The 72089-nt window shown below is 40.9% G+C and overlaps 3 protein-coding genes across 6 annotated transcripts; 1 reads left to right on the top strand and 2 right to left on the bottom strand.

Moving 5' to 3' along the window:
* Nucleotides 1-33408: 33408 nt before the first annotated feature.
* On the bottom strand, nucleotides 33409-38346 carry LOC142664015 (trypsin-like). 3 transcript variants are annotated; one of them, XM_075842898.1, is made up of 6 exons: nucleotides 38337-38346; nucleotides 35233-35277; nucleotides 34962-35115; nucleotides 34303-34556; nucleotides 33786-33922; nucleotides 33409-33558 (listed from the first exon to the last, which is right to left on the bottom strand). In XM_075842898.1, the coding sequence occupies exons 2-6, from the start codon at nucleotides 35270-35272 to the stop codon at nucleotides 33409-33411; spliced, it is 735 nt and encodes a 244-aa protein (XP_075699013.1). In that variant the 5' UTR covers nucleotides 35273-35277; nucleotides 38337-38346. The 3 variants fall into 3 exon arrangements, with proteins under 3 accessions (XP_075699013.1, XP_075699012.1, XP_075699011.1); XM_075842897.1 differs by lacking the exon at nucleotides 38337-38346 and having other exon boundaries at nucleotides 35233-35299; XM_075842896.1 differs by lacking the exon at nucleotides 38337-38346 and having other exon boundaries at nucleotides 34962-35104; nucleotides 35216-35272.
* Nucleotides 38347-42942: 4596 nt separating this feature from the next.
* Nucleotides 42943-45116, bottom strand: LOC142664017 (trypsin-like). 2 transcript variants are annotated; one of them, XM_075842900.1, is made up of 5 exons: nucleotides 45050-45116; nucleotides 44779-44932; nucleotides 44093-44346; nucleotides 43318-43454; nucleotides 42943-43092 (listed from the first exon to the last, which is right to left on the bottom strand). In XM_075842900.1, the coding sequence occupies exons 1-5, from the start codon at nucleotides 45087-45089 to the stop codon at nucleotides 42943-42945; spliced, it is 735 nt and encodes a 244-aa protein (XP_075699015.1). In that variant the 5' UTR covers nucleotides 45090-45116. The 2 variants fall into 2 exon arrangements, with proteins under 2 accessions (XP_075699015.1, XP_075699014.1); XM_075842899.1 differs by having other exon boundaries at nucleotides 44779-44921; nucleotides 45033-45089.
* A 5453-nt stretch (nucleotides 45117-50569) lies between these two features.
* LOC142664021 (trypsin-like) lies at nucleotides 50570-55651 on the top strand. Its single transcript, XM_075842904.1, has 5 exons — nucleotides 50570-50612; nucleotides 51906-52059; nucleotides 54143-54396; nucleotides 54674-54810; nucleotides 55502-55651. The coding sequence occupies exons 1-5, from the start codon at nucleotides 50573-50575 to the stop codon at nucleotides 55649-55651; spliced, it is 735 nt and encodes a 244-aa protein (XP_075699019.1). The 5' UTR covers nucleotides 50570-50572.
* The last annotated feature ends 16438 nt before the right edge of the window (nucleotides 55652-72089 follow it).

The raw sequence follows: 72089 nt of genomic DNA, 5'->3' as shown, positions 1-72089 counted from the left end.
CTCAACTGCTGCAGAACATTATAATAAACACCTCAACTGCTGCAGAACATTATAATAGACACCTCAACTGCTGCAGAACATTATAATACACACCCCAACTGCTGCAGAACATTATAATAGACACCTCAACTGCTGCAGAATATCATAATACACACCTCAACTGCTGCAGAACATTATAATAGACACCTCAACTGCTGCAGAACATTATAATACACACCCCAACTGCTGCAGAACATTATAATACACACCCCAACTGCTGCAGAACATTATAATACACACCCCAACTGCTGCAGAATACTATAATACACACCCCAACTGCTGCAGAAAATTATAATACACACCTAAACTGCTGCAGAACATCATAATACACACCTTAACTGCAGCAGAACAATATTATACACACCTCAACTGCTGCAGAACATCATAATACACACCTCAACTGCTGCAGAACATCATAATACACACCTCAACTGCTGCAGAACATTATAATAAACACCTCAACTGCTGCAGAACATTATAATAGACACCTCAACTGCTGCAGAACATCATAATACACACCTCAACTGTTGCAGAACATTATAATAAACACCTCAATTGCAGCAGAACATTATAATACACACCCCAACTGCTGCAGAATACTATAATACACACCTCAACTGCTGCAGAAAATTATAATACACACCTTAACTGCAGCAGAACATCATAATACACACCTCAACTGCTGCAGAAAATTATAATACACACCTCAACTGCTGCAGAACATCATAATACACACCTCAACTGCTGCAGAACATTATAATAAACACCTCAATTGCTGCAGAACATTATAATACACACCTCAACTGCTGCAGAACATCATAATACACACCCCAACTGCTGCAGAACATCATAATACACACCTTAACTGCAGCAGAACAATATAATACACACCTCAACTGCTGCAGAACATCATAATACACACCTCAACTGCTGCAGAACATTATAATAGACACCTCAACTGCTGCAGAAAATTATAATACACACCTCAACTGCTGCAGAACATTATAATAGACACCTCAACTGCTGCAGAACATCATAATACACACCTCAACTGCTGCAGAACATTATAATAAACACCTCAACTGCTGCAGAACATCATAATACACCTCAACTGCTGCAGAAAATTATAATACACACCTCAACTGCTGCAGAACATTATAATCGACACCTCAATTGCTGCAGAAAATTATAATACACCTCAACTGCTGCAGAACATTATAATACACACCCCAACTGCTGCAGAACATTATAATACACACCCCAACTGCTGCAGAACATCATAATACACACCTCAACTGCTGCAGAACATTATAATAAACACCTCAATTGCTGCAGAACATTATAATACACCTCAACTGCTGCAGAACATTATAATACACCTCAACTGCTGCAGAACATTATAATAAACACCTCAACTGCTGCAGAACATTATAATAAACACCTCAATTGCTGCAGAACATTATAATACACACCTCAACTGCTGCAGAACATTATAATAGACACCTCAACTGCTGCAGAACATTATAATAGACACCTCAACTGCTGCAGAACATTATAATAGACACCTCAACTGCTGCAGAACATCATAATAAACACCTCAATTGCTGCAGAAAATTATAATACACCCCAACTGCTGCAGAACATTATAATAAACACCTCAATTGCTGCAGAAAATTATAATACACCTCAACTGCTGCAGAACATTATAATAAACACCTCAATTGCTGCAGAAAATTATAATACACACCTAAACTGCTGCAGAACATCATAATACACACCTTAACTGCAGCAGAACAATATAATACACACCTCAACTGCTGCAGAACATTATAATACACACCCCAACTGCTGCAGAACATTATAATACACACCCCAACTGCTGCAGAACATTATAATACACACCCCAACTGCTGCAGAACATCATAATACACACCTCAACTGCTGCAGAAAATTATAATACACACCTCAACTGCTGCAGAACATCATAATACACACCTTAACTGCAGCAGAACAATATTATACACACCTCAACTGCTGCAGAACATCATAATACACACCTCAACTGCTGCAGAACATTATAATACACACCTCAACTGCTGCAGAACATTATAATAGACACCTCAACTGCTGCAGAACATTATAATAGACACCTCAACTGCTGCAGAACATCATAATACACACCCCAACTGCTGCAGAACATTATAATAAACACCTCAACTGCTGCAGAACATTATAATAAACACCTCAACTGCTGCAGAACATTATAATAGACACCTCAACTGCTGCAGAACATCATAATACACACCTCAACTGCTGCAGAACATTATAATAAACACCTCAATTGCTGCAGAACATTATAATAGACACCTCAACTGCTGCAGAACATTATAATACACACCCCAACTGCTGCAGAACATTATAATACACACCCCAACTGCTGCAGAACATTATAATAAACACAATAGCTGCAGAAAATTATAATACACCTCAACTGCTGCAGAACATTATAATACACACCCCAACTGCTGCAGAACATCATAATACACACCCCAACTGCTGCAGAACATTATAATAAACACCTCAACTGCTGCAGAACATTATAATAAACACCTCAACTGCTGCAGAACATTATAATAGACACCTCAACTGCTGCAGAACATCATAATACACACCCCAACTGCTGCAGAACATTATAATAAACACCTCAATTGCTGCAGAACATTATAATAGACACCTCAACTGCTGCAGAACATTATAATAGACACCTCAACTGCTGCAGAACATCATAATACACACCTCAACTGCTGCAGAACATTATAATAAACACCTCAATTGCTGCAGAACATTATAATAGACACCTCAACTGCTGCAGAACATTATAATAGACACCTCAACTGCTGCAGAACATTATAATAGACACCTCAACTGCTGCAGAACATCATAATACACACCTCAACTGCTGCAGAACATTATAATACATACCTCAACTGCTGCAGAACATTATAATAAACACCTCAACTGCTGCAGAACATTATAATAGACACCTCAACTGCTGCAGAACATTATAATAAACACCTCAACTGCTGCAGAACATTATAATAAACACCTCAACTGCTGCAGAACATTATAATAGACACCTCAACTGCTGCAGAACATTATAATAGACACCTCAACTGCTGCAGAACATTATAATAGACACCTCAACTGCTGCAGAACATCATAATACACACCTCAACTGCTGCAGAACATTATAATACATACCTCAACTGCTGCAGAACATTATAATAAACACCTCAACTGCTGCAGAACATTATAATAGACACCTCAACTGCTGCAGAACATTATAATAAACACCTCAACTGCTGCAGAACATTATAATAGACACCTCAACTGCTGCAGAACATTATAATACACACCCCAACTGCTGCAGAACATTATAATAGACACCTCAACTGCTGCAGAATATCATAATACACACCTCAACTGCTGCAGAACATTATAATAGACACCTCAACTGCTGCAGAACATTATAATACACACCCCAACTGCTGCAGAACATTATAATACACACCCCAACTGCTGCAGAACATTATAATACACACCCCAACTGCTGCAGAATACTATAATACACACCCCAACTGCTGCAGAAAATTATAATACACACCTAAACTGCTGCAGAACATCATAATACACACCTTAACTGCAGCAGAACAATATTATACACACCTCAACTGCTGCAGAACATCATAATACACACCTCAACTGCTGCAGAACATCATAATACACACCTCAACTGCTGCAGAACATTATAATAAACACCTCAACTGCTGCAGAACATTATAATAGACACCTCAACTGCTGCAGAACATTATAATAGACACCTCAACTGCTGCAGAACATTATAATAGACACCTCAACTGCTGCAGAACATCATAATACACACCTTAACTGCAGCAGAACAATATAATACACACCCCAACGGCTGCAGAACATTATAATACACACCCCAACTGCTGCAGAACATTATAATACACACCCCAACTGCTGCAGAACATTATAATACACACCCCAACTGCTGCAGAACATCATAATACACACCTCAACTGCTGCAGAACATTATAATAAACACCTCAACTGCTGCAGAACATCATAATACACACCTCAACTGCTGCAGAACATTATAATAGACACCTCAACTGCTGCAGAACATCATAATACACACCTCAACTGCTGCAGAACATTATAATAAACACCTCAACTGCTGCAGAACATTATAATAGACACCTCAACTGCTGCAGAACATTATAATAGACACCTCAATTGCTGCAGAACATTATAATAGACACCTCAACTGCTGCAGAACATCATAATACACACCTCAATTGCTGCAGAACATTATAATAGACACCTCAACTGCTGCAGAACATTATAATAGACACCTCAACTGCTGCAGAACATTATAATAGACACCTCAATTGCTGCAGAACATTATAATACACACCTCAATTGCTGCAGAACATTATAATAGACACCTCAACTGCTGCAGAACATTATAATAGACACCTCAATTGCTGCAGAACATTATAATACACACCTCAATTGCTGCAGAACATTATAATAGACACCTCAACTGCTGCAGAACATTATAATACACACCCCAACTGCTGCAGAACATTATAATAGACACCTCAACTGCTGCAGAATACTATAATACACACCTAAACTGCTGCAGAACATTATAATAGACACCTAAACTGCTGCAGAACATTATAATAGACACCTCAACTGCTGCAGAATATCATAATACACACCTCAACTGCTGCAGAATATCATAATACACACCTCAACTGCTGCAGAACATTATAATACACACCTCAACTGCTGCAGAACATTATAATACACACCCCAACTGCTGCAGAACATTATAATACACACCCCAACTGCTGCAGAATACTATAATACACACCTCAACTGCTGCAGAACAATATTATACACACCTCAACTGCTGCAGAACATCATAATACACACCTCAACTGCTGCAGAACATCATAATACACACCTCAACTGCTGCAGAACATTATAATAAACACCTCAACTGCTGCAGAACATTATAATAGACACCTCAACTGCTGCAGAACATTATAATACACACCTCAACTGCTGCAGAACATTATAATAAACACCTCAACTGCTGCAGAACATTATAATACACACCTCAACTGCTGCAGAACATCATAATACACACCTCAACTGCTGCAGAACATCATAATACACACCTCAACTGCTGCAGAACATTATAATAAACACCTCAACTGCTGCAGAACATTATAATAAACACCTCAATTGCTGCAGAAAATTATAATACACCTCAACTGCTGCAGAACATCATAATACACACCTCAACTGCTGCAGAACATTATAATAAACACCTCAATTGCTGCAGAAAATTATAATACACCTCAACTGCTGCAGAACATCATAATACACACCTTAACTGCAGCAGAACATTATAATACACACCTCAACTGCTGCAGAACATCATAATACACACCTCAACTGCTGCAGAACATTATAATACACACCCCAACTGCTGCAGAACATTATAATACATACCTCAACTGCTGCAGAACATTATAATACACACCTCAACTGCTGCAGAACATTATAATACACACCCCAACTGCTGCAGAACATCATAATACACACCTCAACTGCTGCAGAACATTATAATAAACACCTCAATTGCTGCAGAACATCATAATACACACCTCAACTGCTGCAGAAAATTATAATACACACCTCAACTGCTGCAGAACATCATAATACACACCTCAACTGCTGCAGAACATTATAATAAACACCTCAATTGCTGCAGAACATTATAATACACACCTCAACTGCTGCAGAACATCATAATACACACCCCAACTGCTGCAGAACATCATAATACACACCTTAACTGCAGCAGAACAATATAATACACACCTCAACTGCTGCAGAACATCATAATACACACCTCAACTGCTGCAGAACATTATAATAGACACCTCAACTGCTGCAGAAAATTATAATACACACCTCAACTGCTGCAGAACATTATAATAGACACCTCAACTGCTGCAGAACATCATAATACACCTCAACTGCTGCAGAACATTATAATAAACACCTCAACTGCTGCAGAACATCATAATACACCTCAACTGCTGCAGAAAATTATAATACACACCTCAACTGCTGCAGAACATTATAATCGACACCTCAATTGCTGCAGAAAATTATAATACACCTCAACTGCTGCAGAACATTATAATACACACCCCAACTGCTGCAGAACATTATAATACACACCCCAACTGCTGCAGAACATCATAATACACACCTCAACTGCTGCAGAACATTATAATAAACACCTCAATTGCTGCAGAACATTATAATACACCTCAACTGCTGCAGAACATTATAATACACACCTCAACTGCTGCAGAATACTATAATACACACCTCAACTGCTGCAGAACATTATAATAAACACCTCAACTGCTGCAGAACATTATAATAAACACCTCAATTGCTGCAGAACATTATAATAGACACCTCAACTGCTGCAGAACATTATAATAGACACCTCAACTGCTGCAGAACATTATAATAGACACCTCAACTGCTGCAGAACATTATAATAGACACCTCAACTGCTGCAGAACATTATAATAGACACCTCAACTGCTGCAGAACATTATAATACACACCTCAACGGCTGCAGAACATCATAATAAACACCTCAATTGCTGCAGAAAATTATAATACACCCCAACTGCTGCAGAACATTATAATAAACACCTCAATTGCTGCAGAAAATTATAATACACCTCAACTGCTGCAGAACATTATAATAAACACCTCAATTGCTGCAGAAAATTATAATACACACCTAAACTGCTGCAGAACATCATAATACACACCTTAACTGCAGCAGAACAATATAATACACACCTCAACTGCTGCAGAACATTATAATACACACCCCAACTGCTGCAGAACATTATAATACACACCCCAACTGCTGCAGAACATTATAATACACACCTCAACTGCTGCAGAACATTATAATACACACCCCAACTGCTGCAGAACATTATAATACACACCCCAACTGCTGCAGAACATTATAATACACACCCCAACTGCTGCAGAACATCATAATACACACCTCAACTGCTGCAGAAAATTATAATACACACCTCAACTGCTGCAGAACATCATAATACACACCTTAACTGCAGCAGAACAATATTATACACACCTCAACTGCTGCAGAACATCATAATACACACCTCAACTGCTGCAGAACATCATAATACACACCTCAACTGCTGCAGAACATTATAATACACACCTCAACTGCTGCAGAACATTATAATAGACACCTCAACTGCTGCAGAACATTATAATAGACACCTCAACTGCTGCAGAACATCATAATACACACCCCAACTGCTGCAGAACATTATAATAAACACCTCAACTGCTGCAGAACATTATAATAGACACCTCAACTGCTGCAGAACATCATAATACACACCTCAACTGCTGCAGAACATTATAATAAACACCTCAATTGCTGCAGAACATTATAATAGACACCTCAACTGCTGCAGAACATTATAATACACACCTCAACTGCTGCAGAACATTATAATAAACACCTCAATTGCTGCAGAACATTATAATACACACCCCAACTGCTGCAGAACATTATAATACACACCCCAACTGCTGCAGAACATTATAATAAACACAATAGCTGCAGAAAATTATAATACACACCTCAACTGCTGCAGAACATTATAATACACACCTCAACTGCTGCAGAACATTATAATACACACCTCAACTGCTGCAGAACATTATAATACACACCCCAACTGCTGCAGAACATCATAATACACACCCCAACTGCTGCAGAACATTATAATAAACACCTCAACTGCTGCAGTACATTATAATAAACACCTCAACTGCTGCAGAACATTATAATAGACACCTCAACTGCTGCAGAACATTATAATAGACACCTCAACTGCTGCAGAACATCATAATACACACCTCAACTGCTGCAGAACATTATAATAAACACCTCAATTGCTGCAGAACATTATAATACACACCCCAACTGCTGCAGAACATTATAATAGACACCTCAACTGCTGCAGAACATTATAATACACACCCCAACTGCTGCAGAACATTATAATAAACACCTCAACTGCTGCAGAACATCATAATAAACACCTCAACTGCTGCAGAACATTATAATAGACACCTCAACTGCTGCAGAACATTATAATAGACACCTCAACTGCTGCAGAACATTATAATAGACACCTCAACTGCTGCAGAACATCATAATACACACCTCAACTGCTGCAGAACATTATAATACATACCTCAACTGCTGCAGAACATTATAATAAACACCTCAACTGCTGCAGAACATTATAATAGACACCTCAACTGCTGCAGAACATCATAATACACACCCCAACTGCTGCAGAACATTATAATAGACACCTCAACTGCTGCAGAACATTATAATACACACCCCAACTGCTGCAGAACATTATAATAGACACCTCAACTGCTGCAGAACATTATAATACACACCCCAACTGCTGCAGAACATTATAATAAACACCTCAACTGCTGCAGAACATCATAATAAACACCTCAACTGCTGCAGAACATTATAATAGACACCTCAACTGCTGCAGAACATTATAATACACACCCCAACTGCTGCAGAACATTATAATAGACACCTCAACTGCTGCAGAACATTATAATACACACCCCAACTGCTGCAGAACATTATAATAGACACCTCAACTGCTGCAGAACATTATAATACACACCTCAACTGCTGCAGAACATTATAATAGACACCTAAACTGCTGCAGAACATTATAATAGACACCTCAACTGCTGCAGAATACTATAATACACACCTCAACTGCTGCAGAACATTATAATAGACACCTAAACTGCTGCAGAACATTATAATACACACCTCAACTGCTGCAGAATACTATAATACACACCTAAACTGCTGCAGAACATTATAATAGACACCTAAACTGCTGCAGAACATTATAATAGACACCTCAACTGCTGCAGAACATCATAATACACACCTCAACTGCTGCAGAATATCATAATACACACCTCAACTGCTGCAGAATATCATAATAGACACCTCAACTGCTGCAGAACATTATAATAGACACCTCAACTGCTGCAGAACATTATAATACACACCTCAACTGCTGCAGAACATTATAATACACACCTCAACTGCTGCAGAATACTATAATACACACCTAAACTGCTGCAGAACATTATAATAGACACCTCAACTGCTGCAGAACATTATAATAGACACCTCAACTGCTGCAGAATATCATAATACACACCTCAACTGCTGCAGAATATCATAATACACACCTCAACTGCTGCAGAACATTATAATACACACCCCAACTGCTGCAGAACATTATAATACACACCCCAACTGCTGCAGAACATTATAATAGACACCTCAACTGCTGCAGAACATTATAATACACACCTCAACTGCTGCAGAACATTATAATACACACCCCAACTGCTGCAGAACATTATAATACACACCCCAACTGCTGCAGAACATTATAATACACACCCCAACTGCTGCAGAATACTATAATACACACCCCAACTGCTGCAGAAAATTATAATACACACCTAAACTGCTGCAGAACATCATAATACACACCTTAACTGCAGCAGAACAATATTATACACACCTCAACTGCTGCAGAACATCATAATACACACCTCAACTGCTGCAGAACATTATAATAAACACCTCAACTGCTGCAGAACATTATAATAGACACCTCAACTGCTGCAGAACATTATAATAGACACCTTAACTGCAGCAGAACAATATTATACACACCTCAACTGCTGCAGAACATCATAATACACACCTCAACTGCTGCAGAACATCATAATACACACCTCAACTGCTGCAGAACATTATAATAAACACCTCAACTGCTGCAGAACATTATAATAGACACCTCAACTGCTGCAGAACATTATAATAGACACCTCAACTGCTGCAGAACATTATAATAGACACCTCAACTGCTGCAGAACATCATAATACACACCTTAACTGCAGCAGAACAATATAATACACACCCCAACGGCTGCAGAACATTATAATACACACCCCAACTGCTGCAGAACATTATAATACACACCCCAACTGCTGCAGAACATTATAATACACACCCCAACTGCTGCAGAACATCATAATACACACCTCAACTGCTGCAGAACATTATAATAAACACCTCAACTGCTGCAGAACATCATAATACACACCTCAACTGCTGCAGAACATTATAATAGACACCTCAACTGCTGCAGAACATCATAATACACACCTCAACTGCTGCAGAACATTATAATAAACACCTCAATTGCTGCAGAACATTATAATAGACACCTCAACTGCTGCAGAACATTATAATAGACACCTCAACTGCTGCAGAACATTATAATAGACACCTCAATTGCTGCAGAACATTATAATACACACCTCAATTGCTGCAGAACATTATAATAGACACCTCAACTGCTGCAGAACATTATAATAGACACCTCAATTGCTGCAGAACATTATAATACACACCTCAATTGCTGCAGAACATTATAATAGACACCTCAACTGCTGCAGAACATTATAATAGACACCTCAATTGCTGCAGAACATTATAATACACACCCCAACTGCTGCAGAACATTATAATAGACACCTCAACTGCTGCAGAATACTATAATACACACCTAAACTGCTGCAGAACATTATAATAGACACCTAAACTGCTGCAGAACATTATAATAGACACCTCAACTGCTGCAGAATATCATAATACACACCTCAACTGCTGCAGAATATCATAATACACACCTCAACTGCTGCAGAACATTATAATACACACCTCAACTGCTGCAGAACATTATAATACACACCTCAACTGCTGCAGAACATTATAATACACACCCCAACTGCTGCAGAACATTATAATACACACCCCAACTGCTGCAGAACATTATAATACACACCCCAACTGCTGCAGAATACTATAATACACACCTCAACTGCTGCAGAACAATATTATACACACCTCAACTGCTGCAGAACATCATAATACACACCTCAACTGCTGCAGAACATCATAATACACACCTCAACTGCTGCAGAACATCATAATACACACCTCAACTGCTGCAGAACATTATAATAAACACCTCAACTGCTGCAGAACATTATAATAGACACCTCAACTGCTGCAGAACATTATAATACACACCTCAACTGCTGCAGAACATTATAATAAACACCTCAACTGCTGCAGAACATTATAATACACACCTCAACTGCTGCAGAACATCATAATACACACCTCAACTGCTGCAGAACATCATAATACACACCTCAACTGCTGCAGAACATTATAATACACACCTCAACTGCTGCAGAACATCATAATACACACCCCAACTGCTGCAGAACATTATAATAAACACCTCAATTGCTGCAGAAAATTATAATACACCTCAACTGCTGCAGAACATCATAATACACACCTCAACTGCTGCAGAACATTATAATAAACACCTCAATTGCTGCAGAAAATTATAATACACCTCAACTGCTGCAGAACATCATAATACACACCTTAACTGCAGCAGAACATTATAATACACACCTCAACTGCTGCAGAACATCATAATACACACCTCAACTGCTGCAGAACATTATAATACACACCCCAACTGCTGCAGAACATTATAATACATACCTCAACTGCTGCAGAACATTATAATACACACCTCAACTGCTGCAGAACATTATAATACACACCCCAACTGCTGCAGAACATCATAATACACACCTCAACTGCTGCAGAACATTATAATAAACACCTCAATTGCTGCAGAACATTATAATACACACCTCAACTGCTGCATAATACACACCTCAACTGCTGCAGAACATTATAATAGACACCTCAACTGCTGCAGAACATCATAATACACACCTCAACTGCTGCAGAACATTATAATAAACACCTCAACTGCTGCAGAACATTATAATAGACACCTCAATTGCTGCAGAACATTATAATAGACACCTCAACTGCTGCAGAACATTATAATAGACACCTCAACTGCTGCAGAACATTATAATACACACCTCAACTGCTGCAGAACATTATAATAGACACCTCAACTGCTGCAGAACATTATAATAGACACCTCAACTGCTGCAGAACATTATAATAGACACCTCAACTGCTGCAGAACATTATAATACATACCTCAACTGCTGCAGAACATTATAATACACACTTTAACGGCTGCAGAACATTATAATACACACCTCAACTGCTGCAGAACATTATAATACACACCCCAACTGCTGCAGAACATTATAATACACACCCCAACTGCTGCAGAATACTATAATACACACCTCAACTGCTGCAGAAAATTATAATACACACCTAAACTGCTGCAGAACATCATAATACACACCTCAACTGCTGCAGAACATTATAATAAACACCTCAACTGCTGCAGAACATTATAATACACCTCAACTGCTGCAGAACATTATAATAGACACCTCAACTGCTGCAGAACATCATAATACACACCTCAACAGCTGCAGAACAATATAATACACACCTCAACTGCTGCAGAAAATTATAATACACACCTCAACTGCTGCAGAACATTATAATAAACACCTCAACTGCTGCAGAACATCATAATACACACCTCAACTGCTGCAGAACATTATAATAAACACCTCAATTGCTGCAGAACATTATAATAGACACCTCAACTGCTGCAGAACATTATAATAGACACCTCAACTGCTGCAGAACATTATAATACACACCTCAACTGCTGCAGAACATTATAATAGACACCTCAACTGCTGCAGAACATTATAATACACACCTAAACTGCTGCAGAACATTATAATAGACACCTCAACTGCTGCAGAACATTATAATACACACCTTAACTGCAGCAGAACAATATAATACACACCTCAACTGCTGCAGAACATTATAATACACACCTCAACTGCTGCAGAAAATTATAATACACACCTCAACTGCTGCAGAACATCATAATACACCTCAACTGCTGCAGAACATTATAATAAACACCTCAATTGCTGCAGAACATTATAATAGACACCTCAACTGCTGCAGAACATCATAATACACACCTCAACTGCTGCAGAATACTATAATACACACCTCAACTGCTGCAGAACATCATAATACACACCCCAACTGCTGCAGAACATCATAATACACACCTTAACTGCTGCAGAACATTATAATAGACACCTCAACTGCTGCAGAACATTATAATAAACACCTCAATTGCTGCAGAACATTATAATAGACACCTCAACTGCTGCAGAACATTATAATAGACACCTCAACTGCTGCAGAACATTATAATACACACCTCAACTGCTGCAGAACATTATAATAGACACCTCAACTGCTGCAGAACATTATAATAGACACCTCAACTGCTGCAGAACATCATAATACACACCTCAACTGCTGCAGAACATTATAATAAACACCTCAATTGCTGCAGAACATTATAATACACACCTCAACTGCTGCAGAACATCATAATACACACCTCAACTGCTGCAGAACATTATAATAAACACCTCAATTGCTGCAGAACATTATAATAGACACCTCAACTGCTGCAGAACATTATAATAGACACCTCAATTGCTGCAGAACATTATAATAGACACCTCAACTGCTGCAGAACATTATAATACACACCTCAACTGCTGCAGAACATCATAATACACACCTCAACTGCTGCAGAATATCATAATACACACCTTAACTGCTGCAGAACATTATAATACACACCTCAACTGCTGCAGAACATTATAATAGACACCTCAACTGCTGCAGAACATTATAATAGACACCTCAACTGCTGCAGAACATCATAATACACACCTCAGATGCTGCAGAACACTATAATACACACCTCAACTGCTATATTGTAATATTTCAGACTTTTATGGACACTGTGAAACCAATTTTGTTTCTTTATTACATTGTGCTTGGGGAAAAATGGGAAAGGAGTTTTTTTTTCAACTTTTACTATATTTGAAGTTTTTTTTACACTCTTGATAATGTATTTAACTTTTTTTTACACATTTTATTAGTCCTTCTAGGTGACTTGAACCAGTTAGATGCAGCATACTGTCATTTTTACAGGCTTGAATCGTTAGATGCAGCATACTGTCATTTTTACAGGCTTCTGCCAAGCCCTGCCGGAGGCATGGCTCAACAGTGGCAGAGAGAAAGCAGACCTGGGGCCTTCATTAGGCCCCCGGGTTGCCATAACAACCATTGGCGCCCCCCCCCCCCATCGCGTTCAGTGGCCATTGGGCTATCGGAGGGGGCTGCCCCCTCCTTTTAACGGTTTAAATGCCGCGGTCGCTATTGACCATGGCATTTAACTAGATAAACTACCAGGAACAGCACGATCACTGTTCCAGGCTGTTAGAGCAGTGTGTCAGCTGTAAGACACAGCTGACACCTGCAGTGTATCAAGCGGGCTGAGCGCGTGAGCCTGCTCCAAACATCAACCCCCCCCGCTCCATAACGTTCATTTTCGTCATGGGTCGGGAATCCGTTAATATCCAACGGGGCTCAACTTCAGCATTTATATCTGAACAGAGGAGTATCTTACTATGTGCCAATTATAACACTGGTGTTGTCTTATGAGGTAGAAGGGCTTTTTGGCCCCTCAGGCACTACGGTCCAGGAATGACCTCTGTACCTCCTGTAGCTATGCCTGGTACCAGAAAGGGACTTGTGAGCTACTGTAGAAGAAGATGACAACCTTTATACTAATATATGTTGTATGTTTTTTCTTTCTACTCTTTTTATTTCCATGATATAAAGTTATGAATGATTCTGTACCTGCGACCTCGTTTGCATTGTAACTTTTTGATTGGATACACTCGTATAATAAACCATTTAATGACATGAGGAAGTTCAGCGTTTGTGGATCCTTTATTGAAATAACATTGGAACCCTCGGTGATCGCTCACTATACACACCGGTGGTTCAGTTCCCCGTGCTTGCTTCAAGGTATTGACTATAGAAATAGACTGAAAACAAGGTCATAGATGATAAGAAGGTTCAAGTCTCCCAATAGAGACACTTTTAACTATATTTTCCGATCAGGAGGCAGAAATCACGTGGAGATAGTGTGAGTCTTTGAATATAATTACAGCTCAATACTTTACCAAGGTCCACTACTTCATCTAAGTCTACCATGAAGCTTCTCCTGATCTGTGTGCTTATTAACCCCTTCCCGGCATTTGTCATAATTATACGTCATGGAAAGCAGGACTTCCCGCAAAATGTTGCATGCTTACGACAAACGGGGAAGCGATTATTGTGTAAAATTAGACGGTTCTGTATTAAAGATGGCTGCTGTACATAACAGCAGGCCATCTTTACACGATGCCCAGGGGGGTGAAGAGAAACTTCCTCACGAGGACATGGGCATCGATGGTCTCCTCTCAAGACCTCTCTTCTGGACCGAACCCCCTCCAATCAACCAAATAAAATGTCCTTCCTCCCATCTTCTTGGTGGCCAGAATCTCCCTAACTTCGAAAGTCCCTGACAAACCGCCAGGGGCCACTGCGGAACTAGGAGTCCTGGAGTAGCGGCTCAAGACCACGGGCTTCAGCAAGGAGACATGGAAGGAGTTGGGGATCTTGAGGGTAGGGGGCAGCCGCAGCTTGTAAGACACCGGGTTAATCTGTAGCAAGATTTTAAAGGGTCTGAGGAACCTAGGGGCAAATTGCAGGACGGCACCCTCAGCCAGATATTCTTTGAATACAACCAGACCTTCGTACCTGGAAGAAACTGAGGAGGAGCCCATCTTCTTGTATCTGCCTTTCTCTTCATGCGGTCCACCACCAGCAGGATAGACGATCGAGTCTGTTGCCATATTTTCAGAAAGTCCCTGAAGGTAGAGTCAGCTGCAGGCACCTGGGACATAGTAGAGACAGGAAGAGGTATACGAGGATGTTGGCCGTAGACTATGAAGAATGGACTGGAGGTGGTGGACTCACTAGTGTGGTTATTATAGGAGAACTCTGCCCATGGGAGCAGCTGCACCCAGTCATCATGCCGTCTGGAAACAAAGTGACGCAGATAGTTCTCCATAATTGGGTTAACCCTCTCGACTTGCCCATTGGATTGGGGGTGATAGGCCGAAGAGAAGTCAAACTTTACACCGAGGAGTTTTGCTCTCCAAAACTTTGAGGTGAACTGGACCCCTCGGTCCGAGACAATATGCAGAGGCAATCCGTGCAGTCGGAAAATGTGTTGAATGAAGAGGTCAGCTAATCATGCAGCAGAAGGCAGACCAGTCAAGGGAACAAAATGAGCCATTTTAGAAAATCAATCCACCACCACCCAGTTCACACTGCAACCTGCGGAGAGAGGAAGGTACGTGACAAAGTCCATTGCGACATGCTGCCAGGGAGCAACGGGCACAGGCAGTGGTTGGAGCAGACCAGCCGGTCTGGAGCGGGCAACCTTATTTGCTGCGCATAGCGTACAAGAGGAGACAAAGTCATGACGTCTTTGGGCAGCGTGGGCCACCAGAACTCACAGGCAGTTAGGTCTCGGGTCTTATGAGCACCCGCGTGACCTGCCAACTTGGAACTGTGACCCCAGCGAAGGATTCTTCCTCTGTCTGCCAGATGCACAAAAGTCCTTCCCGGAGGAATGTCTCTAACTTGCAGAGGATTCACAGAGAAGATGCAGGAAGGGTCAATAATATTCTGTGGGGACTTCACAGTGTCCTCTGTTTCATGACCTAGACAAGGCATCGGCAATCACATTCTTGTCGGCAGGTCGGTAGTGGAGTTCGAACCGGAACCGAGCAAAGAACAACGACCACCTGGCTTGACGAGGATTCAACCACTGGGCCGTCTGTAGGTAGGTCAGGTTCTTGTGATCCGTGAAGACCAGGATAGGATGGACTGCGCCTTCCAGTAGGTGTCCACTTCTGCAGAGACAGCTTGATGGCCAGTAACTCCCGATCCCCAATCAAATAGTTGCGCTCTGCGGAAGAAACCAGCTTAGACAGTAGCCACATACCACAGTCTTGCCCTTTGAACCTTTCTGGAACAACAGTGCACCAGCACCAACAGAGGAAGCGTCCACCTCTAATGAGAACTGTAGGGATACAACAGGGTGAAGAATAGAGGTCGACATGAAGACTTTTTTTAAGAATTCAAATGTGGCTTCAGCCTCCGGAGTCCACACTTTGGCATTCATACCCTTTTTAGTGAGGGTAGAGATGGGAGCTGCCAAAGACGAGAAGTTGGGAATGAACAGCCAGTAGAAGTTGGCGAATCCCAGGAAGCGCTGTATGGCCCTTAAGCCTTGGGGGCGTGGCCACTCCAGGACAGTGTCCATCTTGAGACCCTGATCGGAGATGATATAGCCCAGGAAGGGTAGAGACTTCTTTTCAAATACGCACTTCTACAGCTTTGCATAAATATGATTCTGTCTTAAAGGAAGCAACACATGGCGGACATGACTCTGATGAATTACTGGATCTGAGGAAAAAATCAAAATGTCATCGAGATACACCACAACACAAACATAAAGGAGATCACAAAAAATGTCATTGACAAATTCTTGAAACACCATGGGGGCGTTACACAGGCCGAAGGGCATAACTAGGTATTCGTAGTGCCCATCACGAGTATTAAAGCCAGTCTTCCACTCGTCACCTTGACGAATCTGGATCAGATTGTAGGTCCCCCGCAGGTCCAATTTATAAAAAAATTTACCCCCCGTATGCGATCAAACAGTTCCAAAATCAAAGGCAATGGGTACCTGTTCTTCACCGTGATCTAGTTGAGGCCTCAGTAGTCAATGCAGGGTTGGAGGGATCCATCTTTCTTCTTGACAAAGAAAAACCCAGCTCTGGCCAGGGATAAGGATTTACGAATGAAGCCCCTCTCCAGATTCTCTTTGATGTAGGCAGACATAGACTGGGTCTCTGGCAAGGAGGGAGCGTATACTCTACCACATGGAGGGGATGACTCAGGAACCAAGTCGATCGGACAATCATATGCTCGATGTGGCGGTAAGGTCTCAGCTTCCTTCTTATCAAAGACATCAGAGAACATAGCGTAACAAGTTTGCAACCCTGCCAATGACTGAAGCGAAGGAGGCTGCAGTGGATTTATATGACCCAGACAGCGGTCAAGACACTTGGGACCCCACTGGAGAACCTCTCCAGAGTTCAAATCCAGGACTGGGGCGTGGAAACTGAGCCAAGGCAAACCCAGCAGCACGGGGTTGACGGCCTTGGACAGGACAAACAGGGAGATGAGCTCAGAATGAAGGGCTCCCACTTGAAGTCTCAATGGCTTAGTCACAGACAAAACAAGCAATGGCAGTCCATCTACCAAGGCAATGATCAACAGCCTTTCCAGCAGAACAGTGGGCAACTGAAGGAGATCAACAAGGTCTTGGCAGATAAAATTGGCTGCAGAGCAGGAGTCCAGGTAGGCAGAGACTGGTTGGGGCCTTTCCCCAGCCATGATGGTCACGGGAATGAACAGTTTGGAGGAGAGTTCACGAATAAATGCAGTAGTGCCCAGGGTCGTCTCTCCAACTAAACCTAGCCATTGGGGTTTTTTGGCTTCTGAGGACACAGATACACGACATGGCCAGCGAGGCCGCAATAAAAACAGAGTCCAGAGGTGCGCCTGCGCTGTTTCTCCTGGATGGACAATTTTATCCGATCCACTTGCATTGGAACCTCTGGCAAAGCAGTAGAAGGAGGCAAAAGGGGTGCTGGAAGTTGGGCGCCTGTCTACTAAACCGTCTCTCCTGACGAACCTCATGAGATCTCTCCCTCAGCCTTATGGCCACCCGAGTGGCAAGGAGAATCAGGTCGTCCAAGGCAGGTGGCAGATCTCGAGCAGCCAGTTCGTCCTTGATCTCGGGCGATAGGCCATGCCAAAAGGATGCCACCCAAGCCCCATTGTTCCAAGACAGTTCTCCTGCCAGGGTCCAGAACTGGATGGTGTATTCGCCCACAGAGGTGTCCTCCTGGCGAAGGTTAAAGATAGCAGTGGCTGTCGATGAAACTCGTCCTGGCTCCTCGAAAACAGTCCGGAATAACTGCACGAACCCCTGGAAGTCTTGGGTCTCGGGTCCCTGACGTTCCTAGATAGGGTTTGCGCATGCCAGGGCCTTCCCGGCAAGCAGAGACACGATGAAGGCAATCTTTGTTCCCTCCAACGGAAATGCTCGGGCGTGCAGGGTAAAATGGATAAAGCATTGGTTCAGAAACCCCCGGCACGTACTTGCTTCTCTATAGAATCGAGTATGTAATGGCAGCGAGAATCAAGGATCCAAACCGAAATTGCCAGGAGGTGTTGCAGGAGGGTAGATCTGAGGAGCTTGTATAGAAGCAGGAAGGGATGCAGCTAGTGCCCCTAGCTGCTGAGCCATGGAGTCCACTGCCAAGAGAAGTTGGTCCTGTCTTGCTCGGAGATCCTGCAGGTCCGCCTGTATTGCTTGGGAGGGTGACATGCCCTTGAATTGACTAATGGGGTCCACGGCCTGAGCGTACTGTCATGATGCGGGGTGTGGACCCACTGGGCCATACCGCGTAGCGGGACGGCAGCTGACCAAACATGTGTAGTACAGAGTCTATAGTCCAGGGAGGGTACCTGTGGCAACTCAGACAGCAGCAAAGGAAGGCTCGGCTGGGACCATACGTCAGGCGTGGCGTAGCAGAACAGGCGTGGAATGCAACACAACACGACAACAGCTTCAGCATGGTACTTGATCCAGATAACACGGGAAACTGGATACAGGAAGAGGTAACACTTGGAAACTGGAAGACACTAGGAGACCATTTGCAAGACAAACTAGGATAATGAACAACGCTCAGGCAAAGAGCAGAGCCCCTTTTATAGTCCAGTGGCATTCTGGGCTTGATTGCAGACTTCCTGCAATTATGCGCGCACTAGGCCCTTTAAGGCCGTGCAAGCACGCCCACCGGGAGACAGACTCACTACCAGGAAGTGAGTGCCAGTGCCTTACTGGGGGACGACGCTGAAGAGAAGACACAGGACCATGGCCACGGCCATCGAGGGGTGAGTCTGAACGACGGGCCGTGGCCATAGACGTTACACAAAGTATATCACACATCCATGGATTAGTAATTGTATTGTTTATTTAAATGCTCGCTATACCCCTAAATAATTTCCTTGAGGGGTGTAGTTTCCCAAGTGGGGTTAATTTTGGGGGGTTTCCAATGTTTTGTCCCCTCAGGGGCTTTGCAAATGTGACATGGTTCCGCAAAACATTCTAGCCAAATTTGAGCTCCAAATTGCGCTCCTTCCCTTCTTAGCCCTGCCGTGTGTCCAAACAGCCATTTATGACCACATGTGGGGTATTGTTTTACTTGGGCGAAATTGCTTTACAAATGTTGCATGCTTTTTCTCCTTTAGTCCTTGTGGAAATGAAAAAAAATTAGCTAAACCTACATTCGAAAAAATGGAGATTTGAATTTAATTGTAATTACAATAACTTCTGCAAAAATCCTGTGGCGTCAAAATGCTCACTATATCCCCAGATAATTTCCTTGAGGCATGTAGTTTCCCAAATCGGGTCACTGTTTGGGTATTTACACTGTTTTGGCACCGTAAGACCTCTTTAAACCTGACATGGTGCCTAAAATATATTCAAATAAAAAGGAGGCCCCAAAATCCTTTGCTTCTGAGGCCTATGCTTTAGTCTATTAGCACACTAGGGCCACATATGGGGTATTTCCTAAATCTTCAGAACCTGGGCAATAAATATTGAGTTGCATTTCTGTGGTAAAACTTTCTGTGTTTTCTTAAAAATGTATTTCTGCAACAAAAAAAAATGAAATTTGTAAATTTAACCTCTACTTTGCTTTAATTCCTGTGAAACGTCTAAAGGGTTAAGAAACTTTCTAAGTGCTGTTTTGAATACTTTGAGGGGTGCAGTTTTTAAAATGGGGTAACTTATTGGGGGTCTCTAATATATAAGGCCTTCAAAGCCACTTCACAACTGAACTGGTCCCTGTGAAAAAAGGCTTTCGAAATTTTCTTGAAAATGTGAGAAATCGCTGCTAAAGTTCTAAGCCTTGTAACGTCCTAGAAAAATAAAAGGCTGTTCAAAAAATGATGCCAATCTAAAGTAGACCTATGAGAAATGTTAATTAGCAATTATTTTGTGTGGTTTAACTGCCTGTCCTACAAGAAAATACATTAAAATTTAGAAAATGCTAATTTTTGACATTTTTAGCTACATTTTGGTCTTTTTCCACAATTAAATACTGAATGTATCGAGCAAATTTTGCCAGTAACATAAAGTCCAATGTGTGATGAGAAAAGAATCTCAGAATCGATTGGATAGTGGATAGAGTGAGACATGTCTGATTTGAAAAATGAGGCTCTGTCAGGAAGGTCAAAAGTGGCTGCAGCGGGAAGAGGTTAATATTAGTCTTCTTGCACCCAGAAATGAATTTGATTATGCAACTTTTTTTGAAGGCTAAAGTTGAGATTGTTCATTTTGGAAGTCTGGATATGGATTCTGGTATATCTTCTAACACTTGAACTGATAATAGTCATCACATTCAGCCTTAACCCCTTGCGTACCTTCGACGTACTATTACGGCGCAGGAATAAACTGTCACTATGTGAAATCACATAGTGACAGAACAGCGGCGGCAGCTGTCATTGACAGCTAACCGTCTCTGCAACCGGCCTGGGGACCAATTAGCAGTCCCCAATGCCGGCGATTGCTGACCAATCACAGCCGTCTGTGACGTCGTCTGCAGGAGAAAGCTCCTGTCACTTTCTCTGATCTCCTCACTTCTGTGAGATACGTGAGGAGATCAGAGAAAGCGGTGTAAAAAAAAAAACACTATTTTTATTAACCCCTTCCCGAAAATGGGCGTATAGTAACGCCCTGAGGATGAAGCGGGCACAGGAGCTGTGCTCGCTCCATCTTCATCGGATGTCGGCTGTAATATACAGCCGACATCCAACTGCAACTACAGCGATCACTGTCCTCTCCGATCGCTGTAGTTTAACCCCTTAAATGCCGCTGTCAATAGCGACAGCGGCATTTAAGTGATTGATACAGAGGGAGGGGGCTCCCTCTGCACCCCATTGCCCCCCCCCCCACGAAAAATCGCGGGGTTCTGATGGTTGCAATGGCAACCAGGAAGCCTAGCAACGGCTTGCTGGTTGCCAGGTACGGGAGCCTATTAGGTCCTGCCCGAGGCAGGACGTAATAGGCTCAACTGTCAGTTATAAAATGACAGTTATAATACACTGCACTGCATCAGTACATACAGAAGTAGTGCAGTGTATTGTGCAGGGGATCAGAAGATCAGATCTTCCAGTCCCCTAGTATGTGTAAAATAAAAAGTGAAAAAAAAGTAAAAGAAAAGTTTTAGATAAATAAATAAATACAAGTTTTACGTAATAAAAACAATAATCGCCTTGTTTCCCTGATCAAGCCCTTTATAATTAGAAAAAAAATGAAAAAAAAGACAAAAACTAGACATAATAGGTATCGCCGCGTTCGTATCGGCCTGACCTAAAAAAATATCATATTATTTATCCCGCACGGTGAACACCGTAAAAAAAATACCATAAAAAACAATGGCAGAATTTCCTTTTTTGGTCACGTTGTTTCCAAAAAAATGGAATAAAAAGTGATCAAAAAGTCGCGCGTAGCCAAACATGGTACCAATAAAAACGACAGTGTGTCACGCAAAAAATGTATGTACTCCGCACAGATTACATATGCCCCCACATTATAAGCTGAAACACCAGTAAAACACTAAACAAAACTACTACCAAGCAAAATCTGCGCTCCAAAAGCCAAATGGCGCTCCTTCTGGGCCTGGCAGTGTGCCCAAACAGCGGTTTATGACCCCATATGGGGTATTACCGTACTCTGGAGAACCGCTTAACAATTTATGGGGCGTATGTCTCCGGTGGTACAAGCTGGGCACAACACATTGGGCACTGAAATAGCATATCTGTGGAAAATGTCAATTTTCAATCTGCAACATCCACTGTGCACTAATTTCTGCAAAACCTTTGGGGGTCAAAATGCTCACTACACTTCTAGATGAATTCCTTGAGGGGTGTAGTTTCCTAAATGGGGTCACTTCTCGGGAGTTTTCACTCTGTACTGGTACCTCAGCGCAATGCAACATGGCGTCAAAAACAAATTTTGTAAAATCTCCACTCCAAAAACGAAATTGCACTTTTTCCATTTAGACCCTTGCCGTATGTCCAAATAGCCGTTTACAACCACATATGGGGTATTTCCATAATCAGGAGAAATTGTGTAACACATTTTGGGGTGTCTTTTCTCCTGTATTCCTTGTGGAAATGAAAAATTCTGAGCTAAAGCTACAGGTTATTGGAAAAAAAAAATGTTTTCATTTTCACGGACCAATTCTAATAAAATCTATAAAACACCTGAGTGCTCAAAATGATCACTACACCTCTAATTTAATTCTTTCAGGGGTATAGTCTCTAAATTGGGATCACATCTGGGGAATTTCTACTGTACTGGTACTTCAGGGACTCTGCAAATGCGACATGGCCCCCAGAAACCAATTCAGCAAAATCTGAGCTGCAAAATCCAAATGGTGCTCCGTCCCTTCTGAGCCCTGCCATGGGTCCAAACAGCAGTTTATTACCACATAATGGGGTATTTCCGTAATCAGGAGAAATTGCTTTACAAATGTTGAGGTGCTTTTTCTCCTTTATTCCTTATAAAAATTAGAAAATTCTGTGTTTTTTCCAAAAAAAAGTCTCTTTTCATCTTCACAGACCCATTTCAATAAATTCAGCAAAAAACCTGTGGGGTCAAAATGATAACTATACCACTATAAAAATTCCTTGAGGGGTATAGTTTCCAAAATGGGGTCACTTTTGGGGGGATTCCACTGTTTAGGTCCCTCCAGTGTGTTGCAAACGTGACACGGCACTGAAAACTATTCCAGTAAAATCAGAACTCCAAAATCCAAATTGGGGTCCTTCCCTTCTGAGCCCTGCTGTGGGTCCAAACAGCAGTTTATTACCACATATGGGGTATTTCCGTAATCGTGAGAAATTGCTTTACAAATGTTGGGGTGCTTTCTCTCCTTTATTTCTTGCAAAAATTAGAAATGTTTACGTTTTTCCAGAAAAAAAGTAGATTTTCATTTTCACAGACTAACTCCAGAAAATATAGCAAAATACCTGTGGGGTCAAAATGCTAACTATACCCCTAGATAAATTCCCTGAGGGGTGTAGTTTAAAAAATGAGGGTCACTTTTGGGGGTTTCCACTGTTTTGGCACCACAAGACCTCTTCAAACCTGACATGGTGCCTAAAATATATTCTGAAAAAAGGAGGCCCCAAAATCCACTAGGTGCTCCTTTGCTTCTGAGGCCTGTGTTTCAGTCCATTAGCGCACTAGGGCCACATGTGGGATATTTCTAAAAACTGCAGAATCTGGGCAATAAATATTGAGTTGCGTTTCTCAGGTAAAACCTTCTGTGGTACAGAAGAAAATGTATTACATATGAATTTTGTAAAAAAAAAAGAAATTTGAAAATATCAGCTCTACTTTCCTTCAATTCCTGTAAAATGCCTAAAGGGTTGAAACACTTTCTGAATGCTGTTTTGGATACTTTGAGGGGTGCAGTTTTCAAAATGGGGTGTTTTATGGGGGTTTCTAATATATAGGGCACTCAAAACCACTTCAGAACTGAACTCGTCCCTGAAAAAATCGCTTTTTGAAATTTTCTTAAAAATATGAGAAATTGCTGCTAAAGTTCTAAGCCTTGTGAGGTCATAGAAAAATAAAAGGATGTTCAAAAAACGATGCAAACATAAAGTAGACATATGGGAGATGTTAATTGGTAACTATTTTGTGTGGTATTACCATCTGTTTTACAAGCAGATGCATTTAAAATTGGAAAAATCATAATTTCTTCATATTTACGCTAAATGTTGGTGTTTTTCACAAATAAGCAATGAATTTATCGACCAAATTTTTCCACTAAACTAAAGTACAATATGTCACGAGAAAACAATCTCAGAATCAATTAGATAGGTAAAAGCATTCCGGAGTTATTACCACATAAAGTGATACATGTCAGATTTGAAAAAATGGGTCTGGTCCTCAAGGCCAAAATGAGCTGGGTACTCAAGGGGTTAAAGGAGTCATCCAGGATTAGAAAAACATGGCTACTTTAACACAGCAAACAACCTAAGCAAAAACCTCACACCAAAGATGGCATATACTGGGGTCCCTTGTAGTATATAGACCTAAAAACGAACCAAAATGGGACATAACCCTTAGACAAGTAATGTACTCCAAAGATAAAAGTACAAAAAATCTTTATTAAATATTATGACAATGACAAATAGTATGAAAAGAGATATGATACAATTAACACAGAGACATATGCAACAGGGTCAGATGAAAAAAGACCAAGACCAACAGAATCAACCATCCACTGATGACCTATAACACGCTAAGGTATACATAAATAGTTAGTAAGCCCGGGGGTATGGGGTGGTGAGTCCCATACATAGTGCCATGCTATCAGCTAAGATAACAACGTATAGAGTATATAAATATACGTAGCCTGCAAGTATATAGTACATGTAGTAGTACGTACAAAATCTACACAGTATATATGGTAGTACGTAAAAAGTGCAACTGAAGACGTATGCAGATAATATGACGGCTCAAATAACCAAGAAAAATATGACTGCCACGACTAAATGGAATAGCACAATAATGTGGAGGCAACAAAAAGCTGAAGAAACCTATGCACATACCCAGAGACATGATGAAGAGCGTGGGAGATCAATGGAGTGGATGGGTGAACAAGCGCCTCGACGCGCGTTTCGCCCTGTGACCGACTTCGTCAGGAGGCTACATACATTAAAAATCTAGGGGTTTAAATAGTAAATAAACACAGTTAGGCTCACCTGCGGTGAGTGAAAATCGGCGCTCGACACGCCCACCGGGCGGCGCAAGCATCACAGGACGCGCCGCGCGTCATATGACAGGTGCCACGTGATGTAAACACCACCATGGCAACCCTAGACGCTAAGCGGCACTCCCAGATGCCTGCCCCGCCACAGGTGCGCGGTCGAGCGTCTGTGCAGACACCGCAGGAGAGACAACCCACAATAGCAAGGAAAAGAAATTCATGCAGCGAAGGGGCCAGCTGACAGTATTTGTATATAGTTGAAATAGATACAATAATGCAGAAGCAACAATTTATACAAATGTCAATAAAAATACATATGTTGAAGAATACATACATAAAGTAAGAAATAAATAACGATAATTAATAGTGATATGTGAAACGTGCAAGAAATAATAAATAATAAAAAGAAATAATAAATAATAAAAAGAAATAATAAATTAATGGATAAAAGGTGAAAATATATACACCAAGGATACTGATGATTAAGGTAATAAATAATTTACTATATAGAAATAAAAAAAGGAGGACATTACCAAAAACAGGATAATGATGATAAATATAAAAATAAAAATAAATAAGAAAAAATTATTAGAAATTTTTATATGTGCAATATAGGGTATAATAAATAAAATATAAAATAAAAAAATGTGTATAAATAGGTATATATATATATATATATATATATATATATATATAAATATATATATATATATAAATATAAAATAGCAAATATAAAATAACATAGACAAATAACATTCAACATTTTTGCAAAAGTGTGAAAAAATAAATATACAAATATGTATAAATAAATACACAAATACATGAAAACATATACAAGTGACATAAAAAACACAATATATAATAATAATAAATAGTAAGTACCACAAATCTAAATAACCATACCAAATATCATGACAGTAAGTATACTCGAGACATAATTCTGTGCAGTATAGTATAAGTATATACATATAGAACTCCACACTACAGCGCTTATATACAAAAAATATCAGTAATAACACGAAAATATAAGAATATACACAACATGTAAAAAATATATCGTATAGAAATATATGTGTGTTTCTTCTCTACTTCAAATCTTCAATTGTAGCCAAACGAAATCTTCACCAATGAAAAGACCCGTTCACTATGCCCATTCGCTAGAGGGGATAAACTGTAACAAAAAAAATAGAATAAAAGACAAGAAAAAAACCCTAGACAAATATTTTTAAAATTCACGCATGGTTAAAGAGTTTACAAAAAAGACCTGAAACTAGTGGCTTCGTTTAACCCAAATGGGGCTATAGTATTTAATAACGTAATCCACTTCATTTCTTTTCTTAGCAAAGCCAAACGTACATCCCCACCTCTGCAGCCCAGGGAGACCCTATCAATACCGCGTACCTCAAAACCCCTAGGATTGCAGGAGTGGAATTCGCGGAAATGTCGCGCAACAGGCTGGAGTTTATCCACATCCAAAGCATTGGAAGCCGACTTGATTTTGCCAACATGTTCCAGTACCCGCACCTTCAGTTGCCTAGTGGTCATACCTACATAGATAAGACCACAAGGACAAGTGGCAAAATACACCACAGCTACTGTGCTGCACGTAATATTATAAACAATTTTATATTCTTTCCCTCTATTAGAGCTGTAAAAGTTGAAGGTATGTGGAACATATTTGCAAGCGGAACATTTACCGCAGTTATACGACCCCCAAGGGGGACCTTTACTCCCGAATGGATTAGGGGGAGCGCTAGGAATGTAATGACTAGCTGTCAAGAGGTCCTTCAAATTTTTGGATCGCCTCCAAGTGATGGAGGGATAATTGGGTAAAACCCCTGCCAAATCTCGATCAGTGAGAAGTACCCGCCAGTGCTTTTGCAGGATATCACGGATCTTAGTCCAATGGGGATTAAAAGTGGTGATAAATCTAACATTCTGATCTATTTTAGGCTTCTTGGGCCTACTTACCAGAAGTTAATCGCGAGTCGAGTTTTTAGCTCTGAGATATCCTCTCTTAATGACTCTCTGACTATACCCACGACTCTGAAATCTTGCCGTCAGATCCAATGCTTGGCGCTCAAAGTTGCTGTCATTGGAGCAGATACGCTTAGCCCTCAGAAACTGGCCCACAGGTATAGATGTAGTGACCTTCGGATAGTGGGCAGATGTAGCATGGAGGAGGGCATTTGTGGAGGTTTTTTTCCTAAAAATATCGGTGGAAATGAAACCACTGTCATCTCTACAAATACAGATATCCAAGAAATCAACACGAGTTTGACTATACTGCCACGTGAGTTTGATATTGATATCATTCCTATTTAGGGAACCAAGAAACGATTCTAGATTGGACGTGGAGCCCTGCCAGATAAATAAAATATCATCTATATACCTCGACCACAGGAGCACTGAATCATGACCCGGAGTTTGTTGCACAGTGTCTCTCTCCCACAGCCCCAGGAACAAGTTAGCATATCAAGGCGCACAAGTGGCCCCCATTGCTGTCCCCTGGAGCTGTAGGAAGAGGCAATCCTTAAATACAAAAAAATTGTGTGTTAATGCAAAGTCAAGGAGACCTAAAATAAACTCTATAAGGTCCGGGTCATGATTAGTCATCTGTAGGAAATGTCTAGATGCTCGGATCCCGTGGTCGTGGCATATAGACGTATACAGGGACTCCACGTCACACGTAACCAAAAACATATCATCCTCAAGGTGCAACCCATCGAGTCGTTGTAACATATCTGTGGTATCCCTAATGTAAGACGGTAGGGTCTCCACACATTTCTGTAGATAAAAATCCACAAATCTGCAGATGTTCTCACACAAGCCACTAGTCCCCGATACTATCGGACGACCAGGGGGGCAGGTAACATTTTTGTGCACTTTGGGCAGTAAATAGAACGTGGGCTTGATAGGAAAATCCACAGACAGGCCCTCCCTCAATTTAGAATGGATAATATTAGCATCCACGCCCCTTTGTAATAAGCTATCAAGTTCTCCTTTGAAGACTAGCGTTGGGTCCGATGGTAACCTGTGATAGCAATGACTCATGTCGAGTTGACGAAAAGCCTCACATTCATACATCTGTGCCGGCCATAATACAACATTGCCCCCCTTGTCGACTGGTTTAATAATCACATCTCTGAGTTTTCTAAGCTCCAAAATAGCCTGCCTTTCCTTATAGTTGAGATTACGAGGTGTATCAAAGTCAGAAATAGTTTCTAGATCTTTTTTAACCAATTTGAAAAAAACGTCCACTGAGGGGCATAGCGCGAGAGGGGGGAAATATTGAGAACGGCGGCACAGATGCATGGGGAGTCTGGGGTCAGTTTTGACCTCCTGTTCTTCTAGCAGTGAAATGAGGGCATCAAATGCCTGTTGCTCTACCGGTGAGCACATGGGGATACTATGATCCCTTCTACCGAAGTGCTTTTTACAAAGTAATTTTCTAGAGAAAAGAGCCAAATCTTTAATAGTGGTAAAAAGATCGAATTTGCCCGTGGGAGAGAAGGACAGACCCCTTTGCAAACCAGAGATTTACAGCACGGGAAACGAAATCTCGTTTACCACCGTAATCTCGCGAGATTTCGTTTCCGTTGCTGGAATCTCACAGAAAAGATTCAGACGTGTCAGGATTCTGAGTACACATGACGTCCAGGCTGGATGGTCATGTGTATTCATTATCAGGACACTGGATTAATGTTAATCAAGCAGAATCGCTGTGTATGTGGCTGCAGATCATGTTCTAGTAAGAACGCGATTCTGCTGTCTAAATGAATGGAGAGGAGTACATGATGCCGATTGGTCAGCGTCATACACTCCTCTGTACAACGCCCACTTGGTCGAAAGTAAAAATACGCCCACTTGGGCATTAAGAAACTCATTAGCATAAACCAAAATCGCTCCTAACGTTGTGAAAATAGATCATTTTTTAAAATAAAAAGCATTACTGTCACCTACATTACAGCGCCGATCACATTATGTAGGAGACAGGGCACTTATAATGTGGTGACAGAGTCTCTTTAAGTTTGCCATACACTACAGATTTTGGACTTCTGAAAAGACAGATTTAGACCATTGTCTGTCGACTGTTGGTGCCTTTTCATGGCACAAGTGAGCGTGACCGATGCCGACCGAAGACAGATATCTGTGGAAAAGTTCATCAACCGTGTTGGATTATTTTGTTGGGCGCTGTAATTGTAAAGTCGCTCATATCAAATTACAGATCTGCATTCTATCAATGGGAGCCAAGACCAAGCCACAAATTAAGCCCGAGATCAATCAGTAATTTGAAATTTTTTAACTTATGGCTTTGTTGTCCAAAACCGCAACCTTCACCAACCGAAATTAGACTGCAAGTCGTTCAGAATATGACAGGCTAAAATAATTAATGTATATGCTGGCGATATTATTTCTTTGGAATAAAGACCTCTTGCACACTATCGAGTGCCACTCGGGTCATTTTTCACGGCATCCGAGTGGCACCTGATAGTTTTCACGGACCCATTCACTTCACGGACCCGACTCTCCGGAGCCTGAGGGCCATGATACAAAAATTGCACCCATTTAATAAATTATGTCAGATCCCAAACCCTCCATAACTCTCCAAAGGAACCTACAATCTACCCTGTAAAAGGCCCTTAGTGCATCCAGTGACAGGACAGATCGGCAGCCCCTGAACCCATGTGAGGTAATATCTGGAGGACCTTCAAAGACCCCGTTCCTATGGTTTATATGACTGAGATATATATGTAGTTATTTATATAATGTTATTTCGTATATATTGGTATTTTATATACAAATTTGTTCTGTATGTTATTAATAGAGAAGCCTTTGTGGCCCTTTCTTTCAAAGTCATGTGGAGTTGGTCTTTATTTCGATTAAGGTTAATAGGTAGTGATAGTTAGTTGTTGTTTAACCCCTTAAGGACTGAGGAAATTTTGGCCTTGAGGACCAGTACAATTTCTTTATTCTTGTTTGTTGGACGTAGCTGTATGAGAGTTTGTTTTTTGCAGGATTGACTTGTATTTCATGTAGGTGACATTTTTGGCACATTTGCATTATCTTTTAATTTATATCAATTTTTAATTTGACAAAAATGAAGAAAAAAAGTTGTTTTGCTACTTTTTTTTTTTTTTTAAAGCATCCATGGGTCATCATAAATGATGCTATACATTTGTTGTTCAGGTTGTTACATTCGTGACTATACCAAATATGTTTATATTATTTTATATTTATTTAAAAAAATCTGAATTTGTGTGTATGTTTTTACTGATTGTTTTTATTTAATATAATTATTTTTTTTATTAATTTTTGCATTTGTTTTAATCCCAAAGGGGATTTTTGTTTTGTATATTTTTTAACTTGAATGTTCCGGCATATACCAATGCCCTTCTTCTATTAACTAACTACAGACGTGTCCTTCGTTACCTTTCCTCAAATATACATATATCCTGAGATGTGTGGCGTGTGATGTCCAGATGACTGCCTTTTTTTAACTGCGTGGAATATCAGAGTTGACTTTTCAATTCCATACGTAGACGTCCAGTAAAAAAAAACTTATACCGGGCAATCATTTTTTTTTTTACATGTTGCTAATGAACAATGTATGTCGCTGTACGTCTATGCCATGGCACGGATCGGAGGATTCCTATGGAGGTATACGCTGGAAATCCTCCCGATATACTGTATATATCCGACGTAGATGCAGACGGAGGGTGAGTAGACCATTCTGAGTCAGCCGTATGGTGATTACCTCTACCTACATAGATGTCAGTGGGCGGTCCACAAAACGAAGCTCCTCCCAATGTGGTAAAAATGTGAAATTGTCAGCTGCAAACAATGTGCAGGCAAAGGCCAAACATAAACAATGAGGTACAGTATTACTACATCTAACGCCTCATGCACACGACAGTGTGCACCGTCCGCTAAAGTGAATGGGTCAGTGAAGACTATCGGGGGCCACTCGGATGCCGTCAAAAATGGCCCGAGTGGCACAACAGTCTTGTGCAAGAGACCTTAGCATTTTACAAGCGTCATTATTACTGGTGTCCTATCCTGCAGGGGAGTAGTCATCATTGTAACATTATGTGATTACAGAGGTGTCCTCTTTTACTTTTTCTCTAAATCCCAAGATGTATGGCGCGAAATATGAACAAAGATGTAAAAAAAACAACCATATGCCTCCGGAGAATGCCTCTGACGGAAGCCATATGTTGCCTAAAGACTCCCATTTTAAAAAACATATACGTCACAGCCACCTAGTCTAAAAATGTATACATTGAACGTATATGTTTTTTTACATAGGCATCTATGGATGACGGATAGTTGACGATGGCATCCATCAGATGCATCCCATCTGTCGCCCATAGATGCCTAGGTAAAAAAACATATAGATATATGTCTTTTTACTGGATGTCGCAAGATTGTGTTGAATTGGTATCATGACAAATTGTATAACTTAATGCAATTCAAGAAGAAGTAAAGGTGGACACAACTGTAGAGTATACGTTCCTAGGTGGCCCAGGATAGCACTGCTCAGCTTTCAGGCTAACGTTGTGCCAAAGTAGAGGACAGTAGGGGTACTCTGTAATGGCACCATTCAAGTAAATGCAACTTTGTGGGCAAGTAGAGCCAAGCATTTACATAGAGTACCATAGATAGGTAGACCATACGGCTGTCCTTGGAGAGAGAGGGAAGGGTCCCAACCCTTCTAGAGAACCTGTGCGGACTCTCATGTCCAGATGAACTGTATTGTTAGCAAGAAAGAACGTGCGGAATTGGTGCAATGGTCATGGAAATGGTACATAGCTGGAAAGGCCCTTCGATCTTGCGTAGTAAGCCCCAGATTCACAATGGGGGTGCATTTGTATGCCTGCTATGGAGACCTCTCCTCTAGGTTCCTCACTGCCTAAAATGACCCGAATGCAGGTAGAGCTCTCTCCTAATGTTTACTTTGTTTTGTATTTCAATTTTTTATGAAACAAAAATGAAATCTTGAGTTCCTTATAGTGAATAGATATGTTTATTTAGTATTTATTGCATAAAACTCCAGGTAATGAAAAAACTCATGATCTTTAATGACAGGAGACGGAATAATATGAAGATTGGTTTCCTTAAAGACTTTAGTTGGCGGCAACGGTGCTGGAGATCCAGGAGTTGAAGTTGCAGACCTTGGTGTAGACACCAGGATAGTTCCTGAGGGCACAGCCATATCCCCAAGATACAATACCCTGGAGCTGTCCATTGCAGACCACGGGTCCACCAGAGTCACCCTGAGGAAAAGAGGAACATTGTTAAAATAAATCCACCACTGATGATACATTTTGGACCATTTAACACTGTACAAAGAGGACATGAGACTCTTCATGCTTATTTCGCAGACATTGGGATATTATATAGCTGATATCTATGAAAGCTTGAGATCGAATCAGTGGAAATGGTCTAGCAGTACAAAAAAAATGGTCTTTAAATGCTTTCAATAAAAAGTGTTAACATTTACCTGGCAGGAATCCTTGCCACCTTCCAGGTATCCAACACAGATCATGTTGCTGGTGATCTCTCCTGGGTAGGCACTGGTACACTGGGCAGTGGTCAGGATGGGGGCGCTCACGCACTGGAGGAGATCAGGGTAGTTGGCTATAAAGAGACAAATAAATGTGATGAGTTTACAATCATTGAAATGCATGAACTGGAGATAAATGAAATTTAAGCTGGACCTTCGGTGGGCAAAAGGGGAAGACTAAGAAGAAAGCAGGCTATGCTCCCATTATGAAATTTAACGAAACTATTGTTGTTGTTTTTTTTTTTAATGTAGCCATTATTATCAATATTGTAAGGGACTGAGTATTAACGTACTTCCGCTGAAATTTAAATTGTGAAATTTAACCCAACTATTGTTTTTGTTTTTTTATATATATATATATATATATATATATATATATATATATATATATATATATATATATATATATATATATATGTATATAGATATTGTAAGGGACTGAGTATTAACGTACTTCCACTGCTCAGGGTATTTCCCCATCCGGTGATCAGACAACTTGAGCCAGCTGCGGCGCAGCCACTGGGCAGACCCACAGCCTGGACGTAGGAGTTGAGGGTAGCGGGAGAGGCCAGCTTGATCAACATGATGTCATTGTCCAGGGTTCTGGAGTTGTAGCTTGCATGTCTGAGGACTTTGGCAGAGTTGATGAACTGCTCGGTACCTTCACTTGTAACGATGTTGTGTTCTCCCAGTCTGACCTGAACGCTCCTGGATGGACAGAAATTATGGAGAGTTGGTAAAATCTACACATTTCATAGCCAGTCACTTTTGAGGCGACGACAGATAAACTGTAAATGTTTCCTAACTAAGTTTACCAATTCAAGGATATAATCGGGGAAATATAATAGGTCTAGGACAACCATAGACCTATTATTCCATTTATCAGTTCACGGTGTACAAGAACACATTTTAGCACTACAAAGCAAAAATTTTGGTAAATTTTAACAATACAAAAACTAGATATTTTCAGATTTTTGCATCAGAAAAATATTAAAATTTGATATAATATAAAGGATGATGAATGTGGATAGGTGTATATTGTATACAATAGAAAAACTTCAATTAAGCGAATCACAACCATTTACAGAGCATCCTCCATAGAGCTGTACTTACGCCTTGTAGCAGTGAGCAGCAGAGATCACCCACAGGCTGTTGATCAGGGATCCTCCACAGAAGTGATAGCCGGAGTTCAGAGACACAATGTAGGGGACGGAGTTCTTGGCGCAGGTGTAACCTCCGACAATCTTATCATCATCCTCAAAAGCAGCTGTAAAAGTAAAACATTATGTATTAGTATTTTCATACCTTTACATTATATAGCATTTTACGTCTAGAACCAAGAAGATGTATATGAGACTTGGAACGACGCATCTAGGAGACTCACCAGCTGCTCCGAGGAGCACACAGATCAGGAGAAGCTTCATGGTTGGGATATGTCCAGTGACTGGTTTGCTGGAAACCTTGTTGGTATTTATATGGTTCGTCCCAATTCTGGACATTGCACAGTTGTGTAAATAATGAGGTACCCTGTTAATGTGTATTGCGTTGGTTATTGATAGTGTCAGGCTTTATCAGTGACCTTGACTTCAAATCTCATTCATGGAAAATGGAGCAGATTCCATATTAAAACCTTAAAAAGCAAAATTCATATTTGCATTTCAAAAGCAAAAACTTTTTTATTTTTGCTGTCGATGTAGTCATGTTTTATTTTTTTTTAGTGTGAGGCGTATTTTTAAATAGAACCATTTTGGGGTTTGTATAATGTAAATGTATTGGAAGTGCAAAAGAAAAATAGCAATTTTACACTGGATTTTTTTATTTTACAGTGTTCACTACGTAGTATAAATAACATAATATCTCTATTTTGTTGGTCGATACGATTACGGCGATACCGAATTTATACAGTTTTAGACATCTTTTACTACTTTTCCACAATGAAATACCTTTTTGTATAAAATCAATTGTTTTTGTGTCACCGCACCCCAAGAGTAATAACTTTTTTATTTTTTGTCGATAAAACGTCATGAGGGCGCGTATTTTACAGGATGAGTTGTAGTTGGGTTTTTTTTAGCACCATTTTGGGGTGCTTAGGACTATTTGATTAACTTTTTTAATTCCTTTTTTGGGAGGCAGGATGAAGAAAAACTTTTTTATTTTTACAGTGTTCATTGTGAGGGATACATAAAGTTATAAGTCTATAGTACAGTTGTTACCGATGCAGCGTTATCAATTTTGAATAAAAAGTTTTATTCCCCCTTTTGTAAGGGAAATAAGGATATTTTATTTAGTACACTTTCTTAATCTTTTTTTTTTTTTTTTCAACATTTTTAGTCCCACTATGTGACTTGACTATGCGAACGCTTCATCTCTTACATAATACATTGCAATATTGATGTAGTGCAGTGTATTATGCCGGCCAATATTGTACTGACGAGAAGGGCTTAATAGGCCCATGTCCATGGTAGACCCAGGGCCTCCAGCTGCCATAGAAACCAATTAGCACCCTGCAATTGCATCTTGGGGCTCTGATGGGCTTGCAACTTCTCAGGTGCTGCACCATCTAAGGAGTTAAACAGCTGAGATCAGAGCCCGCTTCCATTATGGATGGTGAGGTGTCAGCTGTATGTTACAGCTGACACCCACTGTTGATGGTGCTGGTTGAGCTCCTGAGCCTATGCCATCACTGTGCCGTATATTTACAACGCTGGAGCCAGTATTTAAACAAACTGAGAATTATGTGATCGAGAAAAAACACTCAGCACAAGGGGATCCTGTGAACGTCAACAACTCGTCGATGAAAGGGGTCAGAGGAGGGTGTCAAGAAACGTTCAGATTAACAGGCGGTGCAAGCAAAATGCAGCTGCATACAATGCTGGTGCTATAACTTATGTGTCTGAATGCACAACTCGTCGTTGCTTCGCACAGATGGACGAATGGTTGAGTGTCATTGCTGGGAAACAGAAAGACAAGACTCCAGTGGGCAAAAATGGTATCACTGAGTAGTGGAAAAATATTGGCTGGTCAGATGAATCCAGACTTCTGTTGCACCATGATAACGGGATGGCCATAATTTGGCGCAAGCAGCATAAATCAATGAACCCGTCCTGTCCGGTGTGAAGACTTCAGGCTGGTGGAGATGCGGTAATTGTGTAGGCAAGGTTTTCTTGGCACACCATGGGTCCCCTGATACCTGTGGAAAGACATTGAACATTAGGACTTACCTAAGCAATGTGGACGACCAAGTTCATCCCTTCATGTTGGCTGTGAACCCTACGGCAGTAGAATACTTTACTGTGAGATGTGATCCTTTTCCTCAAAATTCCACAAAATTCCTGCAGAACAATTTCAACACCTAGTAGAATCTATGCCATGATGAATTGTTGCAGTTCTGAAGGCCATAGGAGGTCCAACGTGCTACTAGACGGGTGTCTCTAATAAAGTGGCCATTCAGTGTATATATGTATAACATTTTATATTTATAAAATATTATAAAATATTTTGAAATAAAAATATAGGGAGTTATATATTTTATTTTTTGGAAGAACCTTTTTTTTTTAAATTAAACTTTACTAGGCAAATACCGATATGTTAGGTGCCTGGCTGCCATTTCAACCTGTTGGCACTCTGTAATCTCATCGGTGGGCACTGATGGCCTGACAGTGAGAGCCCCATATCACTCCTTAGATGCCACATTTGTCATTGTAATATAGCTGGTTGCATGAGCCTTCCCAGTCCATGCAAACAGCAAAACTTTTTCACACTTGACAATGCATATGCCGTATTTTTCGGACTATAAGACGTAGTTTTTAGCAAGAATAAATCTTTCTAAAACTCCCTGCCTCTTATAGTCGGCAGTCAAGGGACCCGGCAGTGCCAGACCCCCTGACTGATTCCTTAATTAACCCCCTTCCAGACTCATGACGTGCCGGCACATCATGGAGCGGGAGGATGATGTTTGGAGTGCGATACACTGCAGGTGTCAGCTGTGTTTTACGCGCCGCCCTAACGGCCAGGAACATCTGTTCCTGGCTGTTTAACTATTTAAATGCCGCAGTCAATAGCGACTGCGGCATTTATAGGGATCTTCCCATGAAGGACATTTATGACATATCCACAAGATATGTCATAAATGTCAGATAGATGTGGGTCTCATCTCTTGGACCCGCACCTATCTCTAGAACAGGGCCCCCTAAACTCAGTTTTTTGTGCTCCCCGGACACATAATGATTACATGGTTGAGTACGGAAACAGCGTATCTCGCTAAGCTACACTGTTTCTGTAATTCCCATAGAACTGTATAGTAGTTAAGGAAACAGAGTAGCTTTCATGCTACGCTGCTTCTGTAACTGCCATTCACTATAATGGGAGTTACGGAAACAGCGTAGCTTAGCGAGTTACGCTGTTTTCCTAACTCATCTGTGTATTGTACAAGCAATCTAATGATCGCTGGTTCAAGTCCCCTAGAGGAGCTTAGAAAATGTTTAAAAAAAAAAGTTTGATAAATTTGTAGAGTGTAAAAAAAAATACAAAAAATATTAAAAGTTCAAAAAAATAGAGGTTTCCAATTTATCCCCATGCACAAGAAAAAAAAAATTGGTATCGCTGCATCTGTAAAAGTCCGAATTATTACAATATACCATTATTTAACTCGCACGGTGAATGCCGTAAAAAAATAAAATTTAAAGCACCAGGATCTTTGTTTTTTGGTCACCTTAGCGCTACCAAAAATGGAATAAAAAATTATCAAAAAATTGTATGTACCAAAACTGGGTGCCAATGAAAACTACAACTTGTCCCGCAAAAAATAAACCCTCAATCGATATAAAAATCTAAAAGTTATGTCTAAAAGCTGGGTGCGTCTTATAGTCATTTATAGTTTTTTTTAATAAGTTAAAAGAAAGACACAATTTGAACTACAAAAGAATCCCATATCACACACCACATCTAAAAGGTCTGATATGTAACAAGATCGGTGGGGATCGAACCTCCCATCAAACATCTAGAAGTTGAAGACTGAATGATCGGAAATGACCACATTAGAGTCCTGATAGATCAGTTGTAGACCAAAATGTTATGTTTATCAACATCCACCTAATATCAAAAAGTTAATTACAAAATGATGTCAAGATTGTACCGTCAACCAGTAGAGATGAATGGAAGTTTTTCTGGATTTTTCAAATATCCATATATGGTGGACAGGATCTTATATCCAATCATACCGGGAGGTCGATATTAAACATGGAGATACTAAATACTCCGGCTACTATTCTACTCTTTGGTTTCATTGAATACATTTATAGCTCTATGAGAGTAAGTCGTACCGTCTTATTGAAATTCATGAAAAAGATCTAAGCTACCAAATGGTATGAAGAATTATTGAGAGTACAGCAGGAAGACACTTTTACAGTTGTGGACTCCATTTCACCAATGTGCATAACTGGAGAGATGCGAGCCTTAAGTTGGCCGTACACTACAGATTTTGAAATGACAGATTTAGACCATTGTCTGTCGACTGTTGGTGCCTTTTTATGGCACAAGTGAGCGTGACCGATGCCGACCGAAGACAGATATCTGTGGAAAAGTTGTTCGGCCGTGTGGGATTCTTTTGTTGGGCGCTGTAGTTGTAAGTCGCTCGTATCAAATTACAGATCTGCGTTGTATCAATGGGAGCCAAGACCAAGCCACAAATTAAGCCCGAGATCGATCAGTAATTTGTCATTTTTTTACTTATGGCTTTGTTGTCCAGAACCACAACCTTCAACAACCGAAATTCAACTACAAGTCGTTCAGAATATGTCAGGCTAAAATAATTAATGTATATTGTGTGTTTACTCAACTCCCGACGCCCGCAGCCATGGATCCGTGAGCGCTGGTCCCCATCTCCTTCCTAGGAGACACCAGCACTCACTGCCACTCCGTTCTGCTGTGTCCTGTAGGGTGCGCGCGCAAGCTCGTGCCCATCCTTAAAGGGCCAGCGCGCCCATCAGGAAATCATCATCATCAACGGCCCATGATTTCCTGGTCTATAAGAAGGCCCCAGTCCTTCTGGTCCTTGCCTGAGCGTTGTTAGTTTATCCCAGTCTGTCTTATAAATGGTCCCTTAGTGTTTCCCGTTCCCGTTGTTACCCGTGCCCTGTTACCTGTTCCTGTATCCCTTACTGTTCTTGTTCCTGTGCCTTCCAGTGTTGGAGTCGTGTCTACTGCACCTGCTGTCGTTTGCCACGTCCTGTGTCTTCTGCCACGTCCAGTGTCATCTGCCACATCGGATACTGCCTGCCACGTCTGGCGCTGACTGCTGCAACCCTCTCCATCTGTGCTGAAGCCACAGCCACCATCTGGACTAGTTCAGGTATCTAAGCGTCACTATCTACTATTGACTTTCATATAGACTATGGAGCGGCCTAGTGGGTCCACATACCCTGTGACCGCGACATATATGCTGGCAATATTATTTCTTTGAAATAAAGACCTCTTGCACACGACCGAGTGCCACTCGGGCCATTTTTCACGGCATCCGAGTGGCACCCGATAGTTTTCACGAACCCATTTACTTCACGGACCCGACTCTCCGAAGCCTGAGGGCCATGATACAAAAATTGCACCCATTTAATAAATTGTCAGATTCCAAACCCTCCATAACTCTCCAAAGCAACCTCCAATCTACCCTGTAAAAGACCCTTAGTGCATCCAGTGACAGGACAGATCGGCAGCCCCTGAACCCATTTGAGGTAATATCTGGAGGACCTTCAAAGACCCCGTTCCTATGGTTTATATGACTGAGATATATATGTAGTTATTTATATAATGTTATTTCGTATATATTGGTATTTTCTATACAAATTTGTTCTGTATGTTATTAATAGAGAAGCCTTTGTGGCCCTTTCTTCCAAAGTCATGTGGAGTTGGTCTTTATTTAGATTAAGGTTAATAGGCAGTGATAGTTAGCTGTTGTTTAACCCATTAAGGACCGGGCAAATTTTGGCCTTGAGGACCAGTACAATTTCGTTATTCTTGTTTGTTGGACGTAGCTGTATGAGAGTCTGTTTTTTGCAGGATTGACTTGTACTTCATGTAGGTGACATTTTTGGCCACATTTAAATTATCGCTTAATTTATATTAATTTTGAATTTGCTATTTTTTTTTTTATTTTTTTTTTAAAGCATCCATGGGTCATCATAAATGATGCTATACATTTGTTGTTGAGATTGTTACATTCATGACTATACCAAATATCTGTATAGTATTTTATATTTATTTATTTAAAAAAACAAAAATTATTTGTGTGTATTTTTTTAACAGATTTTTTTATTTAACATAATTTATTTTTAAATTAATTTTAGCATTTATTTTTTTATCCCAAAGGGGATTTTTGTTTTGTATTTTTTTTAACTTGAATGTACCGGCATATATCTATGCCCTTCTTCTATTACCTAACTACAGACGTGTCCTTCGTTACCTTTCCTCATATCTCCACATATCCTGAGATGTGTGGCGTGTGATGTCCAGATGACTGCCTTTTTTTTAACTCCGTGGAATATCAGAGTTGACTTTTCATTTCCATACGTAGACGTCCAGTAAAAAAAAAACGTATACTGCCCAATAAATATTTTTTTTACATGGGTGCTAATGGACAATGTATACCACTGTACGTCTATTCCATGGCATGCATCGGAGGATTCCTATGGAGGTATACGCTGGAAATCCTCCCGATATGCTGTATACATCCGACGTAAATGCAGACGTAGTGTAATTATACCATTCTGAGTCAGCCGTTTGGTGATTACCTCTACCTACATAGATGTCAGTGGGCGGTCCACAAAACTAAGCTCCTCCCAATGTGGTAAAAATGTGAAATTGTCAGCTGCAAACAATGTGCAGGCAAAGGCCAAACATAAACAATGAGTTACAGTATTACTACATCTAACGCCTCATGCACACGACCGAGTGTGCCGTCCGAGTCCCGTCAGTAATCCGAGGAAAGATAGGAGATGTTCTATCTTTCCTCAGATCGGAGACCCGGACAATTTTTCATGGACCCGAGTCACCCGCTTAAGTGAATGGGTCAGTGAAGACTATCGGGTGCCACTCGGATGCCGTCAAAAACGGTGCCGAGTGGTACAACGGTCATGTGCAAGAGACCTTAGCATTTTACAAGCCTCATTATTACTGGTGTCCTATCCTGCAGGGGAGTAGTCATCATTGTAACATTATGTGATTAAAGAGGTGTCCTCCTTTACTTTTTCTCTAAATCCTGAGATGTATGGCACGAAATATGAACAAAGATGGACGACGGATAGTTGACGATGGCATCCATCAGATGCATCCGTCGCCCATAGATGCCTAGGTGAAAAACATATACATATGTTTTTTTACTGGATGTCGCAAGATCGTGTTGAATTGGTATCATGACAAATTGAATAACTTAATGCAATTCAAGAAGAAGTAAAGGTGGACACAACTGTGGAGTATACGTGCCTAGGTGGCCCATGATAGCACTGCTCAGCTTTCAGGCTTACGTTGTGCCCTAGTAGAGGACAGTAGGGGTACTCTGTAATGGAACCATTCAAGTAAAAGCAACTTTGGGGGCAAGTAGAGCCATGGGTTTATATAGAGTACCATAGATAGGTAGACCATACGGCAGTCCTTGGAGAGAGAGGGAGGGGTCCCAACCCTTTTAGAGAACCTGTGCGGACTCTTATCTCCAGATGAACTGTATTGTCAGCAAGAAAGAACGTGAGGAATTGGTGCAATGGTCATGGACTTGGTATATAGCTGGAAAGAACACCAGGCCCTTCGATCATTCGTGGAAAGCCCCAGCATCACAATGGGGGTGCATTTTGATGTCTGCTATGGAGACCTCTCCTCTAGGTTCCTCACTGCCTAAAATGGCCCAAATGCAGGTAGAGCTCTCTCCTAATGTTTACATTGTTTTGTATTTTATTTTTTTATAAAACAAAAATGAAATCTTGTGTTTCTTATAATGAATAGATATGTTTATTTAATATTTATTGCATAAAACTCCAGGTAATGAAAAAACTCATGATGTTTAATGACAGGAGACGGAATAATATCAACATTGGTTTCCTTAAAGACTTTAGTTGGCGGCAACGGTGCTGGAGATCCAGGAGTTGAAGTTGCAGACCTTGGTGTAGACACCGGGATAGTTCCTGAGGGCACAGCCATATCCCCAAGATACAATACCCTGGAGCTGTCCATTGCAGACCACGGGTCCACCAGAGTCACCCTGAGGAAAAGAGGAACATTGTTAAAATAATCTACCACTGATGATACATTTTGGACCATTTAACACTGTACAAAGAGGACATGAGACTCTTCTTGCTTAATTCGCAGACATTAGGATATTATATAGCTGATATCTATGAAATCTTGAGGTCGAACCAGTGGAAATGGTCTAGCAGTACAAAAAATTGGTCTTTAAATGCTTTGAATAAAAAATGTTAACATTTACCTGGCAGGAATCCTTGCCACCTTCCAGGTATCCAACACAGATCATGTTGCTGGTGATCTCTCCTGGGTAGGCGCTGGTACACTGGGCAGTGGTCAGGATGGGGGCGCTCACGCACTGGAGGAGATCGGGGTAGTTGGCTATAAAGAGACAAATAATTGTGATGAGTTTACAATCATTGAAATGCATGAACTGGAGAGAAATGAATAATTTATGCTGGACCTGCTTTATTTAAGGTCAATGAGTCGGCAACAGGTGCCAGTGGCTAATCTGGTGCCTACAACATTTGCTTTTCACTTGATAACTATTTAGACCATTCAAGTTTTTTTTTAGTGCTGCCTTTTAGAACAAGCCAGAGATGTCATGTCACAGATGGCGTCCCGTTCCTATTTTCAATGCAGATATGACTCTACGTGTGAGGTCACTCCAGTGGTGGAGGCTACAGAAACTAACGACCACTCTCACTTATCACTGCCATTCATTTCAATAAAGAGAGGGAGAAAGGAAAACATATGTAGAAAACATAAATACTTGTCTCCACATATTGGGAGAATGGGGGTCCCATAACCCCTGTTGTGGCAAGCAAGGCAGGCTGCGGTGGGAAAAAGGGGAAGACGAAGAAGAGAGCAGGCTATGCTCCCATTATGAAATTTAACCCAACTATTGTTTTTGTTTTTATATATATATATATATATATATATATATATATATATATATATATATATATATATATATATATATGTATATAGATATTGTAAGGGACTGAGTATTAACGTACTTCCACTGCTCAGGGTATTTCCCCATCCGGTGATCAGACAACTTGAGCCAGCGGCGGCGCAGCCACTGGGCAGACCCACAGCCTGGACGTAGGAGTTGAGGGTAGCGGGAGAGGCCAGCTTGATCAACATGATGTCATTGTCCAGTGTTCTGGAGTTGCAGCTTGCATGTCTGAGGACTTTGGCAGAGTTGATGAACTGCTCGGTACCTTCACTTGTAACGATGTTGTGTTCTCCCAGTCTGACCTGAACGCTCCTGGATGGACAGAAATAATGGACAGTTGGTAAAATCTACACATTTCATAGCCAGTCACTTTTGAGGCGACGACAGATAAACTGTATATCATGTATTATGAAGAACGTTTCCTAACTAAATTTACCAATTCAAGTATATAATCGGGGGGGGGGGGGGGAATATAATAGCTCTAGAACAAACATAGACCTCTTATTCCATTGATCAGTTCACTTTGTACAAGAACACATTTTGGGACTACAAAGCAAAAATTTTGGTAAATTTTGACAATACAAAAACTAGATATTTTCAAATTTTTGCATCACAATAATATTAAAATTTGATATAATATAAAGGATGATGAATGTGGATAGGTGTATATTGTAAACAATAGAAAAACGACAATTAAGCGAATCACAACCAGTCACAGAGCATCCTCCATAGAGCTGTACTTACGCCTTGTAGCAGTGAGCAGCAGAGATCACCCACAGGCTGTTGATCAGGGATCCTCCACAGAAGTGATAGCCGGAGTTCAGAGACACAATGTAGGGGACGGAGTTCTTGGCGCAGGTGTAACCTCCGACAATCTTATCATCATCCTCAAAAGCAGCTGTAAAAGTAAAACATTATGTATGAGTATTTTCATACCTATACATTATATAGAATTTTACGTCTAGAACCAAGAAGATGTATATGAGACTTGGAATGACCCATCTAGGAGACTCACCAGCTGCTCCGAGGAGCACACAGATCAGGAGAAGCTTCATGGTTGGGATATGTCCAGTGACTGGTTTGCTGGAAACCTTGTTGGTATTTATATGGTTCGTCCAAATTCTGGACATTGCGCAGTTGTGTAAATAATGAGGTACCCTGTTAATGTGTATTGCGTTGGTTATTGATAGTGTCAGGCTTTATCAGTGACCTTGACTTCAAATCTCATTCATGGAAAATGGAGCAGATTCCATATTAAATCCTTAAAAAACTAAATTCATATTTGACAGTGTTCACTACGTAGTATAAATAACATTATAACTCTATTTTGAGGGTTGATACAATTACGACGACACCGAATTTATACAGTTTTCGTCATGTTTTACTACTTTTTCACAATGAAAACACCTTTTTGTACGAAATAATTTGTTTTCGAGTCGCCGCACTCCAAGAGCAATAACTTTTTTATTTTTTTTGTCGATGAAAGTTCATGACGGATCATATTTTACAGGATGAGTTGTAGGGGTTTTTTTTTAGCACCATTTTGTGGTACTTAGGACATTTTGATTAACTTTGTATTCCTTTTTTGGGAGGCAGGATGAAGAAAAAACTTTTTTATTTTTACGGCGTTCACTGTGAGGGATAAATAACGTGAGAAGTTTATAGTACAGTTGTTACCGAGCAGCGTTACCTATTTAGAATAATTTTTTTTTTTATTCCCCCTCCCTCTAACAAAGCATTTTGTAAGGGAAATAAGGATATTTTATTTAGTATACTTTATGAAGCTTTTTTTTTTCTCAATATTTTTAGTCCCACTGTGACTTTACTATGCGATCGCTTCATCTCTTACATAATACATTGCAATATTGATGTAGTGCAGTGTATTATGACGGCCAATATTGTACCAACAAGCAGGGCTTAATATTCCCATGTCCATGGTAGACCCAGGGGTCTTTGTTAGGCCTCAGGCTTCCATGGCAACCAATTAGCACCCTGCAATCGCATCTTGGGGCTCTGATGGGCTTGCAGAGGGAGCCCCCTCTCTTTGTAAAACCTCTTAGGTGCTGCGCCATCTAAGGAGTTAAACAGCTGAGATCAGAGCCGGCTTCCATTATGGATGGTTATGTGTCAGCTGTATGTCACAGCTGACACCCACTGTTGATGGTGCGGGCTGAGCTCCTGAGCCTATGTCATCACGGCACCGTATATATACAGCGCTGGAGCCAGTATTTAAAAAAAATGCCAACCTTGTGGGCTTTTCTTGTGGACCCATGTCAAGAGTAATCTGAGAATTATGTGATCGAGAAAAAACACTCAGCACAAGGGGATCCTGTGAACGTCAACAACTCGTCGATGAAAGGGGTCAGAGGAGGGTGTCAAGAAACGTTCAGATGAACAGGCGGTGCAAGCAAAATGCAGCTGCATACAACGCTGGTGCACCAACTAACGCACAACTCGTCGTTGCTTAGCACGGATGGACTATAACATAAGACGATCGGATTGAGTGCCATTGCTGGGAAACAGAAAGACAAGACTCGAGTGGGCAAAAATTGAGTGGTCACTGAGTGGTGGAAAAACATAGTCTGGTCAGATGAATCCAGACTTCTGTTGCATCATGCTAACGGAACGGTCAACATTCTGGCTGCGTTATATTGATGATGTGTTCATTATCTGGCAGGGTACTGAACAACAACAACAACTGACAGAGTTCATATGTGAACTGAATGCCAATTCATTTCATATAAAGTTGACATACACCCTTGATAGACATAAGGTTGATTTTTTGGATATCTCCATTGAGGCAAATGAGGAGGGGAGATTACAGACGGACGTCTTTAGAAAAGAGACGTCCGTCAACTCCCTTTTACATGCATCATCATCATCACATCTATACTCCACACTGAAGGCTGTCCCGGTTGGTCAGTTCCTTAGAATGAAGCGGATCTGCTCGTCTGATGAGAATTTTGAGAAACAGTCATGTGATCTGAGAAGTAGATTCCAAGACAGAGGATATAGCCACAGATGTATCAAACAAGGATACAATCGGGCCAAAAAAACTGAAAGGAAGAAATTACTACATCCGACTGGAGTAAAAAAAGAAAATACAGCCAATAACAAGATCAGATTTATCTCTACTTACAATAACCAGTGGCAAACTATGAGATCTAGTCTAACAAAACACTGGCCAGTTTTAAATACAGAACCTGCCTTTGGGACATCCTTGCCAGTAAGACCTCAGATGACGGCTAGAAGAAGCAAAAATCTTAAGGACATGTTGGTGAAAAGCCATTGTGTACCTTTTCAATCAAATCCCTTTTCAAAAAGAGGTCCAGTCCAAGGCTGGTACCCTTGTGGTGACTGTGTGGCATGTGCTAATATAGCACGGAAAACTGCCTTCACCTCTACAAAAAACGGACATCGGTTTAAAATCTTACACTACATTTCATGTAGTTCGACTCACGTCATTTACTACGCAACGAAAGCTTATGTCGGTTGAACATCTAGACAACTTAGAATCCGTATTCGGGAACATGTTCGAGACATAAGGGCCGCCAAAGAAATTGATGATTTATCAGTACTAAAAACGATCCCGAAACACTTTAAGCTATACCATGGATGTGACCCCAAAACCTTTTTGGTATGGGGCATAGACATGGTGCATTGTGGAGTCAGAGGTGGTAATGCGAAAAAAGATTTTGGAGCAGAAAGAATGCAGATGGATTACCACCCTGGGTACTTTGACCCCCTTTGGGCTTAATGAACAATTGAGCTTTTCTGCTTTCTTATAATATTCTAATTGTCCATTGCTGTTTTTTAAGTGATTTTAGCTAGCTGTGGTTCTCTGTCCGAGACTTACTGTTTGATATATGATATTAATTGTCTCTTTTTGTGTCCATGTTTAGAGTTCGAGTAATACCTTATATAATTGACCCTTTGGATGTCTGTGGTGTGGCACTGGTGATAAGAATCTGTCGGGAGTCTGGTCGATCATTGGAGAAAGATGCTACTAAGAAGAGATGTCTTCTATATTAATTACTCCCAAAAGGATTATGTTTCTGGTCCAGTTCTCTGTATGTCACTAAAGTACAACTATCCCCCCTTTTTTCCTTCCCATGTCCTTGATATGGGTATCGGCACATTGCCTATAATAATATTTGTTTGTTTCTATTTTTCACTGATGTCTCATTATTTTTTATATTCATTACTTGATGTCTTTTTACATGATTTTTCATGTACCTAACTCACTGATATAAATTAATAACTTTTTTTGATCCTAGGTTTATTTCACTTTTTTCACATCTATTTGAATTATATATTTCTACATTTATTGTCTTATTTATTTACTCACACTGTGTTTATCTGTCAATAATGTATTTATTTTCACTGTGTACATTTATATATTCATACTCTGTTTATTTGTTAATAATGTATAATGTATTTCACTTTAATTCAACTTCGGTTGTACACATGGTGTTACTATATGAACCCAACTTATGTCGGGTGTTCATTTTCATTTTTCTTCTTCCTTTCTGATCTAGACACAGAGCATGGGGAAACGCTGTTTGAGGTGATCGACACAGACAGACACAGACAGACTCACCACTGCTATACCGCTTTCCTTGGGGTTGCGAGTGTCGCTGTGATGCCGAGTGCCCGCCCTCTGTCTCCTCTCTTCTAGTTGCGGGTGCTGCGCCTGCGCTGTTTCCCTGGAGACGCTTCTCTGGGGGCACGCAGGCGCAGTGTCTTATGACGACGGGAGACGGAGATCTCGTGGTCTCAGGCAATCCCGCGCACGCGCCGTAGACCGGGAACTCGGACAGACCGGAACACACTGAGTGATGATTGTTGACACTATTTAAACGGACAGATTACACAGCAGTACACACCCCCTGAGGAAGCGATACCAGCGAAACGCGCGTCGGGGTGCCTAAACTACCGTGTGGACCACTCTCATCCCCAACTTCATGGGTAAGACTGCCTTTACTGGTTCCCCTGGTGCTACCAGGTGGACATAGTTGTTAATTCCTTATTTCCTCGGGTTATTGCCTTTTCTTTTTGATCTGTGTCCATGATTATACAGAGGACTAAAAAGGATTGAATATGCACTTAACATCATAAGGCTATGGATGGTTACAGTGTATGATAGTTTGTTACTCATTACCAACTTACATAGACTGTGGTTGTCAAAATTATCCTGGGTTGAATAGCAGTGAAATCTGTACTGTACAGCAGTGTTACCTTACCCATTTTGTATGTTTTTTTGTGATTGATCCACAAATAGACCTTAATTTTTTATAACCTTGTTGAGTTTTTTATATATTGTATATGTCTATTTTTGTATGTAAAAAAGAATAAAGATGGATATTTTTCTATGACTATGGCGTAAAGACTCCCTGTTCTCAAGTGTTCTTTCATGATTAAATGGAGTTTGCTGTTTTGTAAGATTATTCTGGAGGTGTTGTAATACAACCGTTCTGGTGACACCTAACCAACTACTATACCTGATAGACATTCTTGTTGTTAAACATTTCGCGTAAGCAGCATGAACCGATGAACCCGTCTTGTCAGGTGTGAACACTTTAGGCTGGTAGAAGTCAAGTAATGGTGGAGTAAGGGAAGGTTTTCTTGGCACACCCTGGGTCCCCTGATACCTGTGGAAAGACATTGAACATTAGGACTTACCTATGCAATGTGGACGACCAAGTTCATCCCTTCATGCCGGCTGTGAACTCTACGGAGAAGAAAACTTTATGTAGAAAATCGATCCTGTCCACATGGCCAATATTCCTGCAGAACAATTTCACCACATGGTGGAATCTATGCCATGATGAATTGCTGCGGTTCTGAAGGCCAAAGGAGGTCCAACGTGCTACTAGACGGGTGTCTCTATTAAAGTGGCCATTCAGTGTATATATGTATAACATTTTATATGTATAAAATATTATAAAATATTTTATAATAAAAAAATAGGGAGTTATATATTTTATTTTTTGGGGAAACTTTTTTAAAATTAAACTTTACTAGGCAAATACCGATATGCTAGGCTACTAGCTGCCATTTCAACCCATTGGCACTTTGTAATCTCATCGGGGGCATTGATGGCCTGACAGAGGGAGTCCTCTCTCTCTCCTTAGATGTCACAATCGCCATTGTAATACAGCTGGTTGCATGGGCCTTCCCAGTCCATGCAAACAGCAAAACTTTTTCACACTTGACAATACATTTTTAATTTATTTTATTAAATATTAAACTTTGACAACTTTGAAAAATGTTACTTTAACTTGAAAATAAGGCAAGAAATGAAAGTTATGAAAAGAAAATATTGGAACGTGCAAATTTGTAAGACTGCTGCTCAAGGTCACTGATAACAGGAAAATAAATATTCTGGTGAATCGATCACTACACACTATAGATAGATTCTATACACATTTACAGAAATATCTCCATGTTGACACATTGGTGTGTAACATACAGGTGGAGGGTTCATTAAAGCATATAAATACCTGTGGTTTTGGCTTGTACAGTATTCCTTGCCACCATGAAGTTTCTTCTGATCTGTGTGCTCCTCGGAGCGGCTGGTAAGTAATCTTACACGTGGTTCAATAAGTAGAATGTCCAGTCATGATCTATTTAGTTGATGCTTTAGATTTCATCTCTACCAAACGTTTCCAAATTTAAAGGGAACCTGTCACGTTGAACTTGTAGTCTGATCTGTGTGCATCATGTTATAGAGCAGGAAGAGCTGAGCAGATTGATATATAGTTTTATGGAAAAAGATTCGATAGAACTTGTAATTTGTTGATCTAAATCTCTGCTCATTCTATGCTTAGGAGTCCAGTGGGCGGTCTTACTCAGTGATTGACAGGCACTCATACAGGGAAGGTTGTCACTCACTGAATGGAGCAAATAAGAAGAGATTTGGAGCAGTAATTTACAAGTTATACTGAATTTCTTTTTCACAAAACTATATATCGATCTGCTCAGCTCCTCCTGTACTATAACCTGTGGCCCGCAGATTGGGCTGCATTTCAACATGACAGGTTCCCTTTAAAGGAAATTTCTCTTTAGAATTAAATAATCTATTCAGTACTGGTTGGGTATCAACCATCATCTCTTCTATTATAGCTGCCGCAGAGGTCTCCACCTGTGCAAAAAAAACCTGAAAATTTGACTTTTGATCAGTGCCATAGAGCTTACCAAAGTTTTACTTACCCTAAAGCTGTCCGTTTGGAAATTTTCCCCCATTTATATTAGACTAGCTGCCAAAGCCTTTGCTGGTCATGACGACAGAGAAGAACTGGCATTAGCCACTTACCGGGCTTTTTAAGAAATTGGACAACTGCCAACTGCAGTGGTTGGTGGTTGTAGTATTAATCTACCTGCCAGGTAGCTCACATCCTGTTCTCATGGCCAGCACAGGCCTTCCACCATAGATCTGTATGGCATATCAATAAGATAAAGGGGTCCCACTTCTGGCTCAGCTGTTTAATTCTCTGCCTGGATGGGGCATGGTGTCAGAAGAACTTACTTTTTCTCATAGGTGGGGGTCATAGAGATGGGACCCCCATCTATCAGACATTTGTGAGATATCCTGTGGATACGTCAAAAACTCCACTAACTTCTGAATGTGACCAGAGACAACTGCTTCAGGCACCGACCACTGCAAAACTTCGGGTGCGCGGAGGTAGCCAGAACAGCTGATCAGTGCAGAGTCCGGGTGACGAACCTACACCGATCATATACTGATGACCTATACTGATAACCTATACTGTGGATAGGTCATCAGTATGAAAAACCGCCCCATGCCTGGACAACCCCTTCAAGGTACAATACTGTGTTTTAATAAAATGATAAATGTTTGCCTATCACAGCTGCTTTTGAGGATGATGATAAGATTGTCGGAGGTTACACCTGCGCCAAGAACTCCGTCCCCTACATTGTGTCTCTGAACTCCGGCTATCACTTCTGTGGAGGATCCCTGATCAACAGCCTGTGGGTGATCTCCGCTGCTCACTGCTACAAGGCGTAAGTAAAATTTAGGTTTTTATAAAACTAACATATTGTTAAATTGTTCATTAGCATTTTGGTTTGTTGCAAAATTGGTTCGGGGGTTGTTGTTTTTTTTTCGGCTTCTCAGAGCGGGACCCAAAAAAGGAGACTGAAAGGTCAAATGGGACGATCTGTTTAGATTAAAGAATTTTCTTAGGCTGTGCTACCGTACTTGCAGGAGCTCTTCATTGGAAAAGCGGAGAAACACAAGTCGTCAATTGTCAGTCTAGTTCCTTTGCCAGGACAAGTGTATATTCTGGTGGTCTTAGCGGACCAAGAGATGATAAGCAGTGGGGAAGCAAGGGTTTAAGTGGAATACTTTCATTCTTTTTATCCCTTATTCCAGGTTTCTCTTCAGATTAGCATAAAATTGCTCCTTGTCAACCACTTGTATTCCCTTGTCGCATTACAAATTGGGACTCATCATAAAGGGGTTTTCTGGATTTTTTTTTTTGTAAATTCTTTATTTTAGGGTTTTCCAACAAACAAAAAGGAAGGAAGGGTACAAAAATAAAAAAGGGAGGGGGCAACAGATCATCTTCACAATGCGAAACATCTATTAATATAATAATGCATCTCAAACAATACAATCCGGCATAATAATGTTATATTGAGAAATCAATATGGTGTTGACCTTAAAACATGTGGCATTAAATCCCTTGAACCAATATACGGAAAATCTTGTGAGTAGATGACTTGCCTCAGGAAGACAATTTGATGGTTATCTAAATGTGGGATCAGGCTGTAGTATTAGCTAATTAGGATAAATCTACAGATTTATAAAATTGTATCCAATTGTCCCATATATGTTGGAATTTGTCTAGGTCTTGGTTCAAAAGCCATTTAGTTTTTTCGTACGATTGTATTATATTTATTTCTCTTAACCACTCAGTTATTGTAGGGGGATCAACCTCTTTCCAGTGTCTAGCTATTAAGGTCTTTGCTGCACTTATAAGATGTGGTAAAGCAGAGTTACGATTTATATATTGATACGACATGTCTAGGTTAAGTAGTGTTAGTTCTGGAGTAAGAGTAATGTCTATGGCTAGAAATTTTCTTAAGATGCCTTGGACCTTTTGCCAAAATGGGTTTTCTGGATTTATATCAATAATTTATATCAATAAATATCAATCTCTGTATAGATAAAAAGTTTCACAACTTGACTATAACAACGTTTTTTGGCATAGAAATGTTGCAAACTGCCCAAAAGTTTGAAAAAATTCAACTTTTGGGTCATTTTCCCCATTCGTGCGCTTTCAAAACCTGACTTAAGCTTAACAAACGGGACATGGCCACCCGCAGTCTGACGCAATTACTGTAATTTAGCATATATCTCACTCAGTGGAGCACAGCCGGCAAAAATATGACAAATTTATTAAGAGGTGTGTGCCTCTTAATAAAAATTTGTTGCATCTTACGCCAGATTTTTTATTAAAAAGGACATGATCTCAATACACCTCCCCCTTTGTGTTTAAATTCCTCACCATTTTCAAGATAATTGATAGCAGTCAGTGAATAGAACACTCTTGTTTACATTCAGAGGCAGAAAACCCATGTATAGCTAATCCTGCTCTCAGCTGAGATGTGGATACCATTTTGTCCAGAATAGACAATGCTCTGTGAGATAAACACATCAGCAGCAGCTGCACAAATCTCTCTGGTAGTTCGCAACAATGTATCAGTCTGGAGTCCAGGCTGTTTACCTCACAGAGCATTGTATAAACTGGACACAATTGTATCCACTTCTCAGCTGGGAGCAGGACGAGGTATCTACAGGTTTGCTGCTTCTGAATGTAAATAAGTGTTCTCATTTATCTTAAAAATGGTGCGGAATTGAATCATAAAGTATATTAGAAAGTTGTAGAACTCTTCATTTATATCGTGATTAAGATTTATTTTATAAAACTGCAAAAACCCTTTAAATAGTCAATAGAATATATTAGGTCATATATGGGGAAAGGGACATTATTGAAATTGAGTAATTATATGAACTTTATTGCAAATTATTCAACCAAATAAAAAATTCCTAAATTATCTTATTAAAATGTTGTCTCTAAAGGAGCGTTCAGGTCAGACTGGGAGAACACAACATCGTTACAAGTGAAGGTACCGAGCAGTTCATCAACTCCGCCAAAGTCCTCAGACATGCAAGCTACAACTCCAGAACCCTGGACAATGACATCATGTTGATCAAGCTGGCCTCTCCCGCCACCCTCAACTCATACGTCCAGGCTGTGGGTCTGCCCAGTGGCTGCGCCGCCGCTGGCTCCAGTTGTCTGATCACCGGATGGGGAAATACCCTGAGCAGTGGAAGTAAGTTCATAGCACATTTTAAATCTGTTACTGTCCTTCTACCTTCAACTACATTCAATTAGACACGTGACCCTGGCTGCCAATCACTGGCCACAACGGTGATGCCAGTATGAACGGCACATAAAATCCCTTCTATTGGGCTTAATCATGTAGTCCTCATGAATTATGTATACATAATAAATATTTAAAAATATAGAAAGTTTTCGACCTTAGAGGAAAGTTATAACAAAACATAAGTTGCCAAGATGTAAATAATATATATATTTTTTCCCCACAGCCAACTACCCCGATCTCCTCCAGTGCGTGAGTGCCCCAATCCTGACTTCTGCCCAGTGTAACAGCGCCTACCCAGGAGAGATCACCAGCAACATGATCTGTGTCGGATATCTGGAAGGTGGCAAGGATTCCTGCCAGGTAAATGTTACTGTATTCTTCTGTCCCATATGCATGCTGGGTTGTACTCTTAGTGTCTTTAGTCCAATATATTGTATGACCTCGTCTATATAGCAAGTCAAGTTTGTCTTTTGGCCAACTCCAATTGTTGTCACAATACAATCTTAAGTCTCAAATAAAAATAACACATATCCCTCATAATCATAAGAATAGGCTGCTGGGTAGCGTCTAGTGTTTTTCGTTGGGTTTAATATTGAGCTTTTGTATATATATAATTTATAATATTGTACAGTTGTATATTGTACTACACTAAGAAAGCATGGCCCAATATAAAACATGTTCTTAAGTGGCCACACTAAACCACTCACCGCCTACATTCCCCCACTTGGCCATCTATAATATCCATCTCTTCACCTAGAGATCAGCTGAATGGCAGAGGCATGGGAGGGAGCAATGCCGAAATGTCCCAGCCCCCAAGGAACTATTTAAGAATTAAAAAAAAAACAGTCTTGGGGGGTAAACCATAGCAGTGATGAGCTCTGTACTTGCAACATAACAAATATTTCCAAGATTTTATGGCAAAGGAAATACCAATTAGAAAATGTAGAGGCTGCATATGGAATTAGAAGAGGGGATCGTATTGGTCATTGTTTCCAGATTTAGTACATATACAATTTTTACAAATATATGACCCTATTTTTCTTCCTCTTAGGGTGACTCTGGTGGACCCGTGGTCTGCAATGGACAGCTCCAGGGTGTTGTCTCCTGGGGATATGGCTGTGCCCTCAGGAACTATCCCGGTGTCTACACCAAGGTCTGCAACTTCAACTCCTGGATCTCCAGCACCGTTGCCGCCAACTAAAGTCCTTCTTGACATATCTCTTCAGAATTTGTCAGCTCAATAAACATATTTCTTATACATATTGTTTCTAATGTTTCTTTTATTGATATCATTTAAATAATGAAACACAACTCATATTACAACACTAGAATATTAGTTACATTTCTCATGTCTGTGACAGATACAGTACATGACGTTACTAAATGGATGCCTATTTTTAGTAGCAATGGCTGCTTGACCCGAACCACAATTATTTATTTAAAGAACATTACGATTCGGATCATTATTTTATATGTCTTATGTTCTAGCAAAATGTGACCCTTTATATAATCTAATAATGATAAGTCCCAAGCAAGAAGACCAATACCCCCAATCCCTACATATTGAGTCAAAAGTCGTGAACCACACAAATACCTATAGGATGCTCGATGACAAATAGATCTCATTATCACCCTCATGTATTAGATTGGAGTGACATCCAGTACGTTGCCCTAATTTTTGGGTGCTTCTTGTTTTTTCCAGTTTTTTTATTACACTTTTCTTACACCAATGATTAATGACCACTGCCCACTCCTGAAATAATTATGACCATTGGGATGGATGATTAAACCTCTACAATTACTGTCTGGACTGTGAACAATTTCATTCCCACTGTTTACAGTAGACGGGTGATCTTGCATGCGCCGTTGTTTGCCATTATAGTAGTTATGGAAAGACTGAACGCACGCTTGTAGCACAATTTTGGTGCCCTTGCTGTTGAGGTGCTTGCAATGACCCCCTACCCTAAAGAGCAACACAATGCAAATAAAGTCTAAGCCACAGCACCTCATGCAGCAAAAACTACCTACCCCATATACAGTGCTAACCATAAAGCTCCAGTACAGTGCCAGCCACATGCCAGTCATAAAAAATCTACTGTCCCTGCTGTGACGGCTCCTGCGGTGACTATTCCATAGATAGGCTTGTCGCCTCTGCAGGTTGAACCTTTTTTTTCCAGACGCCTAGCTAGTCATTTATTCCAGAGTTTTCTGCAAACTCTTCGGACAGGGAATTGAGTCCTTCCAATGCCTTGGTAATACTACGATCAGGAGCTGTATTCTTGGGAATAAAAGTACAATAGAAAATACCAAACATTTTGCAGACACCCCCTTTTTCTGCTAGTACATATCCAGGGCCAATCTATTTCACCATGTCATTAAAGATATAGGTCCCAACTGATCTGCAATGCTCTTTATTGCATCTCTGGTATAATTAACAAATCTCTGTTGATTGTAATAAATATAATTAATCCAGTCGACATTCTTATTTATCGTAGACCACCAGAAAAGTATAGACTCGAAGCCTGATGCCATCTGATTTTGGGCCTTAAACTCTTTTAGCACCCCTCGGGGTACTCCTATTTCATCTATGTATACTCTATGGTCAAAGGAACCTCCAGGGACCTTGCCCATTTCTCAGAAAGCAGGTTTATTTGCCTGTATAAGCAACTACTGAGGGAGGGATTTCATCCAGGGGCGTAACTAGGAAAGACTGGGCCCCATAGCAAACTTTTGACTGGGCTCCCCCCTCCCCTGGGAGTCACACAACCCCCCCCCCCTTTTTTACAGCCCCCCCTGTAGCGCCATACATCTCCCTGTAGATAACGCCATAGAGCCCCCTCTGTAGATAGCGCCATACATCCCCCTCTGTAGATAGCGCCATACAGCCCCCCTGTAGAGAACGCCATACATCCCCCTCTGTATATAGCACCATACAGCCCCTACATCCCCCATACAGATATCTACAAAGGGGGCTGTATGGCGCCATCTACAGAGGGGGCTGTATGGCGCTATCTACAGGGGGGCTGTATGGCGCTATCCACAGAGGGGGCTGTATGACGTTCTCTACAGAGGGGGCTGTATGGCGTTATCTACAGGGGGGCTGTATGGCGCTATCCACAGGGGGGCTGTATGGCATTTTCTATAGAGGGGGCTGTATGGTGCTATAAACAGGGGGGGCTGTATGGTGCTATATACAGAGGGGGATGTATAGCGTTATCTACAGGGGGGACTGTATGGCGTTATCTACAGGGGGACTGTATGGCGTTATCTACAGGGGGGACTGTATGGCGTTATCTACAGGGGGGACTGTATGGCGTTATCTACAGGTGGTCTGTATGGCGTTCCCTACAGGGGGGGTCTGTAGGGAACGCCATACAGCCCCCCCTGTAGGGAACGCCATACAGCCCCCCCTGTAGGGAACGCCATACAGCCCCCCCTGTAGGGAACGCCATACAGCCCCGCTGTAGGCAATGCCATACAGCCCCCCCCTGTAGGGAACACCATACAGCCCCCCCCCCCCTGTAGGGAACGCCATACAGCCCCCCCTGTAGGGAATGCCTTTCAGCCCCCCCCCTGTAGGGAACGCCTTTCAGCCCCCCCCTGTAGGGAGCGCCATACAGCCCCCCTGTAGGTAACGCCATACAGCCCGCCCCCCAAAAAAAAATGCGACCTACAGTGTGAAAAGACAAAAGACATGTATCCCCTATCCACAGGATAGGGGATACATGTGTGATCACTGGCATTGATAGGGAGAACGGGGGACTGAAAGTCCCCTGAAGTTCTCCATGACAAACCTCGGACTTCCGGGGTCTGCGCAGCTCAATAGAAATGAAAGGAGCGCTGGTCACGCATGCGCACAAGCGCGAACGGCACTCCATTCATTTCTACAGAGCTGCCGACACAGACCCCCGAAGTCCGAGGTTTGTGATGGAGAACTTCAGGGGACTTTCAGTCCCCCGTTCTCCCTATCAATGCCAGCGATCACACATGTATCCCCTATCCTGTGGATAGGGGATACATTTATTTTGCTTAATGGCAGTGCGGGGAGATACCTCCCTGCTCTGCCGTAGTGTTTAGTGGCGTCGCGCTGTAGCAGCCATAGCAGCTGCTAGCGGAGCCTCCGGCCATGGTGGGTGCCCGTGCCGGCGGGCGACACGGGCCCCCTCATGCCGCGGGCCCCGTAGCAGTCGCTACGGCTGCTATAGTGGTAGTTACGCCACTGATTTCATCTCTTCCCACAGGTGGGTACAATAAAGAGAGTGTTTTACATAATCAATCACCTGGATTATATGATGCATTATATAAAGTTAACTCACATTGCAAACCTTGTGGGTTCTCCTTATCTGATAGCCTGAAAGGTATAGTACCCAGATATGGCTAAGCTTTTGCACAAGAGATACAGTTAGTTCTTTTATTTTGGATTGCAGTGTAACCTATCCAGGCAAACCATTCATTTTTATCACTGTAACCTGTTTCTAATGCCAATTTATCTTCATAAGTGAAGTTGGCCAAATAGACTATAGAGGGTAGGTCTATCTTTGGGGCTAAAGGACTTTCAGTTGCATCCTTTTCCTTAACTTCAATAAGGAAATGCCCTATAGGGTCAGTACCTGAAACATCAGCTCCTATCGCATATAACCTAACCAAAAAACACAGCATGGATCCGACAGCCCAACACGTGCAAAGCAGCAATCAGTATACATGTAATTAATCTGGGCTAGATCCTGGGGCGTATACCCAAAAAGCATCAAAAATATATATATATATATATATATATATAACCTAGAAAAAGAACATGCTAAGAAACTAGAAAGTATACAAAAACAGAAAAAAATATATATTGAAATAACATAATGACATACAATACATAAAAGAATCCATAAACCGACAGGTTAAAAAGAGGACAATTGGCCATGAATCTCACAAGTTAACAAATAATGCGAAAATTGTGCCAATGGCACACCTACCAATGTGTTCACCTATGGACTATGCTAAAGACCACAAATATATAGTGATCTAATAGATAGACGTATTTAATATGAGGTGGTAATGAAGTAAGTTATGAGGTCCATATAAACAACAGGAAAAGGTAAGGTAATAGTACATAGAAAAGTGCAAAGCAAGCTACAGGGATGCAACATACCCATGATAGATGCAGGAGTAGAGAGCACAGCATACGTCCGCCCCAACATGCGTTTCGGCGCTAATGCCTTCGTCTGAGATCACTATTTGGTAGTGGAGTATCTTTAAAATCTGATATTGGTAACACTCTTTCTGCTATGGAGGATGGGCAATCATGTGGTCCACCATCCTCAGCAGAAGGCATCAAGGTCGAAGGATTTAAAGTAAACACGGAAAAAGGCTGCCTGCAACAGCCAAACCCAATTTCCCAGCCCCCACTAATATATAAAATAATAAATTGTACTTTATTAGCTACGTATAGCTGAACAGACCACACTTAGAATTAAAATTGTCACTAGCCGAGGTCGGACGCACAAATGTATTACCTGAATAAACAGGCATATGTTGTATGTTAACGTAGGAATGATTCTTCCCTATTCAGTTAAATTGTGAAACAACTAGTGAACAACAATAGGTCCGGTCATCGGCAGTGTTTAAAATATTAACAGCCCCCCCGACATGTTTCGCTACTAAGTAGCGTCCTCAGGGGTACACGGGGCTAATGGCGGCGCGAAATAAAAATGATCCTAATATAGACACGCAAGATGACGCGTCCGAAGGTGTGTCCGGCCAGATGGCCTATGGCAATGGAGGAGACACAAATGCCTCTCAGCTGTATTTGGTTGACGAATGAACAACCGGATAAGATAGCTCAATCAGAGACCAGAGACGACGCATGCGCATGGGGGTGAAAGAAGGACTTAGTGCACTCAACCAACCTAGATTGAGACTCACCGAGTGTGTGACTAGCGCATGCGCAGATGCATGAAACAATGACTTAGTGCCAGAGGGGCTCACCATGTCTATCGATGTGCAACACTATGTGCAGCGGTACCCCTAAACGATACTCAACGAGCATATATCTACCAGTCAAGCCGGTGTGAGTGTAACTGAATAAGGAGGAGCCCATAGTCCATCAAGACAAATATAAAGTGATTGAATGGATGTTTAACACTCGGTTGCCATATTACAATATAGATCATGACCAGGTTGATAAGTCCAAATCAATGTATCCGAATAATATCAAAAATCAGGGCACATGTGCACCAACATAAGTCAGGTTCAAGGAGTAACATCCCCATGCGTCTACACACATCGGGAAGTGTGGTAATTCCCCACGGCTAAGGGGGGGGGGAGCGAAGGAAATGTCATTCACGACCAAAATGCACCTCAAAAACCTCCAATTGGGGATATGCCATATCTCTGAGGGTCGACACGGGATCAATAATTATGTACATAATGTCAGTGACAATAAGCCGCCTCCATCATGTGATCACAGCTATAATGAACGTAAATATGTCGATTAATCCAACCATTGGATCAGAAATAATTCTCATATTATTTTGTTATTCTGTTATTTATGTGATTCAAGAAAAGTTCTCCACAATTATGTAGAGAATGCAAATGGCAGATAAGTAATGTTCAATTTGTAAATAGTTTTTATATGTACATATGTGATTCTGCAGAGGTCCATTAGTATGGACAAAAACAACGGGAAAAATTCTCGATGTCTCACTGCAGAACTAGAGAAACGCACTGAAGGTAAAACCCTCATTCAGACCGAAGGGAGACATGGTATTAAGTCGGTGGATCCACCTCGCTTCCTCCTGTACGAGTTTACGGTCCAAATTGCCCGCTCTAGGTCCCATCTTGATTTGGGCTATACCCCAAAATTTCAGCAACCTGAGGAAGCGAGGTGGATCCACCGACTTAATACCATGTCTCCCTTAGGTCTGAATGAGGGTTTTAACTTCAGTGCGTTTCTCTAGTTCTGCAGTGAGACATCGAGAATTTTTCCCGTTGTTTTTGTCCATACTAATGGACCTCTGCAGAATCACATATGTACATATAAAAACTATTTACAAATTGAACATTACTTATCTGCCATTTGCGTTCTCTACATAATTGTGGAGAACTTTTCTTGAATCACATAAATAACAGAATAACAAAATAATATGAGAATTATTTCTGATCCAATGGTTGGATTAATCGACATATTTACGTTCATTATAGCTGTGATCACATGATGGAGGCGGCTTATTGTCACTGACATTATGTACATAATTATTGATCCCGTGTCGACCCTCAGAGATATGGCATATCCCCAATTGGAGGTTTTTGAGGTGCATTTTGGTCGTGAATGACATTTCCTTCGCTCCCCCCCCCCCTTAGCCGTGGGGAATTACCACACTTCCCGATGTGTGTAGACGCATGGGGATGTTACTCCTTGAACCTGACTTATGTTGGTGCACATGTGCCCTGATTTTTGATATTATTCGGATACATTGATTTGGACTTATCAACCTGGTCATGATCTATATTGTAATATGGCAACCGAGTGTTAAACATCCATTCAATCACTTTATATTTGTCTTGATGGATTATGGGCTCCTCCTTATTCAGTTACACTCACACCGGCTTGACTGGTAGATATATGCTCGTTGAGTATCGTTTAGGGGTACCGCTGCACATAGTGTTGCACATCGATAGACATGGTGAGCCCCTCTGGCACTAAGTCATTGTTTTATGCATCTGCGCATGCGCTAGTGACTCACTCGGTGAGTCTCAATCTAGGTTGGTTGAGTGCACTAAGTCCTTCTTTCACCCCCATGCGCATGCGTCGTCTCTGGTCTCTGATTGAGCTATCTTATCCGGTTGTTCATTCGTCAACCAAATACAGCTGAGAGGCATTTGTGTCTCCTCCATTGCCATAGGCCATCTGGCCCGACACACCTTCGGACGCGTCATCTTGCGTGTCTATATTAGGATCATTTTTATTTCGTGCCGCCATTAGCCCCGTGTACCCCTGAGGACGCTACTTAGTAGCGAAACATGTCGGGGGGGGCTGTTAATATTTTAAACACTGCCGATGATCGGACCTATTGTTGTTCACTAGTTGTTTCACAATTTAACTGAATAGGGAAGAATCATTCCTACGTTAACATACAACATATGCTTGTTTATTCAGGTAATACATTTGTGCGTCCGACCTCGGCTAGTGACAATTTTAATTCTAAGTGTGGTCTGTTCAGCTATACGTAGCTAATAAAGTACAATTTATTATTTTATATATTAGTGGTGGCTGGGAAATTGGGTTTGGCTGTTGCAGGCAGCCTTTTTCCGTGTTTATGTATACTGTGCCCGCCAGCTACCAAGGGTCATTAATTTGTTTGTTCTAAGGATTTAAAGTGGTACTTATTTCTATCATAAATAACACTAATGTAACGGAAGCTCTTATAGCTTCTGCGGCGGCTACAACTGATTGAACACGGATGTAAGGCTCTAGCTACTGGGTCGAATTTTGATGAGTAGTAAGCTAGAGGTCTTTCCTCCATACTCCTGTGTTAGCGCTGAAGTCATGTATCCATTTTTACAATCCACAGTTTGAATGAAGGGTTTTTGAATAATCAGGTAGTCCAAGTACTGAAGACCCTACAAGAACCGGTTTTATCCGAAAACATGCCTTCTCATAAATCAAAGACATCAGTGGTCCTGTAATAGCAGCATAATTGGCTATTCAACTTCTGCAGAAGTTAGTCATACCCAAAAAGGATATCATTTGTCTTTTTGTCAGAGGTTTCGGTGCTTGGAGTATTACTGACTTTCTTCCTTCATCTAGATGTTTACCTTCTTGGGTAATATGGTGTATGGAATGCCTGTGTGATGCCGAGGCTAGTAAGTATATGCCCTAGTACTTCTTCTGTGAAGTGGGTTCCTCTGTCGCTCTCAATTACTTCAGAGACCCCATATTGGCATACTACTTCACTGAGTATTTTCCTAGCAGTGTTTTTTAGCTGTGGTTTTGGTTACTGGCTATGCCTCAGGCCAGTTTGAAAACACGTCAGTTAATAGGAGGACATATTCATATACACCTACCTTGCGTAGCGGTATGTAGTCCACTTGCAGTCGCTGGAAGGGATAATCAGGGTGTGGCATGTGCTTACTGGGTGTTTTTGTCATTTTACCGGGGTTGTGTCTGATGCATGTCAGGCAACCCTCTACATGTCGAGCAGCTGGGGATTTCAGCTGCGTTCTGAAATCCAGGGGCAAACCAGTGATGTAACACTGTGCTACTCATGGCTCCTTTTGAGTTGTAGACTGGGGAATGCGCTAGGGCGCACATAATTAGAAAAAGACTATGTGGTAAGCACGTTTTACCCTTTACACGCCATGGCTCTCCTTCGCCTCTGACAGCTTCTGCCTCCTGCCACAATTTCTGTTCAGGGGCCGGCGCTTGGGTCTGGAAAGCACACAGCAATTCCTCCATGACTGGGCCCATTTCTTGGACTACCAACACGGGGAGGGTTGCAGGTGCTTTTACTGCTTGGTTAGCCCGTTCATTCCCTTTCGCTTCAGGGGTGTCTAGTCTTGTGTGCACTTGCACTTTGATTATGGCTACTTCTGTAGGCAATGCTAGAGCCTCAAGTAGTTATCGTAGTGCATCAGCATTTTTGATTGGTTTGCCTGCTGAAGTCAGAAAGCCTCTTGCTCGCCATATTGTGACAAAATCGTGTGTGACTCCAAAGATGTACCTTGAGTCTGTATAGACGTTCACCCTTTTACTTGTGCCCAACTTTCATGCTTCTGTGGGTGCCATAAGTTATGCCTCTTGGGCAGAGCTGCTGGATGGCAGTAACTTTTGCAGCACTGTCTTACCTTCCTGGACTACTGTATAACCGGTGGTGAAATGTCCTGTCTGCCCATTCCAGTATCTAGATCCGACTACAAAATACTGAACATCACAGTTAGTCAAAGGTACATCAGTGACACCTGGTAACCCTTGGGCGTCAAGTTGCATTAAACTGTGACAATCAGGCCCATGTTCCATATCAAACAAGACATTGTCATTTGCAAGTCCGTACATTAAGGGTCTGGCATCCCACCCCCTTTTCCCATCCTTTCTCTACAACCATAGGCATAGTGATGGTTGTGTGGGGCTGGATGGCAGTAAACCTAGATGGGAAAATTACAACAATAATGAGACTGTTTCCTGAGCACATATATCAACAGAGATACAAGACAAAAGCAAATTATCAACATATTGCAATAGACAAGCGGCGGAGTGCTCGGGGACCACTTATCTAACAGTTCTTTCATTGCACAGATGACAATATCAGGGGAATTTGCTGCACCCTGGGGAGAGAGAGAGAGAGAGAGCGAGCAGCATTTTACATTCCTTCTAATATGCTCATACACTGCATTCAGCTGCTGCCCCCACTTTCACCTTTTCTTCCCATTTCTTTTAGAACTATAATCTTCAGCGAGCTAAAATGCTGAAAGGAAACTAAATTTCTGCTATATTTATAACTCTGAAATCAGCTATTTTTGTTAGACTAGCTTTAACATGTAGGTTGCCTGCAGGATCAATATAATGGCAACATTTTATTATTATTATTATTACCACCCTTTTCTTTGTTTCTTGGGCTTTCTACAGTATCTGGCTATGGGACATTGCCTATAGTAATTGTAACACCTGATGTCTTTCCTTCTTTTACTTCCTGTAACTCACTAACTGGATATATTCCCCCTTTTCTAGGCTTTGGCATTCTGCTTATCATGGTTAGTAGATCATCATCATCATGTTAGGTGACATACAATACATTAGTGAAGCATGTGGGGTTATAGTTGCTGTAAGAGCATCGCTCTAATATCTTCATTAACTAAATACAACCATTCATAATACATATTGTTTCCTACATCATTCTTACAATACGAAGCAATAGTTTTCAACACTTTAGTATCTAGAGTACCCTCCAAAGGCAGAGCTGGAAGCACAGTTCTCCACCCATTTCACATTTTGTATACTTTCTTACCATGTGACTAGATCATTATGATCATACGACTTCCTTCTGGATATGCCACACACCGTGTCCCCTGCGGTGGAGTTTTACCATAATCCCAAATTTCTCTCTCATCTACGGAAGTCCGGGACACAATATGGATCTTGTCAGACCACTTTTAACCCTTTCAGGACCAAGGGTCATCGATGCCTCAATGACCAGCCCCATTTTTTTCAAATGTGACGTGTCATTGTATGTGTAATAACTCTGGAATACTTTTGCCTATCCAAGCGATTCAGAGATTGTTTTCTCGTGACATATTGTACTTTATGTTAGTGGAAAAATTTGGTCAATAAATTCATAGCTTATTTGTGAAAAACACCAAAATGCAAAGAAAATTTGCAAAAATTATAATTTTTCTAATTTTAAATGTAATGTACTTGTAAAACAGATAGTAATACCACACAAAATTGTTGATAATTAACATCCCCCATATGTCTACTTTATATTTGCATTATTTTTTGAACATTATTTTATTTTTCTTGGACATTACAAGGCTTAGAACTTTAGCAGCAATTTCTCACATTTTCAAGAAAATTTCAAAAGGCGATTTTGTCAAGAACCAGTTCAGTTCTGAAGTGGCTTTGAGGGCCTTATGTACTAGATAGACCCCATAAATCACCCCATTTTAAAAACTGCACCCCTCAAAGTATTCAAAACAGCATTCAGAAAGTTTCTTAACCCTTTAGGCGTTTCACAGGCATTAAAGCAAAGTAGAGGTGAAATTTACAAATTTCATTTTTTTTGCCGAAATTCATTTGTAACACATTTTTTTCTGTAACACAGAAGGTTTTACCAGAGAAATGCAACTCAATATTTATTGCCCAGATTCTGCAGTTTTTAAAAATATCCCACATGTGGCTCTATTGTGATAATGGACTGAAGCACCGGCCTCAGAAGCAAAGGAGCACCTAGAGCATTTTGGGGTCTCCTTTTTTTAGAATATATTTTAGGCACCATGTCAGGTTTGAAGAGGTCCTGTGATGCCAAAACAGTGGAATCTCCCCAAAAGTGGTTTTGGAAACTACACACCTCAAGGAATTTATCTAGGGGTATAGTTAGCATCTTGAACCGACAGGTCTTTTGCTATATTTATTGGAATATGTCTGTGAAAATGAAAATATAAAATATAAAAAATATATATTTTTACAAGCAATAAAGAATAAAAAGCACCCAAAACTTGTAAAGCTATTTCTCACGATTACGGCAATACCCCATATGTGGTAATAAACTACTGTTTGGACCCACGGCAGAGCTCAGAAGGGAAGGAGCGCCATTTGGCTTTTGGAGCGCAGATTTTGCTTGGTAATAGTTCTGTTTGGGGTTTTGCTGGTATTTCAGTTTATAATGTGGTGCCATATGTAAGCTGGGCAGAGTACATCAGGGCATAATAAGAGGGTATAATAATGGGGTAAATAAATAATTCATAGCTGTGTGGCCGGTGTCGCACTGATAAATGGTGCCCAATCTTATCCGCTTTTAGATACTCTGCACAATTTTTGTCGCTATATTCTCAGCGGCAGAACTTTGGTATTTGTGAAAGGGCTTATTTGTTATGTTACAATCTGTAGTTTTCATTGGTACCATTTTAGGGTACATGTGATTTTTTTATCACTTTTTATTCGATTTTTTGGCAAGCAAAGTGACAAAAAAACATACATTTTGACAATGTTTTTTGTCCTTTTTTTTTTTTTACAGTAATCACTGTGCGCTATAAATGACATTTTACTTTATTCTGCAGGTCGATACGATTACGGCGATACCATATGTATATAGTTTTTTTTATGTTTTGTGGCGTTTGTGCAATAAAATCACTTTTCTATAAAATTATTTATTTTTTTGTCACCATATTCTGAGAGCCATAATTTTTTTATTTTTCAGTCAAAAAAGCTGTGTAAGGGCTTGTTTTTTGCGGGACAGGTTGTAGTTTTTATTGGTATTATTTTGGGGTACATGCAAATTTTTGATCACTTTTTATTCTATATTTTGGGAGGGGTGATGCCCAAAAAGATAGTGATGCTAGTATTGTTTTTTTAATTATTTTTTGCGGTGTTCACCGTGCGGGGAAAATAATATTATAGTTTTATAGTTTGGGTCGTTATGAACGCGGTCATACCAAATATGTGTACTTTTTTAACGGTTTATTTTTTTTTTCCCTTAATAAAATTCTTATTATAGGAAAAAAAGCATTTTTTGTTTTTGTAACTAACTTGTTTTTACACTTTTATAAAACATTTTTATTACTTTTTTTTTTTAACTTATTTTACTTGAAGACCTGCAGAACTGATGGCTGCTATAATACATTACACTACATAGGTAGTGTAATGTATTATAAACTGTCAGTGTGACGTTAAGGGTATGTGCACACACACTAATTACGTCTGTAATTGACGGACGTATTTCGGCCGCAAGTAGTGGACCGAACACAGTGCAGGGAGCCGGGCTCCTAGCATCATACTTATGTACGATGCTAGGAGTCCCTGCCTCTCCGTGGAACTACTGTCCCGTACTGAAAACATGATTACAGTACGGGACAGTTGTCCTGCAGCGAGGCAGGGACTCCTAGCGTCGTACATAACTATGATGCTAGGAGCCCGGCTCCCTGCACTGTGTTCGGTCCGGTACTTGCGGCCGAAATACGTCCGTCAATTACGGACGTAATTAGTGTGTGTGCACATACCCTAACAGTCACACTGACAGGAAGCCTATGAGGACCAGCTGGTCCTCATAGGCTTCCGTGAATGGCAGACCGGAGGCCGTTGTATGGCCTCCGGTTTTGCCATGCAACCGACGGCAGCACCCGCAATCGGTCCTTGAGAAAGATGGTTGTACAACAACAAACTTTCCCTGCGATCACATGATCGGGACCTGAACCAATCAGGTCCCGGTCATGTCTCCGGGACCAGAGACAGGGGTAAACAGCGCGATCCGGGTGTCAGCACTAATCTGAGACACCCGGATCGCGCTTTTAACACCCACTGTGAATTCACGTCGGTGCTGCACAGAGCCCAGCAAGCGCCGACGTCAATTTACTGTGGGTAGTCAGGAAGCGGTTAATACCAGTGATAATATTCTCTGTAGCTGAACCAATCGGTTCGGCTGTTAGAGAACAGGTTGCTGGGGAGCCGGGGACACTGACACAGCCGGCGTGCGAGCGCTTTTCACAGCGCTATGCCGGCTGCAACAGAGATCTGTATATTCACGCCCTGGCAGCACGGGGTATGTGCGAAAAGGACGTGTATCTACTGATTTTCGGCATGAAAGGGTTAATAGGCAGGCAATATCACCGTACTAAACCTTACTACTACACATCACACTTTGCTTCTATAGCCTAGCAGTCAGAGATTAGTAACTCAAGCACAGGCACAGAAACATACAATGAAGAAGCACCCTTATAGATACAAAGAATCAAACCATCAATCAGTACACAAACATTCCCTGCTTCACTTTCTACCAACTCCTGCTACTGAGTGTAACACAGAGCATTAAACTAGACAGCGGACCTTTTATGGGATTCAGAGACTTTTACCGTCCCTCATAACATGCAGACAGTTCAGGAGTAACCCTTCACTTGCCTCATACATTCACACACCTTTCAAAGGTCCTTCTATTACCCATTCACTGTATAGAAGAGGCCGTACTGCAGACAAAAGAACAGAATAAGGGGAGGCCTCCATGACTGAAATAGATGGGAGGGGTAACGAGTTGGATTGGCCTATGGGGGTGGGGGATAAGCTAGTGGGAGGGCTAGTAAGAAAAGGGGTGGGGGGAAGTAAGGGGATGTACCTTTTCCTGTGCTTTCTCTCCCTCTCTTCGCCAGGACGCTGAAGCAGGAACATGTCCCCGCCCGCCCGCCCTATGTTGGATTGGAGGGTCTCATCATGGTCACTGGATGGTGTTTTGTTGGCTGGTGGTTTCCAGCCTGGAAAGTCAAAAGTTTTATATAGATATGGTGGGATGGACACTGGTGTGAAGAAGTCAAGTGTTCATCTTGGTTTTGTCATTGCAGCTGCGGGGGGGGGGGAGTCCTTGAAGTAGGTCGAAAAATGTGGTGGGGGGGGAATGCATCACGGGATGCACCCCCCCAATTTTGTTGGAAATCGGCTTCTTAGGGTGTTACCCCTTTTGAAGGCTGTGACATATATGGTGGAGGTCATCTGCAAAAAGGTAATCGGTGCCCCCGAGCCGGGTTACGGCTGGGGGTAAGGTATTGGTGGGCAGATGGCCTGTAAATACAAAATTATTTGTGGCTTCAAGGACTTGCCCCTGTCATTCTTTTGTTGACCCGGAGAGGGTCATATGGTTAAGTATGTTATGTTGAATTCCTCGGAGGGGAATTCAAAAAGTTATGTTATATGGTTATTTAAAAAGTTATGGTTATTTATGATAATAATAAACGGCTGCTGTGGCCATTAAATTCCAACTCTGTTTCAGTGTCTGCTTTATAAAAGGGAATTAAAGGGAGGTACACGACTCGACTTATTTGAGTCATGTTAGTGAGAGAAAAGTCCATACATCCACATCACAAGAGAAAACAACATAAGTAGAAAACGCTTATAACCCCAACAGAAAAGATGCACAACTTATGTATATAAAACAAGTTATTCATACACTTCTATCTTTCTTTTCTCAATTGTTAACTCGCTAACTCACTCCTAACCATGTGCGCAATAATAGTCACAACATGGACGTGCAAGAGTGCTGTCCAGATTCACGGACGGGAGTGATTACCCGCCACTTCACACACAGAGTTTATAATAAAGTGTCTCAACTCAGACCCATGTTCTAGTGTAAATCTGTAAAACACAGAGAGACTATACCATATACTTTCAAACAGTAAACATACAGTTAGCATAACAATTTTAGACATGTTCTGCAATCTATAATTTAAACCAAAATATTTCTATGGAGATTGGACATCAAATCATTAATTACAGCAGTTTATATAGCCAATATGATGTATGTGCACCAGGAGATAGAGAAACTAAGTGCACAATACCACTGGCACGTGTCTATATAATATAATGCAGTAAAGTTACAGGTTAATTTATTACATAAAATGGTTATTTGAACAGTTGGAATTCCTGTGACTCCCTGTCTGGTAACTCACACGACAGAATCAGTACAGCTCTGTTCTCGCACAAGACACATCATCATTATCCACTTTGATATATCAGCAAATAGTTTAATTTCTTAATTTTTCCCTATCATTCCTTTCTCTAATAATTACCATTATCACAATACTAATCATAATAGTGGATATATCATGGGTTATCTCTTCGTAGTATATTGAAGGTCTATTATATATTGTTGAGTGTATACTATCTAAGTATATGTGACCACAAGGCACCAAAGTCACAGTACACACATAACGCTTACAACAACATTCACAAGTATTATGTTGATCAGTCAGTCACAATCCAGAAAAAGAGGCAGCACTCCAGTATTATAAAAATCCCCAAAAATTTTATTCACCCAACATATAGGCAACGTTTCACCCTCCCATTGAAGGCATTTTCAAGCTGATGTTGATCAGTTATATACTTAATGTCCCTAGGTGTTTTAACAGTATTTTTCCTACGAATTTGTCCTGGTAACAATTTTACCTAGGACCATTCCTAATTAGACTCCCTTATACACACAGGGATTTATTTATTTAACCCTCATACATTCATTCTTCACAGTCAAGGAGTCTCATGTGGATTTTAGTTATAGTTTGGCATGAACTACAAGTAGTTCACGAATAACAGTGCTCGCTGCACCTTATAAATAAGGCCGCTTACCAAAACGTCATTCTCCCTGGACTGTAGTGCTCGCTGCACTCTAGACGCATAGAGCCGCTTACCAAAACACAGTCCCAAGACAGTAATGTCGCTCACCTGATATGACCACAACAAGGATTTAGTGAAAGGCTGTCTCAACATTGAAGACAAAAGATACAAATAAACAGATTCAACCGGTTTTCAATACTTATTATCCTATTATTTTACTTTATCAGTATACTTCTCATATATGTATAATCTATAACAATCATTTCTTTCAACTTTCTATAAACCATTCTATTCATCACATTTAAACGACCATCTTATGGCTGCCAGCCTTTTCAACAAAATTGGCTCTCATATCAACTTACACTGTAAGCACCTATCATCACTTACTTTGTCATTTAAAGTACGCCCAGTTAACAGAATTAACACCTGGCCATACACAATTCCTTACTCAACTTTTTTAAACAAATGATCTTAATACCCTATAATCCTTAATCCTCCAAATCTCCAAGTACTTTATCTTTTACATGCTGCACAGAGTTATTTATCACCTGTAGCCTTCTCATATAGGCTATGAACTTATTCTCAGGTTTTTATATTAAGATCTGTGCTTAACCCTGTCTTACTACCTAAGATCCACCTTAGGTTTTTATAACATAACTTTATAACATCTAAATATGAAAAATAATAAAATCATATATAAACAAAATTATATTACCTTTATTCAGATGAAAACTCGAATCCTCGATTCTCCTTTCTACGTTCTTTAGAATCCGTCGCTCCCCCTCGTCTCTCTGTCTGACTGGCCTCAGTTTGACGGCAATTCAGCCAGAGGTCTTTAGATTTAGTG

This window comes from Rhinoderma darwinii, chromosome 11, assembly GCF_050947455.1.
Source record: "Rhinoderma darwinii isolate aRhiDar2 chromosome 11, aRhiDar2.hap1, whole genome shotgun sequence".
Classification (NCBI taxonomy): Eukaryota; Metazoa; Chordata; class Amphibia; order Anura; family Rhinodermatidae; genus Rhinoderma; species Rhinoderma darwinii.
The sequence above is the reverse complement of the archived record's forward strand: the minus strand, read 5'-3'. Positions and strand labels throughout refer to the sequence as shown.

Coding starts and splice junctions, on each gene's coding strand:
- LOC142664021 (XM_075842904.1), top strand. CDS start 50,573: ATGAAGTTTCTTCTGATCTGTGTGCTCCTCGGAGCGGCTG. Junction 52,060..54,142: donor GCTGCTCACTGCTACAAGGC/GTAAGTAAAATT, acceptor TTGTCTCTAAAG/GAGCGTTCAGGTCAGACTGG. Junction 54,811..55,501: donor GTGGCAAGGATTCCTGCCAG/GTAAATGTTACT, acceptor TCTTCCTCTTAG/GGTGACTCTGGTGGACCCGT.
- LOC142664015 (XM_075842896.1), bottom strand. CDS start 35,272: ATGAAGCTTCTCCTGATCTGTGTGCTCCTCGGAGCAGCTGGTGAGTCT. Junction 34,557..34,961: donor GCTGCTCACTGCTACAAGGC/GTAAGTACAGCT, acceptor CTGTCCATCCAG/GAGCGTTCAGGTCAGACTGG. Junction 33,923..34,302: donor AAATACCCTGAGCAGTGGAA/GTACGTTAATAC, acceptor GTCTCTTTATAG/CCAACTACCCTGATCTCCTC.
- LOC142664017 (XM_075842899.1), bottom strand. CDS start 45,089: ATGAAGCTTCTCCTGATCTGTGTGCTCCTCGGAGCAGCTGGTGAGTCT. Junction 44,347..44,778: donor GCTGCTCACTGCTACAAGGC/GTAAGTACAGCT, acceptor CTGTCCATCCAG/GAGCGTTCAGGTCAGACTGG. Junction 43,093..43,317: donor GTGGCAAGGATTCCTGCCAG/GTAAATGTTAAC, acceptor TCTTTTCCTCAG/GGTGACTCTGGTGGACCCGT.